General features: G+C 44.6%; 2 non-coding genes across 2 annotated transcripts; both read left to right on the top strand.

The window, feature by feature from the left end:
* The first annotated feature begins 23575 nt into the window (after positions 1–23575).
* On the top strand, positions 23576–23647 carry trnam-cau (transfer RNA methionine (anticodon CAU)). Its single transcript has one exon. It is a non-coding gene; the product is annotated as a tRNA-Met (tRNA).
* Positions 23648–25465: 1818 nt separating this feature from the next.
* On the top strand, positions 25466–25537 carry trnam-cau (transfer RNA methionine (anticodon CAU)). The gene has a single exon. It is a non-coding gene; the product is annotated as a tRNA-Met (tRNA).
* The last annotated feature ends 45781 nt before the right edge of the window (positions 25538–71318 follow it).

Raw genomic sequence — 71318 nt, 5'->3', positions numbered from 1 at the left:
GAAACAGAGAAAGAGACTGAAGAAACTATAGAGAGACAGAGAAAGAGACTGAAGAAACCAGGGAGAGTCAGTGACAGAGACTGAACAAACCAGGGAGAGACAGGGAATGAGACTGGGTAACACGAGGGAGAAACAGAGAGAGAGATTGAAGAAACCAAGAGAGACAGAGAAGGAGACTGAGTAACAAGAGGGAGAGACAGAGAAAAAGACTGAAGAAATCAAGGAGAGACAGAGAAAGAGACTAAAGAAACCAGGGAGAGACTTTCTAAATCAATGATCTACACCACAAAAAGCAAGGGACATCGCACTCTTGTTTTACACAATAACAAACACATTTACACAACAGGGAACACAATTAAACAACAGGAAACATCTTGACACAGAAAGGCACTCAGGAAACCAAGGAGAGAGAGAGAAAGAAAGAGACTGAGTAACAGGATGGAGACAGGGAAAGAGACTGAAGAAACCAGAGAGAGACAGGGAAAGAGACTGAAGAATCCAGGGGGAGACAGAGAAAGAGACTGAGTAACAAGAGGGAGAGACAGAGAAAGAGACTGAAGAAATCAAGGAGAGACAGAGAAAGAGACTAAAGAAACCAGGGAGAGACTTTCTAAATCAATGATCTACACCACAAAAAGCAAGGGACATCGTACTCTAGTTTTACACAATAAGAAACACATTTACACAACAGGGAACGCAATTAAACAACAGGAAACATCTTGACACAGAAAGGCACTCAGGAAACCAAGGAGAGAGAGAGAAAGAAAGAGACTGAGTAGCAGGAGGGAGACAGGGAAAGAGACTGAAGAAACCAGAGAGAGACAGGGAAAGAGATTGAACAAACCAGGGGGAGACAGAGAAAGAGACGGAGTAACAAGAGGGAGAGACAGAGAAAGAGACTGAAGAAATCAAGGAGAGACAGAGAAAGAGACTAAAGAAACCAGGGAGAGACTTTCTAAATCAATGATCTACACCACAAAAAGCAAGGGACCTCGTACTCTTGTTTTTAAGATTGTTCTTGAGTCAATATGTTTTTTCTTGTGTACAGATGTTCCATGTTGTGTGAAGGTGTTCCCTGTTGTGTAAATCTGTTCCCTGTTGTGTAAAGGTGTTCCGTGTTGATTAATGTGTTCCCTGCTGTGTAAAGATGTTGCCTGTTGTGTAAAGATGTTTCCTGCTGTGTCAATGTGTTCCCCGTTGTGTAAATGTGTTCCCTCTTGGTTCATGTGTTCCCCGTTGCGCAAAGATGTTCCCTGGTATGTCAAGATGTTTCCTGTTGTTTAATTGTGTTCCCTGTTGTGTAAATGTGTTTCTTATTGTTTAAAGATATTCCCTCTTGTGTAAATTTGTTCCCAGTTGAGTCAAGACGTTCCCTGTTGTGTAAAGCCGTTCCCTGTTGTGTTAATGTGTTCCCTGTTGCTCTCCGTGTCCTCCTCACTCTGTCCATTCGCGAAGGTTGAACTGTGGCCAACAGCACCACCTGCTGGTTGGGTGGGGGCGCTGCCGGAATGATTTGAATGAAAGGGCGAAAGTCGAGGCTGCTGTGTGTTTGCAGCATTTGCAGCTTGTGTTCCTGTGCGAATAAAAGTAATTGGAAAGTTGTGTTTCAGATTGATGTGCTAATTGTAAGGAAGAGGTTTTTGAAAGAAATTGTAAAGTGTGTGAAAAAGTGTAAGCAGCAGAAAATTTTTCTTGTGGTGAATTGTTGAGCTTAAAAAGAACGTTAATAGCAGAAGATGGTTTCGATCCATCGACCTCTGGGTTATGTACCGCTATTTTGTTCACCAGTTGCATATTAGTGCTGTGTGTTAGCGAGAGATATGCTCCTCCCGTGGCTGTTTTTGAAGGAAAACCATTGCACTGTAATACCTCACAGTCCCGGACAGAGCAACACACGTTTTGGAAGGCTGACCCTGGCGACACAATATGACAAGGACACTGAGCACCAGCACCAAGAAAGAGAGGGACACAGAAAGGCACTCAGGAAACCAAGGAGAGAGAGAGAAAGAAAGAGACTGAGGAACAGGAGGGAGACAGGGAAAGAGACTGAAGAAACCAGAGAGAGACAGGGAAAGAGACTGATGAAACCAGGGGGAGACAGGGAAAGAGACTGAGTAACACGAGGGAGAGGTAGAAAGAGATGGAGCAAGACGAGGGCGAGAGGGAAAGACTGAGGGAGATTCAGAGAAAGGGACTGAGTAACACGAGCGAGGAACAGAGAAAGAGACCGTAGAAACGAGAGAGAGACAGAGAAAGAGACTGATGAAACAAGGGAGAGACTGAGAAAGAGATTGAGTAAGACGAGGAAGAAACAGAGAAAGAGACTGAAGAAACCATAGAGAGACAGAGAAAGAGACTGAAGAAACCAGGGAGAGTCAGTGACAGAGACTGAACAAACCAGGGAGAGACAGGGAATGAGACTGGGTAACACGAGGGAGAAACAGAGAGAGAGATTGAAGAAACCAAGAGAGACAGAGAAGGAGACTGAGTAACAAGAGGGAGAGACAGAGAAAAAGACTGAAGAAATCAAGGAGAGACAGAGAAAGAGACTAAAGAAACCAGGGAGAGACTTTCTAAATCAATGATCTACACCACAAAAAGCAAGGGACATCGCACTCTTGTTTTACACAATAACAAACACATTTACACAACAGGGAACACAATTAAACAACAGGAAACATCTTGACACAGAAAGGCACTCAGGAAACCAAGGAGAGAGAGAGAAAGAAAGAGACTGAGTAACAGGAGGGAGACAGGGAAAGAGACTGAAGAAACCAGAGAGAGACAGGGAAAGAGACTGAAGAAACCAGGGGGAGACAGAGAAAGAGACTGAGTAACAAGAGGGAGAGACAGAGAAAGAGACTGAAGAAATCAAGGAGAGACAGAGAAAGAGACTAAATAAACCAGGGAGAGACTTTCTAAATCAATGATCTACACCACAAAAAGCAAGGGACCTCGTACTCTTGTTTTTAAGATTGTTCTTGAGTCAATATGTTTTTTCTTGTGTACAGATGTTCCATGTTGTGTGAAGGTGTTCCCTGTTGTGTAAATGTGTTCCCTGTTGTGTAAAGGTGTTCCGTGTTGATTAATGTGTTCCCTGCTGTGTAAAGATGTTGCCTGTTGTGTAAAGATGTTTCCTGCTGTGTCAATGTGTTCCCCGTTGTGTAAATGTGTTCCCTCTTGGTTCATGTGTTCCCCGTTGCGCAAAGATGTTCCCTGGTGTGTCAAGATGTTTCCTGTTGTTTAATTGTGTTCACTGTTGTGTAAATGTGTTTCTTATTGTTTAAAGATATTCCCTCTTGTGTAAATGTGTTCCCAGTTGAGTCAAGACGTTCCCTGTTGTGTAAAGCCGTTCCCTGTTGTGTTAATGTGTTCCCTGTTGCTCTCCGTGTCCTCCTCACTCTGTCCATTCGCGAAGGTTGAACTGTGGCCAACAGCACCACCTGCTGGTGGGGTGGGGGCGCTGCCGGAATGATTTGAATGAAAGGGCGAAAGTCGAGGCTGCTGTGTGTTTGCAGCATTTGCAGCTTGTGTTCCTGTGCGAATAAAAGTAATTGGAAAGTTGTGTTTCAGATTGATGTGCTAATTGTAAGGAAGAGGTTTTTGAAAGAAATTGTAAAGTGTGTGAAAAAGTGCAAGCAGCAGAAAATTTTTCTTGTGGTGAATTGTTGAGCTTAAAAAGAACGTTAATAGCAGAAGATGGTTGCGATCCATCGACCTCTGGGTTATGGACCCAGCACGCTTCCGCTGCGCCACTCTGCTGTACCGCTATTTTGTTCACCAATTGCATATTAGTGCTGTGTGTTAGCGAGAGATATGCTCCTCCCGTGGCTGTTTTTGAAGGAAAACCATTGCACTGTAATACCTCACAGTCCCGGACAGAGCAACACACGTTTTGGAAGGCTGACCCTGGCGACACAATATGACAAGGACACTGAGCACCAGCACCAAGAAAGAGAGGGACACAGAAAGTCACTCAGGAAACCAAGGAGAGAGAGAGAAAGAAACAGACTGAGGAACAGGAGGGAGACAGGGAAAGAGACTGAAGAAACCAGAGAGAGACAGGGAAAGAGACTGATGAAACCAGGGGGAGACAGGGAAAGAGACTGAGTAACACGAGGGAGAGGTAGAAAGAGATGGAGCAAGACGAGGGCGAGAGGGAAAGACTGAGGGAGATTCAGAGAAAGGGACTGAGTAACACGAGCGAGGAACAGAGAAAGAGACCGTAGAAACGAGAGAGAGACAGCGAAAGAGACTGATGAAACAAGGGAGAGATTGAGAAAGAGATTGAGTAAGACGAGGAAGAAACAGAGAAAGAGACTGAAGAAACTATAGAGAGACAGAGAAAGAGACTGAAGAAACCAGGGAGAGTCAGTGACAGAGACTGAACAAACCAGGGAGAGACAGGGAATGAGACTGGGTAACACGAGGGAGAAACAGAGAGAGAGATTGAAGAAACCAAGAGAGACAGAGAAGGAGACTGAGTAACAAGAGGGAGAGACAGAGAAAAAGACTGAAGAAATCAAGGAGAGACAGAGAAAGAGACTAAAGAAACCAGGGAGAGACTTTCTAAATCAATGATCTACACCACAAAAAGCAAGGGACATCGCACTCTTGTTTTACACAATAACAAACACATTTACACAACAGGGAACACAATTAAACAACAGGAAACATCTTGACACAGAAAGGCACTCAGGAAACCAAGGAGAGAGAGAGAAAGAAAGAGACTGAGTAACAGGATGGAGACAGGGAAAGAGACTGAAGAAACCAGAGAGAGACAGGGAAAGAGACTGAAGAATCCAGGGGGAGACAGAGAAAGAGACTGAGTAACAAGAGGGAGAGACAGAGAAAGAGACTGAAGAAATCAAGGAGAGACAGAGAAAGAGACTAAAGAAACCAGGGAGAGACTTTCTAAATCAATGATCTACACCACAAAAAGCAAGGGACATCGTACTCTAGTTTTACACAATAAGAAACACATTTACACAACAGGGAACACAATTAAACAACAGGAAACATCTTGACACAGAAAGGCACTCAGGAAACCAAGGAGAGAGAGAGAAAGAAAGAGACTGAGTAACAGGAGGGAGACAGGGAAAGAGACTGAAGAAACCAGAGAGAGACAGGGAAAGAGATTGAAGAAACCAGGGGGAGACAGAGAAAGAGACGGAGTAACAAGAGGGAGAGACAGAGAAAGAGACTGAAGAAATCAAGGAGAGACAGAGAAAGAGACTAAAGAAACCAGGGAGAGACTTTCTAAATCAATGATCTACACCACAAAAAGCAAGGGACCTCGTACTCTTGTTTTTAAGATTGTTCTTGAGTCAATATGTTTTTTCTTGTGTACAGATGTTCCATGTTGTGTGAAGGTGTTCCCTGTTGTGTAAATCTGTTCCCTGTTGTGTAAAGGTGTTCCGTGTTGATTAATGTGTTCCCTGCTGTGTAAAGATGTTGCCTGTTGTGTAAAGATGTTTCCTGCTGTGTCAATGTGTTCCCCGTTGTGTAAATGTGTTCCCTCTTGGTTCATGTGTTCCCCGTTGCGCAAAGATGTTCCCTGGTATGTCAAGATGTTTCCTGTTGTTTAATTGTGTTCCCTGTTGTGTAAATGTGTTTCTTATTGTTTAAAGATATTCCCTCTTGTGTAAATGTGTTCCCAGTTGAGTCAAGACGTTCCCTGTTGTGTAAAGCCGTTCCCTGTTGTGTTAATGTGTTCCCTGTTGCTCTCCGTGTCCTCCTCACTCTGTCCATTCGCGAAGGTTGAACTGTGGCCAACAGCACCACCTGCTGGTGGGGTGGGGGCGCTGCCGGAATGATTTGAATGAAAGGGCGAAAGTCGAGGCTGCTGTGTGTTTGCAGCATTTGCAGCTTGTGTTCCTGTGCGAATAAAAGTAATTGGAAAGTTGTGTTTCAGATTGATGTGCTAATTGTAAGGAAGAGGTTTTTGAAAGAAATTGTAAAGTGTGTGAAAAAGTGTAAGCAGCAGAAAACTTTTCTTGTGGTGAATTGTTGAGCTTAAAAAGAACGTTAATAGCAGAAGATGGTTTCGATCCATCGACCTCTGGGTTATGGGCCCAGCACGCTTCCGCTGCGCCACTCTGCTGTACCGCTATTTTGTTCACCAGTTGCATATTAGTGCTGTGTGTTAGCGAGAGATATGCTCCTCCCGTGGCTGTTTTTGAAGGAAAACCATTGCACTGTAATACCTCACAGTCCCGGACAGAGCAACACACGTTTTGGAAGGCTGACCCTGGCGACACAATATGACAAGGACACTGAGCACCAGCACCAAGAAAGAGAGGGACACAGAAAGGCACTCAGGAAACCAAGGAGAGAGAGAGAAAGAAACAAACTGAGGAACAGGAGGGAGACAGGGAAAGAGACTGAAGAAACCAGAGAGAGACAGGGAAAGAGACTGATGAAACCAGGGGGAGACAGGGAAAGAGACTGAGTAACACGAGGGAGAGGTAGAAAGAGATGGAGCAAGACGAGGGCGAGAGGGAAAGACTGAGGGAGATTCAGAGAAAGGGACTGAGTAACACGAGCGAGGAACAGAGAAAGAGACCGTAGAAACGAGAGAGAGACAGAGAAAGAGACTGATGAAACAAGGGAGAGACAGAGAAAGAGATTGAGTAAGACGAGGAAGAAACAGAGAAAGAGACTGAAGAAACTATAGAGAGACAGAGAAAGAGACTGAAGAAACCAGGGAGAGTCAGTGACAGAGACTGAACAAACCAGGGAGAGACAGGGAATGAGACTGGGTAACACGAGGGAGAAACAGAGAGAGAGATTGAAGAAACCAAGAGAGACAGAGAAGGAGACTGAGTAACAAGAGGGAGAGACAGAGAAAAAGACTGAAGAAATCAAGGAGAGACAGAGAAAGAGACTAAAGAAACCAGGGAGAGACTTTCTAAATCAATGATCTACACCACAAAAAGCAAGGGACATCGCACTCTTGTTTTACACAATAACAAACACATTTACACAACAGGGAACACAATTAAACAACAGGAAACATCTTGACACAGAAAGGCACTCAGGAAACCAAGGAGAGAGAGAGAAAGAAAGAGACTGAGTAACAGGAGGGAGACAGGGAAAGAGACTGAAGAAACCAGAGAGAGACAGGGAAAGAGACTGAAGAAACCAGGGGGAGACAGAGAAAGAGACTGAGTAACAAGAGGGAGAGACAGAGAAAGAGACTGAAGAAATCAAGGAGAGACAGAGAAAGAGACTAAAGAAACCAGGGAGAGACTTTCTAAATCAATGATCTACACCACAAAAAGCAAGGGACCTCGTACTCTTGTTTTTAAGATTGTTCTTGAGTCAATATGTTTTTTCTTGTGTACAGATGTTCCATGTTGTGTGAAGGTGTTCCCTGTTGTGTAAATGTGTTCCCTGTTGTGTAAAGGTGTTCCGTGTTGATTAATGTGTTCCCTGCTGTGTAAAGATGTTGCCTGTTGTGTAAAGATGTTTCCTGCTGTGTCAATGTGTTCCCCGTTGTGTAAATGTGTTCCCTCTTGGTTCATGTGTTCCCCGTTGCGCAAAGATGTTCCCTGGTGTGTCAAGATGTTTCCTGTTGTTTAATTGTGTTCCCTGTTGTGTAAATGTGTTTCTTATTGTTTAAAGATATTCCCTCTTGTGTAAATGTGTTCCCAGTTGAGTCAAGACGTTCCCTGTTGTGTAAAGCCGTTCCCTGTTGTGTTAATGTGTTCCCTGTTGCTCTCCGTGTCCTCCTCACTCTGTCCATTCGCGAAGGTTGAACTGTGGCCAACAGCACCACCTGCTGGTGGGGTGGGGGCGCTGCCGGAATGATTTGAATGAAAGGGCGAAAGTCGAGGCTGCTGTGTGTTTGCAGCATTTGCAGCTTGTGTTCCTGTGCGAATAAAAGTAATTGGAAAGTTGTGTTTCAGATTGATGTGCTAATTGTAAGGAAGAGGTTTTTGAAAGAAATTGTAAAGTGTGTGAAAAAGTGTAAGCAGCAGAAAATTTTTCTTGTGGTGAATTGTTGAGCTTAAAAAGAACGTTAATAGCAGAAGATGGTTTCGATCCATCGACCTCTGGGGTATGGGCCCAGAACGCTTCCGCTGCGCCACTCTGCTGTACCGCTGTTTTGTTCACCAGTTGCATATTAGTGCTGTGTGTTAGCGAGAGATATGCTCCTCCCGTGGCTGTTTTTGAAGGAAAACTATTGCACTGTAATACCTCACAGTCCCGGACAGAGCAACACACGTTTTGGAAGGCTGACCCTGGCGACACAATATGACAAGGACACTGAGCACCAGCACCAAGAAAGAGAGGGACACAGAAAGGCACTCAGGAAACCAAGGAGAGAGAGAGAAAGAAACAGACTGAGGAACAGGAGGGAGACAGGGAAAGAGACTGAAGAAACCAGAGAGAGACAGGGAAAGAGACTGATGAAACCAGGGGGTGACAGGGTAACACGAGGGAGAGGGAGAAAGAGATGGAGCAAGACGAGGGCGAGAGGGAAAGACTGAGGGAGATTCAGAGAAAGGGACTGAGTAACACGAGCGAGGAACAGAGAAAGAGACCGTAGAAACGAGAGAGAGACAGAGAAAGAGACTGATGAAACAAGGGAGAGACTGAGAAAGAGATTGAGTAAGACGAGGAAGAAACAGAGAAAGAGACTGAAGAAACCATAGAGAGACAGAGAAAGAGACTGAAGAAACCAGGGAGAGTCAGTGACAGAGACTGAACAAACCAGGGAGAGACAGGGAATGAGACTGGGTAACACGAGGGAGAAACAGAGAGAGAGATTGAAGAAACCAAGAGAGACAGAGAAGGAGACTGAGTAACAAGAGGGAGAGACAGAGAAAAAGACTGAAGAAATCAAGGAGAGACAGAGAAAGAGACTAAAGAAACCAGGGAGAGACTTTCTAAATCAATGATCTACACCACAAAAAGCAAGGGACATCGCACTCTTGTTTTACACAATAACAAACACATTTACACAACAGGGAACACAATTAAACAACAGGAAACATCTTGACACAGAAAGGCACTCAGGAAACCAAGGAGAGAGAGAGAAAGAAAGAGACTGAGTAACAGGATGGAGACAGGGAAAGTGATTTAAGAAACCAGAGAGAGACAGGGAAAGAGACTGAAGAAACCAGGGGGAGACAGAGAAAGAGACTGAGTAACAAGAGGGAGAGACAGAGAAAGAGACTGAAGAAATCAAGGAGAGACAGAGAAAGAGACTAAAGAAACCAGGGAGAGACTTTCTAAATCAATGATCTACACCACAAAAAGCAAGGGACATCGTACTCTAGTTTTACACAATAAGAAACACATTTACACAACAGGGAACACAATTAAACAACAGGAAACATCTTGACACAGAAAGGCACTCAGGAAACCAAGGAGAGAGAGAGAAAGAAAGAGACTGAGTAACAGGAGGGAGACAGGGAAAGAGACTGAAGAAACCAGAGAGAGACAGGGAAAGAGACTGAAGAAACCAGGGGGAGACAGAGAAAGAGCCTGAGTAACAAGAGGGAGAGACAGAGAAAGAGACTGAAGAAATCAAGGAGAGACAGAGAAAGAGACTAAAGAAACCAGGGAGAGACTTTCTAAATCAATGATCTACACCACAAAAAGCAAGGGACCTCGTACTCTTGTTTTTAAGATTGTTCTTGAGTCAATATGTTTTTTCTTGTGTACAGATGTTCCATGTTGTGTGAAGGTGTTCCCTGTTGTGTAAATGTGTTCCCTGTTGTGTAAAGGTGTTCCGTGTTGATTAATGTGTTCCCTGCTGTGTAAAGATGTTGCCTGTTGTGTAAAGATGTTTCCTGCTGTGTCAATGTGTTCCCCGTTGTGTAAATGTGTTCCCTCTTGGTTCATGTGTTCCCCGTTGCGCAAAGATGTTCCCTGGTGTGTCAAGATGTTTCCTGTTGTTTAATTGTGTTCCCTGTTGTGTAAATGTGTTTCTTATTGTTTAAAGATATTCCCTCTTGTGTAAATGTGTTCCCAGTTGAGTCAAGACGTTCCCTGTTGTGTAAAGCCGTTCCCTGTTGTGTTAATGTGTTCCCTGTTGCTCTCCGTGTCCTCCTCACTCTGTCCATTCGCGAAGGTTGAACTGTGGCCAACAGCACCACCTGCTGGTGGGGTGGGGGCGCTGCCGGAATGATTTGAATGAAAGGGCGAAAGTCGAGGCTGCTGTGTGTTTGCAGCATTTGCAGCTTGTGTTCCTGTGCGAATAAAAGTAATTGGAAAGTTGTGTTTCAGATTGATGTGCTAATTGTAAGGAAGAGGTTTTTGAAAGAAATTGTAAAGTGTGTGAAAAAGTGTAAGCAGCAGAAAATTTTTCTTGTGGTGAATTGTTGAGCTTAAAAAGAACGTTAATAGCAGAAGATGGTTTCGATCCATCGACCTCTGGGTTATGGGCCCAGCACGCTTCCGCTGCGCCACTCTGCTGTACCGCTATTTTGTTCACCAGTTGCATATTAGTGCTGTGTGTTAGCGAGAGATATGCTCCTCCGGTGGCTGTTTTTGAAGGAAAACCATTGCACTGAAAAACCTCACAGTCCCGGACAGAGCAACACACGTTTTGGAAGGCTGACCCTGGCGACACAATATGACAAGGACACTGAGCACCAGCACCAAGAAAGAGAGGGACACAGAAAGGCACTCAGGAAACCAAGGAGAGAGAGAGAAAGAAACAGACTGAGGAACAGGAGGGAGACAGGGAAAGAGACTGAAGAAACCAGAGAGAGACAGGGAAAGAGACTGATGAAACCAGGGGGAGGCAGGGTAACACGAGGGAGAGGTAGAAAGAGATGGAGCAAGACGAGGGCGAGAGGGAAAGACTGAGGGAGATTCAGAGAAAGGGACTGAGTAACACGAGCGAGGAACAGAGAAAGAGACCGTAGAAACGAGAGAGAGACAGAGAAAGAGACTGATGAAACAAGGGAGAGACTGAGAAAGAGATTGAGTAAGACGAGGAAGAAACAGAGAAAGAGACTGAAGAAACCATAGAGAGACAGAGAAAGAGACTGAAGAAACCAGGGAGAGTCAGTGACAGAGACTGAACAAACCAGGGAGAGACAGGGAATGAGACTGGGTAACACGAGGGAGAAACAGAGAGAGAGATTGAAGAAACCAAGAGAGACAGAGAAGGAGACTGAGTAACAAGAGGGAGAGACAGAGAAAAAGACTGAAGAAATCAAGGAGAGACAGAGAAAGAGACTAAAGAAACCAGGGAGAGACTTTCTAAATCAATGATCTACACCACAAAAAGCAAGGGACATCGCACTCTTGTTTTACACAATAACAAACACATTTACACAACAGGGAACACAATTAAACAACAGGAAACATCTTGACACAGAAAGGCACTCAGGAAACCAAGGAGAGAGAGAGAAAGAAAGAGACTGAGTAACAGGATGGAGACAGGGAAAGAGACTGAAGAAACCAGAGAGAGACAGGGAAAGAGACTGAAGAAACCAGGGGGAGACAGAGAAAGAGACTGAGTAACAAGAGGGAGAGACAGAGAAAGAGACTGAAGAAATCAAGGAGAGACAGAGAAAGAGACTAAAGAAACCAGGGAGAGACTTTCTAAATCAATGATCTACACCACAAAAAGCAAGGGACATCGTACTCTTGTTTTACACAATAAGAAACACATTTACACAACAGGGAACACAATTAAACAACAGGAAACATCTTGACACAGAAAGGCACGCAGGAAACCAAGGAGAGAGAGAGAAAGAAAGAGACTGAGTAACAGGAGGGAGACAGGGAAAGAGACTGAAGAAACCAGAGAGAGACAGGGAAAGAGACTGAAGAAACCAGGGGGAGACAGAGAAAGAGACGGAGTAACAAGAGGGAGAGACAGAGAAAGAGACTGAAGAAATCAAGGAGAGACAGAGAAAGAGACTAAAGAAACCAGGGAGAGACTTTCTAAATCAATGATCTACACCACAAAAAGCAAGGGACCTCGTACTCTTGTTTTTAAGATTGTTCTTGAGTCAATATGTTTTTTCTTGTGTACAGATGTTCCATGTTGTGTGAAGGTGTTCCCTGTTGTGTAAATGTGTTCCCTGTTGTGTAAAGGTGTTCCGTGTTGATTAATGTGTTCCCTGCTGTGTAAAGATGTTGCCTGTTGTGTAAAGATGTTTCCTGCTGTGTCAATGTGTTCCCCGTTGTGTAAATGTGTTCCCTCTTGGTTCATGTGTTCCCCGTTGCGCAAAGATGTTCCCTTGTGTGTCAAGATGTTTCCTGTTGTTTAATTGTGTTCCCTGTTGTGTAAATGTGTTTCTTATTGTTTAAAGATATTCCCTCTTGTGTAAATGTGTTCCCAGTTGAGTCAAGACGTTCCCTGTTGTGTAAAGCCGTTCCCTGTTGTGTTAATGTGTTCCCTGTTGCTCTCCGTGTCCTCCTCACTCTGTCCATTCGCGAAGGTTGAACTGTGGCCAACAGCACCACCTGCTGGTGGGGTGGGGGCGCTGCCGGAATGATTTGAATGTTTTTGAAGGAAAACCATTGCACTGTAATACCTCACAGTCCCGGACAGAGCAACACACGTTTTGGAAGGCTGACCCTGGCGACACAATATGACAAGGACACTGAGCACCAGCACCAAGAAAGAGAGGGACACAGAAAGGCACTCAGGAAACCAAGGAGAGAGAGAGAAAGAAACAGACTGAGGAACAGGAGGGAGACAGGGAAAGAGACTGAAGAAACCAGAGAGAGACAGGGAAAGAGACTGATGAAACCAGGGGGAGACAGGGTAACACGAGGGAGAGGTAGAAAGAGATGGAGCAAGACGAGGGCGAGAGGGAAAGACTGAGGGAGATTCAGAGAAAGGGACTGAGTAACACGAGCGAGGAACAGAGAAAGAGACCGTAGAAACGAGAGAGAGACAGAGAAAGAGACTGATGAAACAAGGGAGAGACTGAGAAAGAGATTGAGTAAGACGAGGAAGAAACAGAGAAAGAGACTGAAGAAACCATAGAGAGACAGAGAAAGAGACTGAAGAAACCAGGGAGAGTCAGTGACAGAGACTGAACATACCAGGGAGAGACAGGGAATGAGACTGGGTAACACGAGGGAGAAACAGAGAGAGAGATTGAAGAAACCAAGAGAGACAGAGAAGGAGACTGAGTAACAAGAGGGAGAGACAGAGAAAAAGACTGAAGAAATCAAGGAGAGACAGAGAAAGAGACTAAAGAAACCAGGGAGAGACTTTCTAAATCAATGATCTACACCACAAAAAGCAAGGGACATCGCACTCTTGTTTTACACAATAACAAACACATTTACACAACAGGGAACACAATTAAACAACAGGAAATATCTTGACACAGAAAGGCACTCAGGAAACCAAGGAGAGAGAGAGAAAGAAAGAGACTGAGTAACAGGATGGAGACAGGGAAAGAGACTGAAGAAACCAGAGAGAGACAGGGAAAGAGACTGAAGAAACCAGGGGGAGACAGAGAAAGAGACTAAAGAAACCAGGGAGAGACTTTCTAAATCAATGATCTACACCACAAAAAGCAAGGGACCTCGTACTCTTGTTTTTAAGATTGTTCTTGAGTCAATATGTTTTTTCTTGTGTACAGATGTTCCATGTTGTGTGAAGGTGTTCCCTGTTGTGTAAATGTGTTCCCTGTTGTGTAAAGGTGTTCCGTGTTGATTAATGTGTTCCCTGCTGTGTAAAGATGTTGCCTGTTGTGTAAAGATGTTTCCTGCTGTGTCAATGTGTTCCCCGTTGTGTAAATGTGTTCCCTCTTGGTTCATGTGTTCCCCGTTGCGCAAAGATGTTCCCTGGTGTGTCAAGATGTTTCCTGTTGTTTAATTGTGTTCCCTGTTGTGTAAATGTGTTTCTTATTGTTTAAAGATATTCCCTCTTGTGTAAATGTGTTCCCAGTTGAGTCAAGACGTTCCCTGTTGTGTAAAGCCGTTCCCTGTTGTGTTAATGTGTTCCCTGTTGCTCTCCGTGTCCTCCTCACTCTGTCCATTCGCGAAGGTTGAACTGTGGCCAACAGCACCACCTGCTGGTGGGGTGGGAGCGCTGCCGGAATGATTTGAATGAAAGGGCGAAAGTCGAGGCTGCTGTGTGTTTGCAGCATTTGCAGCTTGTGTTCCTGTGCGAATAAAAGTAATTGGAAAGTTGTGTTTCAGATTGATGTGCTAATTGTAAGGAAGAGGTTTTTGAAAGAAATTGTAAAGTGTGTGAAAAAGTGTAAGCAGCAGAAAATTTTTCTTGTGGTGAATTGTTGAGCTTAAAAAGAAAGTCAATAGCAGAAGATGGTTTCGATCCATCGACCTCTGGGTTATGGGCCCAGCACGCTTCCGCTGCGCCACTCTCCTGTACCGCTATTTTGTTCACCAGTTGCATATTAGTGCTGTGTGTTAGCGAGAGATATGCTCCTCCCGTGGCTGTTTTTGAAGGAAAACCATTGCACTGTAATACCTCACAGTCCCGGACAGAGCAACACACGTTTTGGAAGGCTGACCCTGGCGACACAATATGACAAGGACACTGAGCACCAGCACCAAGAAAGAGAGGGACACAGAAAGGCACTCAGGAAACCAAGGAGAGAGAGAGAAAGAAACAGACTGAGGAACAGGAGGGAGACAGGGAAAGAGACTGAAGAAACCAGAGAGAGACAGGGAAAGAGACTGATGAAACCAGGGGGAGACAGGGAAAGAGACTGAGTAACACGAGGGAGAGGTAGAAAGAGATGGAGCAAGACGAGGGCGAGAGGGAAAGACTGAGGGAGATTCAGAGAAAGGGACTGAGTAACACGAGCGAGAAACAGAGGAAGAGACCGTAGAAACGAGAGAGAGACAGAGAAAGAGACTGATGAAACAAGGGAGAGACTGAGAAAGAGATTGAGTAAGACGAGGAAGAAACAGAGAAAGAGACTGAAGAAACCATAGAGAGACAGAGAAAGAGACTGAAGAAACCAGGGAGAGTCAGTGACAGAGACTGAACAAACCAGGGAGAGACAGGGAATGAGACTGGGTAACACGAGGGAGAAACAGAGAGAGAGATTGAAGAAACCAAGAGAGACAGAGAAGGAGACTGAGTAACAAGAGGGAGAGACAGAGAAAAAGACTGAAGAAATCAAGGAGAGACAGAGAAAGAGACTAAAGAAACCAGGGAGAGACTTTCTAAATCAATGATCTACACCACAAAAAGCAAGGGACATCGCACTCTTGTTTTACACAATAACAAACACATTTACACAACAGGGAACACAATTAAACAACAGGAAACATCTTGACACAGAAAGGCACTCAGGAAACCAAGGAGAGAGAGAGAAAGAAAGAGACTGAGTAACAGGAGGGAGACAGGGAAAGAGACTGAAGAAACCAGAGAGAGACAGGGAAAGAGACTGAAGAAACCAGGGGGAGACAGAGAAAGAGACTGAGTAACAAGAGGGAGAGACAGAGAAAGAGACTGAAGAAATCAAGGAGAGACAGAGAAAGAGACTAAAGAAACCAGGGAGAGAATTTCTAAATCAATGATCTACACCACAAAAAGCAAGGGACCTCGTACTCTTGTTTTTAAGATTGTTCTTGAGTCAATATGTTTTTTCTTGTGTGCAGATGTTCCATGTTGTGTGAAGGTGTTCCCTGTTGTGTAAATGTGTTCCCTGTTGTGTAAAGGTGTTCCTTGTTGATTAATGTGTTCCCTGCTGTGTAAAGATGTTGCCTGTTGTGTAAAGATGTTTCCTGCTGTGTCAATGTGTTCCCCGTTGTGGAAATGTGTTCCCTCTTGGTTCATGTGTTCCCCGTTGCGCAAAGATGTTCCCTGGTGTGTCAAGATGTTTCCTGTTGTTTAATTGTGTTCCCTGTTGTGTAAATGTGTTTCTTATTGTTTAAAGATATTCCCTCTTGTGTAAATGTGTTCCCAGTTGAGTCAAGACGTTCCCTGTTGTGTAAAGCCGTTCCCTGTTGTGTTAATGTGTTCCCTGTTGCTCTCCGTGTCCTCCTCACCCTGTCCATTCGCGAAGGTTGAACTGTGGCCAACAGCACCACCTGCTGGTGGGGTGGGGGCGCTGCCGGAATGATTTGAATGAAAGGGCGAAAGTCGAGGCTGCTGTGTGTTTGCAGCATTTGCAGCTTGTGTTCCTGTGCGAATAAAAGTAATTGGAAAGTTGTGTTTCAGATTGATGTGCTAATTGTAAGGAAGAGGTTTTTGAAAGAAATTGTAAAGTGTGTGAAAAAGTGTAAGCAGCAGAAAATTTTTCTTGTGGTGAATTGTTGTGCTTAAAAAGAACGTTAATAGCAGAAGATGGTTTCGATCCATCGACCTCTGGGTTATGGGCCCAGCACGCTTCCGCTGCGCCACTCTGCTGTACCGCTATTTTGTTCACCAGTTGCATATTAGTGCTGTGTGTTAGCGAGAGATATGCTCCTCCCGTGGCTGTTTTTGAAGGAAAACCATTGCACTGTAATACCTCACAGAACCGGAAAGAGCAACACACGTTTTGGAAGGCTGACCCTGGCGACACAATATGACAAGGACACTGAGCACCAGCACCAAGAAAGAGAGGGACACAGAAAGGCACTCAGGAAACCAAGGAGAGAGAGAGAAAGAAACAGACTGAGGAACAGGAGGGAGACAGGGAAAGAGACTGAAGAAACCAGAGAGAGACAGGGAAAGAGACTGATGAAACCAGGGGGAGACAGGGTAACACGAGGGAGAGGTAGAAAGAGATGGAGCAAGACGAGGGCGAGAGGGAAAGACTGAGGGAGATTCAGAGAAAGGGACTGAGTAACACGAGCGAGGAACAGAGAAAGAGACCGTAGAAACGAGAGAGAGACAGAGAAAGAGACTGATGAAACAAGGGAGAGACTGAGAAAGAGATTGAGTAAGACGAGGAAGAAACAGAGAAAGAGACTGAAGAAACCATAGAGAGACAGAGAAAGAGACTGAAGAAACCAGGGAGAGTCAGTGACAGAGACTGAACATACCAGGGAGAGACAGGGAATGAGACTGGGTAACACGAGGGAGAAACAGAGAGAGAGATTGAAGAAACCAAGAGAGACAGAGAAGGAGACTGAGTAACAAGAGGGAGAGACAGAGAAAAAGACTGAAGAAATCAAGGAGAGACAGAGAAAGAGACTAAAGAAACCAGGGAGAGACTTTCTAAATCAATGATCTACACCACAAAAAGCAAGGGACATCGCACTCTTGTTTTACACAATAACAAACACATTTACACAACAGGGAACACAATTAAACAACAGGAAATATCTTGACACAGAAAGGCACTCAGGAAACCAAGGAGAGAGAGAGAAAGAAAGAGACTGAGTAACAGGATGGAGACAGGGAAAGAGACTGAAGAAACCAGAGAGAGACAGGGAAAGAGACTGAAGAAACCAGGGGGAGACAGAGAAAGAGACTAAAGAAACCAGGGAGAGACTTTCTAAATCAATGATCTACACCACAAAAAGCAAGGGACCTCGTACTCTTGTTTTTAAGATTGTTCTTGAGTCAATATGTTTTTTCTTGTGTACAGATGTTCCATGTTGTGTGAAGGTGTTCCCTGTTGTGTAAATGTGTTCCCTGTTGTGTAAAGGTGTTCCGTGTTGATTAATGTGTTCCCTGCTGTGTAAAGATGTTGCCTGTTGTGTAAAGATGTTTCCTGCTGTGTCAATGTGTTCCCCGTTGTGTAAATGTGTTCCCTCTTGGTTCATGTGTTCCCCGTTGCGCAAAGATGTTCCCTGGTGTGTCAAGATGTTTCCTGTTGTTTAATTGTGTTCCCTGTTGTGTAAATGTGTTTCTTATTGTTTAAAGATATTCCCTCTTGTGTAAATGTGTTCCCAGTTGAGTCAAGACGTTCCCTGTTGTGTAAAGCCGTTCCCTGTTGTGTTAATGTGTTCCCTGTTGCTCTCCGTGTCCTCCTCACTCTGTCCATTCGCGAAGGTTGAACTGTGGCCAACAGCACCACCTGCTGGTGGGGTGGGAGCGCTGCCGGAATGATTTGAATGAAAGGGCGAAAGTCGAGGCTGCTGTGTGTTTGCAGCATTTGCAGCTTGTGTTCCTGTGCGAATAAAAGTAATTGGAAAGTTGTGTTTCAGATTGATGTGCTAATTGTAAGGAAGAGGTTTTTGAAAGAAATTGTAAAGTGTGTGAAAAAGTGTAAGCAGCAGAAAATTTTTCTTGTGGTGAATTGTTGAGCTTAAAAAGAAAGTCAATAGCAGAAGACGGTTTCGATCCATCGACCTCTGGGTTATGGGCCCAGCACGCTTCCGCTGCGCCACTCTCCTGTACCGCTATTTTGTTCACCAGTTGCATATTAGTGCTGTGTGTTAGCGAGAGATATGCTCCTCCCGTGGCTGTTTTTGAAGGAAAACCATTGCACTGTAATACCTCACAGTCCCGGACAGAGCAACACACGTTTTGGAAGGCTGACCCTGGCGACACAATATGACAAGGACACTGAGCACCAGCACCAAGAAAGAGAGGGACACAGAAAGGCACTCAGGAAACCAAGGAGAGAGAGAGAAAGAAACAAACTGAGGAACAGGAGGGAGACAGGGAAAGAGACTGAAGAAACCAGAGAGAGACAGGGAAAGAGACTGATGAAACCAGGGGGAGACAGGGAAAGAGACTGAGTAACACGAGGGAGAGGTAGAAAGAGATGGAGCAAGACGAGGGCGAGAGGGAAAGACTGAGGGAGATTCAGAGAAAGGGACTGAGTAACACGAGCGAGAAACAGAGAAAGAGACCGTAGAAACGAGAGAGAGACAGAGAAAGAGACTGATGAAACAAGGGAGAGACTGAGAAAGAGATTGAGTAAGACGAGGAAGAAACAGAGAAAGAGACTGAAGAAACCATAGAGAGACAGAGAAAGAGACTGAAGAAACCAGGGAGAGTCAGTGACAGAGACTGAACAAACCAGGGAGAGACAGGGAATGAGACTGGGTAACACGAGGGAGAAACAGAGAGAGAGATTGAAGAAACCAAGAGAGACAGAGAAGGAGACTGAGTAACAAGAGGGAGAGACAGAGAAAAAGACTGAAGAAATCAAGGAGAGACAGAGAAAGAGACTAAAGAAACCAGGGAGAGACTTTCTAAATCAATGATCTACACCACAAAAAGCAAGGGACATCGCACTCTTGTTTTACACAATAACAAACACATTTACACAACAGGGAACACAATTAAACAACAGGAAACATCTTGACACAGAAAGGCACTCAGGAAACCAAGGAGAGAGAGAGAAAGAAAGAGACTGAGTAACAGGAGGGAGACAGGGAAAGAGACTGAAGAAACCAGAGAGAGACAGGGAAAGAGACTGAAGAAACCAGGGGGAGACAGAGAAAGAGACTGAGTAACAAGAGGGAGAGACAGAGAAAGAGACTGAAGAAATCAAGGAGAGACAGAGAAAGAGACTAAAGAAACCAGGGAGAGAATTTCTAAATCAATGATCTACACCACAAAAAGCAAGGGACCTCGTACTCTTGTTTTTAAGATTGTTCTTGAGTCAATATGTTTTTTCTTGTGTGCAGATGTTCCATGTTGTGTGAAGGTGTTCCCTGTTGTGTAAATGTGTTCCCTGTTGTGTAAAGGTGTTCCTTGTTGATTAATGTGTTCCCTGCTGTGTAAAGATGTTGCCTGTTGTGTAAAGATGTTTCCTGCTGTGTCAATGTGTTCCCCGTTGTGGAAATGTGTTCCCTCTTGGTTCATGTGTTCCCCGTTGCGCAAAGATGTTCCCTGGTGTGTCAAGATGTTTCCTGTTGTTTAATTGTGTTCCCTGTTGTGTAAATGTGTTTCTTATTGTTTAAAGATATTCCCTCTTGTGTAAATGTGTTCCCAGTTGAGTCAAGACGTTCCCTGTTGTGTAAAGCCGTTCCCTGTTGTGTTAATGTGTTCCCTGTTGCTCTCCGTGTCCTCCTCACCCTGTCCATTCGCGAAGGTTGAACTGTGGCCAACAGCACCACCTGCTGGTGGGGTGGGGGCGCTGCCGGAATGATTTGAATGAAAGGGCGAAAGTCGAGGCTGCTGTGTGTTTGCAGCATTTGCAGCTTGTGTTCCTGTGCGAATAAAAGTAATTGGAAAGTTGTGTTTCAGATTGATGTGCTAATTGTAAGGAAGAGGTTTTTGAAAGAAATTGTAAAGTGTGTGAAAAAGTGTAAGCAGCAGAAAATTTTTCTTGTGGTGAATTGTTGAGCTTAAAAAGAACGTTAATAGCAGAAGATGGTTTCGATCCATCGACCTCTGGGTTATGGGCCCAGCACGCTTCCGCTGCGCCACTCTGCTGTACCGCTATTTTGTTCACCAGTTGCATATTAGTGCTGTGTGTTAGCGAGAGATATGCTCCTCCCGTGGCTGTTTTTGAAGGAAAACCATTGCACTGTAATACCTCACAGAACCGGAAAGAGCAACACACGTTTTGGAAGGCTGACCCTGGCGACACAATATGACAAGGACACTGAGCACCAGCACCAAGAAAGAGAGGGACACAGAAAGGCACTCAGGAAACCAAGGAGAGAGAGAAAAAGAAACAGACTGAGGAACAGGAGGGAGACAGGGAAAGAGACTGAAGAAACCAGAGAGAGACAGGGAAAGAGACTGATGAAACCAGGGGGAGACAGGGAAAGAGACTGAGTAACACGAGGGAGAGGTAGAAAGAGATGGAGCAAGACGAGGGCGAGAGGGAAAGACTGAGGGAGATTCAGAGAAAGGGACTGAGTAACACGAGCGAGGAACAGAGAAAGAGACCGTAGAAACGAGAGAGAGACAGAGAAAGAGACTGATGAAACAAGGGAGAGACAGAGAAAGAGACTGAGTAAGACGAGGAAGAAACAGAGAAAGAGACTGAAGAAACCATAGAGAGACAGAGAAAGAGACTGAAGAAACCAGGGAGAGTCAGTGACAGAGACTGAACAAACCAGGGAGAGACAGGGAATGAGACTGGGTAACACGAGGGAGAAACAGAGAGAGAGATTGAAGAAACCAAGAGAGACAGAGAAGGAGACTGAGTAACAAGAGGGAGAGACAGAGAAAAAGACTGAAGAAATCAAGGAGAGACAGAGAAAGAGACTAAAGAAACCAGGGAGAGACTTTCTAAATCAATGATCTACACCACAAAAAGCAAGGGACATCGCACTCTTGTTTTACACAATAACAAACACATTTACACAACAGGGAACACAATTAAACAACAGGAAACATCTTGACACAGAAAGGCACTCAGGAAACCAAGGAGAGAGAGAGAAAGAAAGAGACTGATTAACAGGAGGGAGACAGGGAAAGAGACTGAAGAAACCAGAGAGAGACAGGGAAAGAGACTGAAGAAACCAGGGGGAGACAGAGAAAGAGACTGAGTAACAAGAGGGAGAGACAGAGAAAGAGACTGAAGAAATCAAGGAGAGACAGAGAAAGAGACTAAAGAAACCAGGGAGAGACTTTCTAAATCAATGATCTACACCACAAAAATCAAGGGACCTCGTACTCTTGTTTTTAAGATTGTTCTTGAGTCAATATGTTTTTTCTTGTGTGCAGATGTTCCATGTTGTGTGAAGGTGTTCCCTGTTGTGTAAATGTGTTCCCTGTTGTGTAAAGGTGTTCCGTGTTGATTAATGTGTTCCCTGCTGTGTAAAGATGTTGCCTGTTGTGTAAAGATGTTTCCTGCTGTGTCAATGTGTTCCCCGTTGTGTAAATGTGTTCCCTCTTGGTTCATGTGTTCCCCGTTGCGCAAAGATGTTCCCTGGTGTGTCAAGATGTTTCCTGTTGTTTAATTGTGTTCCCTGTTGTGTAAATGTGTTTCTTATTGTTTAAAGATATTCCCTCTTGTGTAAATGTGTTCCCAGTTGAGTCAAGACGTTCCCTGTTGTGTAAAGCCGTTCCCTGTTGTGTTAATGTGTTCCCTGTTGCTCTCCGTGTCCTCCTCACTCTGTCCATTCGCGAAGGTTGAACTGTGGCCAACAGCACCACCTGCTGGTGGGGTGGGGGCGCTGCCGGAATGATTTGAATGAAAGGGCGAAAGTCGAGGCTGCTGTGTGTTTGCAGCATTTGCAGCTTGTGTTCCTGTGCGAATAAAAGTAATTGGAAAGTTGTGTTTCAGATTGATGTGCTAATTGTAAGGAAGAGGTTTTTGAAAGAAATTGTAAAGTGTGTGAAAAAGTGCAAGCAGCAGAAAATTTTTCTTGTGGTGAATTGTTGAGCTTAAAAAGAACGTTAATAGCAGAAGATGGTTTCGATCCATCGACCTCTGGGTTATGGGCCCAGCACGCTTCCGCTGCGCCACTCTGCTGTACCGCTATTTTGTTCACCAGTTGCATATTAGTGCTGTGTGTTAGCGAGAGATATGCTCCTCCCGTGGCTGTTTTTGAAGGAAAACCATTGCACTGTAATACCTCACAGAACCGGAAAGAGCAACACACGTTTTGGAAGGCTGACCCTGGCGACACAATATGACAAGGACACTGAGCACCAGCACCAAGAAAGAGAGGGACACAGAAAGGCACTCAGGAAACCAAGGAGAGAGAGAGAAAGAAACAGACTCTTTCTCTGTCTCTCCTTGATTTCTTCAGTCTCTTTCTCTGTCTCCCCCTCGTTTCTTCAGTCTCTTTCCCTGTCTCTCTCTGGTTTCTTCAGTCTCTTTCCCTGTCTCCCTCCGGTTACTCAGTCTCTTTCTTTCTCTCTCTCTCCTTGGTTTCCTGAGTGCCTTTCTGTGTCAAGATGTTTCCTGTTGTTTAATTGTGTTCCCTGTTGTGTAAATGTGTTTCTTATTGTGTAAAACAAGAGTACGAGGTCCCTTGCTTTTTGTGGTGTAGATCATTGATTTAGAAAGTCTCTCCCTGGTTTCTTTAGTCTCTTTTTCTGTCTCTCCTTGATTTCTTCAGTCTCTTTCTCTGTCTCTCCCTCTTGTTACTCAGTCTCCTTCTCTGTCTCTCTTGGTTTCTTCAATCTCTCTCTCTGTTTCTCCCTCGTGTTACCCAGTCTCATTCCCTGTCTCTCCCTGGTTTGTTCAGTCTCTGTCACTGACTCTCCCTGGTTTCTTCAGTCTCTTTCTCTGTCTCTCTATGGTTTCTTCAGTCTCTTTCTCTGTTTCTTCCTCGTCTTACTCAATCTCTTTCTCAGTCTCTCCCTTGTTTCATCAGTCTCTTTCTCTGTCTCTCTCTCGTTTCTACGGTCTCTTTCTCTGTTCCTCGCTCGTGTTACTCAATCCCTTTCTCTGAATCTCCCTCAGTCTTTCCCTCTCGCCCTCGTCTTGCTCCATCTCTTTCTACCTCTCCCTCGTGTTACTCAGTCTCTTTCCCTGTCGCCCCCTGGTTTCATCAGTCTCTTTCCCTGTCTCTCTCTGGTTTCTTCAGTCTCTTTCCCTGTCTCCCTCCTGTTCCTCAGTCTGTTTCTTTCTCTCTCTCTCCTTGGTTTCCTGAGTGCCTTTCTGTGTCCCTCTCTTTCTTGGTGCTGGTGCTCAGTGTCCTTGTCATATTGTGTCGCCAGGGTCAGCCTTCCAAAATGTGTGTTGCTCTGTCCGGGACTGTGAGGGATGACAGTGCAATGGTTTTCCTTCAACAACAGACACGGGAGGAGCATATCTCTCGCTAACACACAGCACTAATATGCAACTGGTGAACAAAATAGCGGTACAGCAGAGTGGCGCAGCGGAAGCGTGCTGGGCCCATAACCCAGAGGTCGATGGATCGAAACCATCTTCTGCTATTAACGTTCTTTTTAAGCTCAACAATTCACCACAAGAAAAATTTTCTGCTGCTTACACTTTTTCACACACTTTACAATTTCTTTCAAAAACCTCTTCCTTACAATTAGCACATCAATCTGAAACACAACTTTCCAATTACTTTTATTCGCACAGGAACACAAGCTGCAAATGCTGCAAACACACAGCAGCCTCGACTTTCGCCCTTTCATTCAAATCATTCCGGCAGCGCCCCCACCCCACCAGCAGGTGGTGCTGTTGGCCACAGTTCAACCTTCGCGAATGGACAGAGTGAGGAGGACACGGAGAGCAACAGGGAACACATTAACACAACAGGGAACGGCTTTACACAACAGGGAACGTCTTGACTCAACTGGGAACACATTTACACAAGAGGGAATATCTTTAAACAATAAGAAACACATTTACACAACAGGGAACACAATTAAACAACAGGAAACATCTTGACACACCAGGGAACATCTTTGCGCAACGGGGAACACATGAACCAAGAGGGAACACATTTACACAACGGGGAACACATTGACACAGCAGGAAACATCTTTACACAACAGGCAACATCTTTACACAGCAGGGAACACATTAATCAACACGGAACACCTTTACACAACAGGGAACACATTTACACAACAGGGAACACCTTCACACAACATGGAACATCTGTACACAAGAAAAAACATATTGACTCAAGAACTATCTTAAAAACAAGAGTACGAGGTCCCTTGCTTTTTGTGGTGTAGATCATTGATTTAGAAAGTCTCTCCCTGGTTTCTTTAGTCTCTTTCTCTGTCTCCCCCTGGTTTCTTCAGTCTCTTTCCCTGTCTCTCTCTGGTTTCTTCAGTCTCTTTCACTGTCTCCATCCTGTTACTCAGTCTCTTTCTTTCTCTCTCTCTCCTTGGTTTCCTGAGTGCCTTTCTGTGTCAAGATGTTTCCTGTTGTTTAATTGTGTTCCCTGTTGTGTAAATGTGTTTGTTATTGTGTAAAACAAGAGTGCGATGTCCCTTGCTTTTTGTGGTGTAGATCATTGATTTAGAAAGTCTCTCCCTGGTTTCTTTAGTCTCTTTCTCTGTCTCTCCTTGATTTCTTCAGTCTTTTTCTCTGTCTCTCCCTCTTGTTACTCAGTCTCCTTCTCTGTCTCTCTTGGTTTCTTCAATCTCTCTCTCTGTTTCTCCCTCGTGTTACCCAGTTTCATTCCCTGTCTCTCCCTGGTTTGTTCAGTCTCTGTCACTGACTCTCCCTGGTTTCTTCAGTCTCTTTCTCTGTCTCTCTATGGTTTCTTCAGTCTCTTTCTGTTTCTTCCTCGTCTTACTCAATCTCTTTCTCAGTCTCTCCCTTGTTTCATCAGTCTCTTTCTCTGTCTCTCTCTCGTTTCTACGGTCTCTTTCTCTGTTCCTCGCTCGTGTTACTCAGTCCCTTTCTCTGAATCTCCCTCAGTCTTTCCCTCTCGCCCTCGTCTTGCTCCATCTCTTTCTACCTCTCCCTCTTGTTACTCAGTCTCTTTCCCTGTCTCCCCCTGGTTTCATCAGTCTCTTTCCCTGTCTCTCTCTGGTTTCTTCAGTCTCTTTCCCTGTCTCCCTCCTGTTACTCAGTCTGTTTCTTTCTCTCTCTCTCCTTGGTTTCCTGAGTGCCTTTCTGTGTCCCTCTCTTTCCTGGTGCTGGTGCTCAGTGTCCTTGTCATATTGTGTCGCCATGGTCAGCCTTCCAAAACGTGTGTTGCTCTGTCCGGTTCTGTGAGGTATTAGAGTGCAATGGTTTTCCTTCAAAAACTAATATGCAACTGGTGAAGAAAATAGCGGTACAGCAGAGTGGCGCAGCGGAAGCGTGCTGGGCCCATAACCCAGAGGTCGATGGATCGAAACCATCTTCTGCTATTAACGTTCTTTTTAAGCTCAACAATTCACCACAAGAAAAATTTTCTGCTGCTTACACTTTTTCACACACTTTACAATTTCTTTCAAAAACCTCTTCCTTACAATTAGCACATCAATCTGAAACACAACTTTCCAATTACTTTTATTCGCACAGGAACACAAGCTGCAAATGCTGCAAACACACAGCAGCCTCGACTTTCGCCCTTTCATTCAAATCATTCCGGCAGCGCCCCCACCCCACTGTTGTTCTTGAGTCAATATACGTTTTTTCTTGTGTACAGATGTTCCATGTTGTGTGAAGGTGTTCCCTGCTGTGTCAATGTGTTCCCCGTTGTGTAAATGTGTTCCCTCTTGGTTCATGTGTTCCCCGTTGCGCAAAGATGTTCCCTGGTGTGTCAAGATGTTTCCTGTTGTTTAATTGTGTTCCCTGTTGTGTAAATGTGTTTCTTATTGTTTAAAGATATTCCCTCTTGTGTAAATGTGTTCCCAGTTGTGTCAAGACGTTCCCTGTTGTGTAAAGCCGTTCCCTGTTGTTTGAATGTGTTCCCTGTTGCTCTCCGTGTCCTCCTCACTCTGTCCATTCGCGAAGGTTGAACTGTGGCCAACAGCACCACCTGCTGGTGGGGTGGGGGCGCTGCCGGAAAGATTTGAATGAAAGGGCGAAAGTCGAGGCTGCTGTGTGTTTGCAGCATTTGCAGCTTGTGTTCCTGTGCGAATAAAAGTAATTGGAAAGTTGTGTTTCAGATTGATGTGCTAATTGTAAGGAAGAGGTTTTTGAAAGAAATTGTAAAGTGTGTGAAAAAGTGTAAGCAGCAGAAAATTTTTCTTGTGGTGAATTGTTGAGCGTTAATAGCAGAAGATGGTTTCGATCCATCGACCTCCGGGTTATGGGCCCAGCACGCTTCCGCTGCGCCACTCTGCTGTACCGCAATTTTATTCACCAGTTGCATATTAGTGCTGTGTGTTAGCGAGAGACATGCTCTTCACGTGGCTGTTTTTGAAGGAAAACCATTGCACTGAAATACCTCACAGTCCCGGACAGAGCAACACACGTTTTGGAAGGCTGACCCTGGCGACACAATATGACAAGGACACTGAGCACCAGCACCAAGAAAGAGAGGGACACAGAAAGGCACTCAGGAAACCAAGGAGAGAGAGAGAAAGAAAGAGACTGAGTAACAGGAGGGAGACGGGGAAAGAGACTGAAGAAACCACAGAGAGACAGGGAAAGAGACTGATGAAACCATGGGGAGACAGGGAAAGAGACTGAGTAACACGAGGGAGAGGTAGAAAGAGATGGAGCAAGACGAGGGCGAGAGGGAAAGACTGAGGGAGATTCAGAGAAAGGGACTGAGTAACACCAGCGAGGAACAGAGAAAGAGACCGTAGAAACGAGAGAGAGACAGAGAAAGAGACTGATGAAACAAGGGAGAGACAGAGAAAGAGACTGAGTAAGACGAGGAAGAAACAGAGAAAGAGACAAAAGAAACCATAGAGAGACAGAGAAAGAGACTGAAGAAACCAGGGAGAGTCAGTGACAGAGACTGAACAAACCAGGGAGAGACAGGGAATGAGACTGGGTAACACGAGGGAGAAACAGAGAGAGAGATTGAAGAAACCAAGAGAGACAGAGAAGGAGACTGAGTAACAAGAGGGAGAGACAGAGAAAAAGACTGAAGAAATCAAGGAGAGACAGAGAAAGAGACTAAAGAAACCAGGGAGAGACTTTCTAAATCAATGATCTACACCACAAAAAGCAAGGGACATCGCACTCTTGTTTTACACAATAACAAACACATTTACACAACAGGGAACACAATTAAACAACAGGAAACATCTTGACACAGAAAGGCACTCAGGAAACCAAGGAGAGAGAGAGAAAGAAAGAGACTGATTAACAGGAGGGAGACAGGGAAAGAGACTGAAGAAACCAGAGAGAGACAGGGAAAGAGACTGAAGAAACCAGGGGGAGACAGAGAAAGAGACTGAGTAACAAGAGGGAGAGACAGAGAAAGAGACTGAAGAAATCAAGGAGAGACAGAGAAAGAGACTAAAGAAACCAGGGAGAGACTTTCTAAATCAATGATCTACACCACAAAAAGCAAGGGACATCGTACTCTTGTTTTACACAATAAGAAACACATTTACACAACAGGGAACACAATTAAACAACAGGAAACATCTTGACACAGAAAGGCACTCAGGAAACCAAGGAGAGAGAGAGAAAGAAAGAGACTGAGTAACAGGAGGGAGACAGGGAAAGAGACTGAAGAAACCAGGGAGAGACAGGGAAAGAGACTGAAGAAACCAGGGGGAGACAGAGAAAGAGACTAAAGAAACCAGGGAGAGACTTTCTAAATCAATGATCTACACCACAAAAAGCAAGGGACCTCGTACTCTTGTTTTTAAGATTGTTCTTGAGTCAATATGTTTTTTCTTGTGCACAGATGTTCCATGTTGTGTGAAGGTGTTCCTGTTGTGTAAATGTGTTCCCTGTTGTGTAAAGGTGTTCCGTGTTGATTAATGTGTTCCCTGCTGTGTAAAGATGTTTCCTGCTGTGTCAATGTGTTCCCCGTTGTGAAAATGTGTTCCCTCTTGGTTCATGTGTTCCACGTTGCGCAAAGATGTTCCCTGGTGTGTCAAGATGTTTCCTGTTGTTTAATTGTGTTCCCTGTTGTGTAAATGTGTTTCTTATTGTTTAAAGATATTCCCTCTTGTGTAAATGTGTTCCCAGTTGTGTCAAGACGTTCCCTGTTGTGTAAAGCCGTTCCCTGTTGTGTTAATGTGTTAATGTGTTAATGTGTCCTCCTCACTCTGTCCATTCGCGAAGGTTGAACTGTGGCCAACAGCACCACCTGCTGGTGGGGTGGGGGCGCTGCCGGAATGATTTGAATGAAAGGGCGAAAGTCGAGGCTGCTGTGTGTTTGCAGCATTTGCAGCTTGTGTTCCTGTGCAAACAAAAGTAATTGGAAAGTTGTGTTTCAGATTGATGTGCTAATTGTAAGGAAGAGGTTTTTGAAAGAAATTGTAAAGTGTGTGAAAAAGTGCAAGCAGCAGAAAATTTTTCTTGTGGTGAATTGTTGAGCTTAAAACGAACGTTAATAGCAGAAGATGGTTTCGATCCATCGACCTCTGGGTTATGGGCCCAGCACGCTTCCGCTGCGTCACTCTGCTGTACCGCTATTTTATTCACCAGTTGCATATTAGTGCTGTGTGTTAGCGAGAGACATGCTCTTCACGTGGCTGTTTTTGAAGGAAAACCATTGCACTGAAATACCTCACAGTCCCGGACAGAGCAACACACGTTTTGGAAGGCTGACCCTGGCGACACAATATGACAAGGACACTGAGCACCAGCACCAAGAAAGAGAGGGACACAGAAAGGCACTCAGGAAACCAAGGAGAGAGAGAGACAGGGAAAGAGACTGAAGAAACCAGTGGGAGACAGAGAAAGAGACTGAAGTAATCAAGGAGAGACAGAGAAAGAGACTAAAGAAACCAGGGAGAGACTTTCTAAATCAATGATCTACACCACAAAAAGCAAGGGACCTCGAACTCTTGTTTTTAAGATTGTTCTTGAGTCAATATGTTTTTTCTTGTGTACAGATGTTCCATGTTGTGTGAAGGTGTTCCTGTTGTGTAAATGTGTTCCCTGTTGTGTAAAGGTGTTCCGTGTTGATTAATGTGTTCCCTGCTGTGCAAAGATGTTGCCTGTTGTGTAAAGATGTTTCCTGCTGTGTCAATGTGTTCCCCGTTGTGTAAATGTGTTCCCTCTTGGTTCATGTGTTCCACGTTGCGCAAAGATGTTCCCTGGTGTGTCAAGATGTTTCCTGTTGTTTAATTGTGTTCCCTGTTGTGTAAATGTGTTTCTTATTGTTTAAAGATATTCCCTCTTGTGTAAATGTGTTCCCAGTTGTGTCAAGACGTTCCCTGTTGTGCAAAGCCGTTCCCTGCTGTGTTAATGTGTTCCCTGTTGCTCTCCGTGTCCTCCTCACTCTGTCCATTCGCGAAGGTTGAACTGTGGCCAACAGCACCACCTGCTGGTGGGGTGGGGGCGCTGCCGGAATGATTTGAATGAAAGGGCGAAAGTCGAGGCTGCTGTGTGTTTGCAGCATTTGCAGCTTGTGTTCCTGTGCGAACAAAAGTAATTGGAAAGTTGTGTTTCAGATTGATGTGCTAATTGTAAGGAAGAGGTTTTTGAAAGAAATTGTAAAGTGTGTGAAAAAGTGTAAGCAGCAGAAAATTTTTCTTGTGGTGAATTGTTGAGCTTAAAAAGAACGTTAATAGCAGAAGATGGTTTCGATCCATCGACCTCTGGGTTATGGGCCCAGCACGCTTCCGCTGCGCCACTCTGCTGTACCGCAATTTTATTCACCAGTTGCATATTAGTGCTGTGTGTTAGCGAGAGACATGCTCTTCACGTGGCTGTTTTTGAAGGAAAACCATTGCACTGAAATACCTCACAGTCCCGGACAGAGCAACACACGTTTTGGAAGGCTGACCCTGGCGACACAATATGACAAGGACACTGAGCACCAGCACCAAGAAAGAGAGGGACACAGAAAGGCACTCAGGAAACCAAGGAGAGAGAGAGACAGGGAAAGAGACTGATGAAACCAGGGGGAGACAGGGAAAGAGACTGAGTAACACGAGGGAGAGGTAGAAAGAGATGGAGCAAGACGAGGGCGAGAGGGAAAGACTGAGGGAGATTCAGAGAAAGGGACTGAGTAACACGAGCGAGGAACAGAGAAAGAGACCGTAGAAACGAGAGAGAGACAGAGAAAGAGACTGATGAAACAAGGGAGAGACAGAGAAAGAGACTGAGTAAGACGAGGAAGAAACAGAGAAAGAGACTAAAGAAACCAAAGAGAGACAGAGAAAGAGAGTGAAGAAACCAGGGAGAGTCAGAGAAAGAGACTAAAGAAACCAGGGAGAGACTTTCTAAATCAATGATCTGCACCACAAAAAGCAAGGGACATCGCACTCTTGTTTTACACAATAAGAAACACATTTACACAACAGGGAACACAATTAAACAACAGGAAACATCTTGACACAGAAAGGCACTCAGGAAACCAAGGAGAGAGAGAGAAAGAAAGAGACTGAGTAACAGGAGGGAGACAGGGAAAGAGACTGAAGAAACCAGAGAGAGACAGGGAAAGAGACTGAAGAAACCAGGGGGAGACAGAGAAAGAGACTGAGTAACAAGAGGGAGAGACAGAGAAAGAGACTGAAGAAATCAAGGAGAGACAGAGAAAGAGACTAAAGAAACCAGGGAGAGACTTTCTAAATCAATGATCTACACCACAAAAAGCAAGGGACATCGCACTCTTGTTTTACACAATAAGAAACACATTTACACAACAGGGAACACAATTAAACAACAGGAAACATCTTGACACAGAAAGGCACTCAGGAAACCAAGGAGAGAGAGAGAAAGAAAGAGACTGAGTAACAGGAGGGACACAGGAAAAGAGACTGAAGAAATCAGAGAGAGACAGGGAAAGAGACTGAAGAAACCAGTGGGAGACAGAGAAAGAGACTGAAGAAATCAAGGAGAGACAGAGAAAGAGACTAAAGAAACCAGGGAGAGACTTTCTAAATCAATGATCTACACCACAAAAAGCAAGGGACCTCGAACTCTTGTTTTTAAGATTGTTCTTGAGTCAATATGTTTTTTCTTGTGTACAGATGTTCCATGTTGTGTGAAGGTGTTCCTGGTGTGTAAATGTGTTCCCTGTTGTGTAAAGGTGTTCCGTGTTGATTAATGTGTTCCCTGCTGTGTAAAGATGTTTCCTGCTGTGTCAATGTGATCCCCGTTGTGGAAATGTGTTCCCTCTTGGTTCATGTGTTCCACGTTGCGCAAAGATGTTCCCTGGTGTGTCAAGATGTTTCCTGTTGTTTAATTGTGTTCCCTGTTGTGTAAATGTGTTTCTTATTGTTTAAAGATATTCCCTCTTGTGTAAATGTGTTCCCAGTTGTGTCAAGACGTTCCCTGTTGTGTAAAGCCGTTCCCTGTTGTGTTAATGTGTTCCCTGTTGCTCTCCGTGTCCTCCTCACTCTGTCCATTCGCGAAGGTTGAACTGTGGCCAACAGCACCACCTGCTGGTGGGGTGGGGGCGCTGCCGGAATGATTTGAATGAAAGGCCGAAAGTCGAGGCTGCTGTGTGTTTGCAGCATTTGCAGCTTGTGTTCCTGTGCGAACAAAAGTAATTGGAAAGTTGTGTTTCAGATTGATGTGCTAATTGTAAGGAAGAGGTTTTTGAAAGAAATTGTAAAGTGTGTGAAAAAGTGTAAGCAGCAGAAAATTTTTCTTGTGGTGAATTGTTGAGCTTAAAACGAACGTTAATAGCAGAAGATGGTTTCGATCCATCGACCTCTGGGTTATGGGCCCAGCACGCTTCCGCTGCGTCACTCTGCTGTACCGCTATTTTATTCACCAGTTGCATATTAGTGCTGTGTGTTAGCGAGAGACATGCTCTTCACGTGGCTGTTTTTGAAGGAAAACCATTGCACTGAAATACCTCACAGTCCCGGACAGAGCAACACACGTTTTGGAAGGCTGACCCTGGCGACACAATATGACAAGGACACTGAGCACCAGCACCAAGAAAGAGAGGGACACAGAAAGGCACTCAGGAAACCAAGGAGAGAGACACAGGGAAAGAGACTGAAGAAACCAGTGGGAGACAGAGAAAGAGACTGAAGAAATCAAGGAGAGACAGAGAAAGAGATTAAAGAAACCAGGGAGAGACTTTCTAAATCAATGATCTACACCACAAAAAGCAAGGGACCTCGAACTCTTGTTTTTAAGATTGTTCTTGAGTCAATATGTTTTTTCTTGTGTACAGATGTTCCATGTTGTGTGAAGGTGTTCCCTGCTGTGTCAATGTGTTCCCCGTTGTGTAAATGTGTTCCCTCTTGGTTCATGTGTTCCCCGTTGCGCAAAGATGTTCCCTGGTGTGTCAAGATGTTTCCTGTTGTTTAATTGTGTTCCCTGTTGTGTAAATGTGTTTCTTATTGTTTAAAGATATTCCCTCTTGTGTAAATGTGTTCCCAGTTGTGTCAAGACGTTCCCTGTTGTGTAAAGCCGTTCCCTGTTGTTTGAATGTGTTCCCTGTTGCTCTCCGTGTCCTCCTCACTCTGTCCATTCGCGAAGGTTGAACTGTGGCCAACAGCACCACCTGCTGGTGGGGTGGGGGCGCTGCCGGAATGATTTGAATGAAAGGGCGAAAGTCGAGGCTGCTGTGTGTTTGCAGCATTTGCAGCTTGTGTTCCTGTGCGAATAAAAGTAATTGGAAAGTTGTGTTTCAGATTGATGTGCTAATTGTAAGGAAGAGGTTTTTGAAAGAAATTGTAAAGTGTGTGAAAAAGTGTAAGCAGCAGAAAATTTTTCTTGTGGTGAATTGTTGAGCGTTAATAGCAGAAGATGGTTTCGATCCATCGACCTCTGGGTTATGGGCCCAACACGCTTCCGCTGCGCCACTCTGCTGTACCGGTATTTTATTCACCAGTTGCATATTAGTGCTGTGTGTTAGCGAGAGACATGCTCTTCACGTGGCTGTTTTTGAAGGAAAACCATTGCACTGAAATACCTCACAGTCCCGGACAGAGCAACACACGTTTTGGAAGGCTGACCCTGGCGACACAATATGACAAGGACACTGAGCACCAGCACCAAGAAAGAGAGGGACACAGAAAGGCACTCAGGAAACCAAGGAGAGAGAGAGAAAGAAAGAGACTGAGTAACAGGAGGGAGACAGGGAAAGAGACTGAAGAAACCAGAGAGAGACAGGGAAAGAGACTGATGAAACCATGGGGAGACAGGGAAAGAGACTGAGTAACACGAGGGAGAGGTAGAAAGAGATGGAGCAAGACGAGGGCGAGAGGGAAAGACTGAGGGAGATTCAGAGAAAGGGACTGAGTGACACCAGCGAGGAACAGAGAAAGAGACCGTAGAAACGAGAGAGAGACAGAGAAAGAGACTGATGAAACAAGGGAGAGACAGAGAAAGAGACTGAGTAAGACGAGGAAGAAACAGAGAAAGAGACAAAAGAAACCATAGAGAGACAGAGAAAGAGACTGAAGAAACCAGGGAGAGTCAGTGACAGAGACTGAACAAACCAGGGAGAGACAGGGAATGAGACTGGGTAACACGAGGGAGAAACAGAGAGAGAGATTGAAGAAACCAAGTGAGACAGAGAAGGAGACTGAGTAACAAGAGGGAGAGACAGAGAAAAAGACTGAAGAAATCAAGGAGAGACAGAGAAAGAGACTAAAGAAACCAGGGAGAGACTTTCTAAATCAATGATCTACACCACAAAAAGCAAGGGACATCGCACTCTTGTTTTACACAATAACAAACACATTTACACAACAGGGAACACAATTAAACAACAGGAAACATCTTGACACAGAAAGGCACTCAGGAAACCAAGGAGAGAGAGAGAAAGAAAGAGACTGAGTAACAGGAGGGAGACAGGGAAAGAGACTGAAGAAACCAGAGAGAGACAGGGAAAGAGACTGAAGAAACCAGGGGGAGACAGAGAAAGAGACTGAGTAACAAGAGGGAGAGACAGAGAAAGAGACTGAAGAAATCAAGGAGAGACAGAGAAAGAGACTAAAGAAACCAGGGAGAGACTTTCTAAATCAATGATCTACACCACAAAAAGCAAGGGACATCGCACTCTTGTTTTACACAATAAGAAACACATTTACACAACAGGGAACACAATTAAACAACAGGAAACATCTTGACACAGAAAGGCACTCAGGAAACCAAGGAGAGAGAGAGAAAGAAAGAGACTGAGTAACAGGAGGGAGACAGGGAAAGAGACTGAAGAAACCAGAGAGAGACAGGGAAAGAGACTGAAGAAACCAGGGGGAGACAGAGAAAGAGACTGAGTAACAAGAGGGAGAGACAGAGAAAGAGACTGAAGAAATCAAGGAGAGACAGAGAAAGAGACTAAAGAAACCAGGGAGAGACTTTCGAAATCAATGATCGACACCACAAAAAGCAAGGGACATCGCACTCTTGTTTTACACAATAAGAAACACATTTACACAACAGGGAACACAATTAAACAACAGGAAACATCTTGACACAGAAAGGCACTCAGGAAACCAAGGAGAGAGAGAGAAAGAAAGAGACTGAGTAACAGGAGGGACACAGGAAAAGAGACTGAAGAAATCAGAGAGAGACAGGGAAAGAGACTGAAGAAACCAGTGGGAGACAGAGAAAGAGACTAAAGAAACCAGGGAGAGACTTTCTAAATCAATGATCTACACCACAAAAAGCAAGGGACCTCGAACTCTTGTTTTTAAGATTGTTCTTGAGTCAATATGTTTTTTCTTGTGTACAGATGTTCCATGTTGTGTGAAGGTGTTCCTGTTGTGTAAATGTGTTCCCTGTTTTGTAAAGGTGTTCCGTGTTGATTAATGTGTTCCCTGCTGTGTAAAGATGTTGCCTGTTGTGTAAAGATGTTTCCTGCTGTGTCAATGTGTTCCCCGTTGTGTAAATGTGTTCCCTCTTGGTTCATGTGTTCCACGTTGCGCAAAGATGTTCCCTGGTATGTCAAGATGTTTCCTGTTGTTTAATTGTGTTCCCTGTTGTGTAAATGTGTTTCTTATTGTTTAAAGATATTCCCTCTTGTGTAAATGTGTTCCCAGTTGTGTCAAGACGTTCCCTGTTGTGTAAAGCCGTTCCCTGTTGTGTTTATGTGTTCCCTGTTGCTCTCCGTGTCCTCCTCACTCTGTCCATTCGCGAAGGTTGAACTGTGGCCAACAGCACCACCTGCTGGTGGGGTGGGGGCGCTGCCGGAATGATTTGAATGAAAGGGCGAAAGTCGAGGCTGCTGTGTGTTTGCAGCATTTGCAGCTTGTGTTCCTGTGCGAACAAAAGTAATTGGAAAGTTGTGTTTCAGATTGATGTGCTAATTGTAAGGAAGAGGTTTTTGAAAGAAATTGTAAAGTGTGTGAAAAAGTGTAAGCAGCAGAAAATTTTTCTTGTGGTGAATTGTTGAGCTTAAAACGAACGTTAATAGCAGAAGATGGTTTCGATCCATCGACCTCTGGGTTATGGGCCCAGCACGCTTCCGCTGCGCGACTCTGCTGTACCGCTATTTTATTCACCAGTTGCATATTAGTGCTGTGTGTTAGCGAGAGACATGCTCTTCACGTGGCTGTTTTTGAAGGAAAACCATTGCACTGAAATACCTCACAGTCCCGGACAGAGCAACACACGTTTTGGAAGGCTGACCCTGGCGACACAATATGACAAGGACACTGAGCACCAGCACCAAGAAAGAGAGGGACACAGAAAGGCACTCAGGAAACCAAGGAGAGAGAGAGACAGGGAAAGAGACTGAAGAAACCAGTGGGAGACAGAGAAAGAGACTGAGTAACAAGAGGGAGAGACAGAGAAAGAGACTGAAGAAATCAAGGAGAGACAGAGAAAGACACTAAAGAAACCAGGGAGAGACTTTCTAAATCAATGATCTACACCACAAAAAGCAAGGGACATCGCACTCTTGTTTTACACAATAAGAAACACATTTACACAACAGGGAACACAATTAAACAACAGGAAACATCTTGACACAGAAAGGCACTCAGGAAACCAAGGAGAGAGAGAGAAAGAAAGAGACTGAGTAACAGGAGGGACACAGGAAAAGAGACTGAAGAAATCAGAGAGAGACAGGGAAAGAGACTGAAGAAACCAGTGGGAGACAGAGAAAGAGACTGAAGAAATCAAGGAGAGACAGAGAAAGAGACTAAAGAAACCAGGGAGAGACTTTCTAAATCAATGATCTACACCACAAAAAGCAAGGGACCTCGAACTCTTGTTTTTAAGATTGTTCTTGAGTCAATATGTTTTTTCTTGTGTACAGATGTTCCATGTTGTGTGAAGGTGTTCCTGTTGTGTAAATGTGTTCCCTGTTGTGTAAAGGTGTTCCGTGTTGATTAATGTGTTCCCTGCTGTGTAAAGATGTTTCCTGCTGTGTCAATGTGATCCCCGTTGTGGAAATGTGTTCCCTCTTGGTTCATGTGTTCCACGTTGCGCAAAGATGTTCCCTGGTGTGTCAAGATGTTTCCTGTTGTTTAATTGTGTTCCCTGTTGTGTAAATGTGTTTCTTATTGTTTAAAGATATTCCCTCTTGTGTAAATGTGTTCCCAGTTGTGTCAAGACGTTCCCTGTTGTGTAAAGCCGTTCCCTGCTGTGTTAATGTGTTCCCTGTTGCTCTCCGTGTCCTCCTCACTCTGTCCATTCGCGAAGGTTGACCTGTGGCCAACAGCACCACCTGCTGGTGGGGTGGGGGCGCTGCCGGAATGATTTGAATGAAAGGGCGAAAGTCGAGGCTGCTGTGTGTTTGCAGCATTTGCAGCTTGTGTTCCTGTGCGAACAAAAGTAATTGGAAAGTTGTGTTTCAGATTGATGTGCTAATTGTAAGGAAGAGGTTTTTGAAAGAAATTGTAAAGTGTGTGAAAAAGTGTAAGCAGCAGAAAATTTTTCTTGTGGTGAATTGTTGAGCTTAAAACGAACGTTAATAGCATAAGATGGTTTCGATCCATCGACCTCTGGGTTATGGGCCCAGCACGCTTCCGCTGCGCCACTCTGCTGTACCGCTATTTTATTCACCAGTTGCATATTAGTGCTGTGTGTTAGCGAGAGACATGTTGTTCACGTGGCTGTTTTTGAAGGAAAGCCATTGCACTGAAATACCTCACAGTCCCAGACAGAGCAACACACGTTTTGGAAGGCTGACCCTGGCGACACAATATGACAAGGACACTGAGCACCAGCACCAAGAAAGAGAGGGACACAGAAAGGCACTCAGGAAACCAAGGAGAGAGAGAGACAGGGAAAGAGACTGATGAAACCAGGGGGAGACAGGGAAAGAGACTGAGTAACACGAGGGAGAGGTAGAAAGAGATGGAGCAAGACGAGGGCGAGAGGGAAAGACTGAGGGAGATTCAGAGAAAGGGACTGAGTAACACGAGCGAGGAACAGAGAAAGAGACCGTAGAAACGAGAGAGAGACAGAGAAAGAGACTGATGAAACAAGGGAGAGACAGAGAAAGAGACTGAGTAAGACGAGGAAGAAACAGAGAAAGAGACTAAAGAAACCATAGAGAGACAGAGAAAGAGACTGAAGAAACCAGGGAGAGTCAGTGACAGAGACTGAACAAACCAGGGAGAGACAGGGAATGAGACTGGGTAACACGAGGGAGAAACAGAGAGAGAGATTGAAGAAACCAAGAGAGACAGAGAAGGAGACTGAGTAACAAGAGGGAGAGACAGAGAAAAAGACTGAAGAAATCAAGGAGAGACAGAGAAAGAGACTAAAGAAACCAGGGAGAGACTTTCTAAATCAATGATCTACACCACAAAAAGCAAGGGACATCGCACTCTTGTTTTACACAATAACAAACACATTTACACAACAGGGAACACAATTAAACAACAGGAAACATCTTGACACAGAAAGGCACTCAGGAAACCAAGGAGAGAGAGAGAAAGAAAGAGACTGAGTAACAGGAGGGAGACAGGGAAAGAGACTGAAGAAATCAGAGAGAGAGAGGGAAAGAGACTGAAGAAACCAGTGGGAGACAGAGAAAGAGACTGAAGAAATCAAGGAGAGACAGAGAAAGAGACTAAAGAAACCAGGGAGAGACTTTCTAAATCAATGATCTACACCACAAAAAGCAAGGGACCTCGTACTCTTGTTTTTAAGATTGTTCTTGAGTCAATATGTTTTTTCTTGTGTACAGATGTTCCATGTTGTGTGAAGGTGTTCCCTGTTGTGTAAATGTGTTCCCTGTTGTGTAAAGGTGTTCCGTGTTGATTAATGTGTTCCCTGATGTGTAAAGATGTTGCCTGTTGTGTAAAGATGTTTCCTGCTGTGTCAATGTGTTCCCCGTTGTGTAAATGTGCTCCCTCTTGGTTCATGTGTTCCCCGTTGTGCAAAGATGTTCCCTGGTGTGTCAAGATGTTTCCTGTTGTTTAATTGTGTTCCCTGTTGTGTAAATGTGTTTCTTATTGTTTAGAGATATCCCCTCTTGTGTAAATGTGTTCCCAGTTTTGTCAAGACGTTCCCTGTTGTGTCAAGCCTTTCCCTGTTGTGTGAATGTGTTCCCTGTTGCTCTCCGTGTCCTCCTCACTCTGTCCATTCGCGAAGGTTGAACTGTGGCCAACAGCACCACCTGCTGGTGGGTGGGGGCGCTGCCGGAATGATTTGAATGAAAGGGCGAAAGTCGAGGCTGCTGTGTGTTTGCAGCATTTGCAGCTTGTGTTTCTGTGCGAATAAAAAAAATTGGAAAGTTGTGTTTCAGATTGGTGTGCTAATTGTAAGGAAGAGGTTTTTGAAAGAAATTGTAAAGTGTGTGAAAAAGTGTGAGCAGCAGAAAATGTTTCTTGTGGTGAATTGTTCAGCTTAAAAAGAACGTTAATAGCAGAAGATGGTTTCGATCCATCGACCTCTGGGTTATGGGCCCAGCACGCTTCCGCTGCGCCACTCTGCTGTACCGCAGTTTTGTTCACCAGTTGCATATTAGTGCTGTGTGTTAGCGAGAGACATGTTGTTCACGTGGCTGTTTTTGAAGGAAAGCCATTGCACTGAAATACCTCACAGTCCCAGACAGAGCAACACACGTTTTGGAAGGCTGACCCTGGCGACACAATATGACGAGGGCACTGAGCACCAGCACCAAGAAAGAGAGGGACACAGAAAGGCACTCAGGAAACCAAGGAGAGAGAGAGAAAGAAAGAGACTGAGTAACAGGAGGGAGACAGGGAAAGAGACTGAAGAAACCAGAGAGAGACAGGGAAAGAGACTGATGAAACCAGGGGGAGACAGGGAAAGAGACTGAGTAACACGAGGGAGAGGTAGAAAGAGATGGAGCAAGACGAGGGCGAGAGGGAAAGACTGAGGGAGATTCAGAGAAAGGGACTGAGTAACACGAGCGAGGAACAGAGAAAGAGACCGCAGAAACGAGAGAGAGACAGAGAAAGAGACTGATGAAACAAGGGAGAGACAGAGAAAGAGACTGAGTAAGACGAGGAAGAAACAGAGAAAGAGACTGAAAAAACCATAGAAAACAAGAGAAAGAGACTGAAGAAACCAGGGAGAGTCAGTGACAGAGACTGAACAAACCAGGGAGAGACAGGGAATGAGACTGGGTAACACGAGGGAGAAACAGAGAGAGAGATTGAAGAAACCAAGAGAGACAGAGAAAGAGACTGAGTAACAAGAGGGAGAGACAGAGAAAAAGACTGAAGAAATCAAGGAGAGACAGAGAAAGAGACTAAAGAAACCAGGGAGAGACTTTCTAAATCAATGATCTACACCACAAAAAGCAAGGGACATCGCACTCTTGTTTTACACAATAAGAAACACATTTACACAACAGGGAACACAATTAAACAACAGGAAACATCTTGACACAGAAAGGCACTCAGGAAACCAAGGAGACAGAGAGAAAGAAAGAGACTGAGTAACAGGAGGGAGACAGGGAAAGAGACTGAAGAAACCAGAGAGAGACAGGGAAAGAGACTGAAGAAACCAGGGGGAGACAGAGAAAGAGACTGAATAACAAGAGGGAGAGACAGAGAAAGAGACTGAAGAAATCAAGGAGAGACAGAGAAAGAGACTAAAGAAACCAGGGAGAGACTTTCTAAATCAATGATCTGCACCACAAAAACAAGGGACCTCGTACTCTTTTTTTTAAGATTGTTCTTGAGTCAATATGTTTTCTCTTGTGGACAGATGTTCCATGTTGTGTGAAGGTGTTCCCTGTTGTGTAAATGTGTTCCCTGTTGTGTAAAGTTGTTCCCTGGTGTGTAAAGATGTTTCCTGTTGTTTAATTGTGTTCCCTGTTGTGTAAATGTGTTTCTTATTGTTTAAAGATATTCCCACTTGTGTAAATGTGTTCCCAGTTGTGTCAAGACGTTCCCTGTTGTGTAAAGCCGTTCCCTGTTGTGTGAATGTGTTCCCTGTTGCTCTCCGTGTCCTCCTCACTCTGTCCATGAGCGAAGGTTGAACTGTGGCCAACAGCACCACCTGCTGGTGGGGTGGGGGCGCTGCCGGAATGATTTGAATGAACGGGCGAAAGCCGAGGCTGCTGTGTGTTTGCAGCATTTGCAGCTTGAATTCCTGTGCGAATTAAAGTAATTGGAAAGTTGTGTTTCAGATTGATGTGCTAATTGTAAGGAAGAGGTTTTTGAAAGAAATTGTAAAGTGTGTGAAAAAGTGTGAGCAGCAGAAAATGTTTCTTGTGGTGAATTGTTGAGCTTAAAAAGAACGTTAATAGCAGAAGATGGTTTCGATCCATCGACCTCTGGGTTATGGGCCCAGCACGCTTCCGCTGCGCCACTCTGCTGCACCGCTGTTTTGTTCACCAGTTGCATATTAGTGCTGTGTGTTAGCGAGAGACATGCTCTTCACGTGCCTGTTTTTGAAGGAAAACCATTGCACTGAAATGCCTCACAGTCCCGGACAGAGCAACACACGTTTTGGAAGGCTGACCCTGGCGACACAATATGACAAGGACACTGAGCACCAGCACCAAGAAAGAGAGGGACACAGAAAGGCACTCAGGAAACCAAGGAGAGAGAGAGAAAGAAAGAGACTGAGTCACAGGATGGAGACAGGGAAAGAGACTGAAGAAACCAGAGAGAGACAGGGAAAGAGACTGATGAAACCAGGGGGAGACAGGGAAAGAGACTGAGTAACACGAGGGAGAGGTAGAAAGAGATGGAGCAAGACGAGGGCGAGAGGGAAAGACTGAGGGAGATTCAGAGAAAGGGACTGAGTAACACGAGCGAGGAACAGAGAAAGAGACCGTAGAAACGAGAGAGAGACAGAGAAAGAGACTGATGAAACAAAGGAGAGACAGAGAAAGAGACTGAGTAAGACGAGGAAGAAACAGAGAAAGAGACTGAAAAAACCATAGAAAACAAGAGAAAGAGACTGAAGAAACCAGGGAGAGTCAGTGACAGAGACTGAACAAACCAGGGAGAGAAAGGGAATGAGACTGGGTAACACGAGGGAGAAACAGAGAGAGAGATTGAAGAAACCAAGAGAGACAGAGAAAGAGACTGAGTAACAAGAGGGAGAGACAGAGAAAAAGACTGAAGAAATCAAGGAGAGACAGAGAAAGAGACTAAAGAAACCAGGGAGAGACTTTCGAAATCAATGATCTACACCACAAAAAGCAAGGGACATCGCACTCTTGTTTTACACAATAAGAAACACATTTACACAACAGGGAACACAATTAAACAACAGGAAACATCTTGACACAGAAAGGCACTCAGGAAACCAAGGAGACAGAGAGAAAGAAAGAGACTGAGTAACAGGAGGGAGACAGGGAAAGAGACTGAAGAAACCAGAGAGAGACAGGGAAAGAGACTGAAGAAACCAGGGGGAGACAGAGAAAGAGACTGAATAACAAGAGGGAGAGACAGAGAAAGAGACTGAAGAAATCAAGGAGAGACAGAGAAAGAGACTAAAGAAACCAGGGAGAGACTTTCTAAATCAATGATCTGCACCACAAAAACAAGGGACCTCGTACTCTTTTTTTTAAGATTGTTCTTGAGTCAATATGTTTTCTCTTGTGGACAGATGTTCCATGTTTTGTGAAGGTGTTCCCTGTTGTGTAAATGTGTTCCCTGTTGTGTAAAGGTGTTCCCTGGTGTGTAAAGATGTTTCCTGTTGTTTAATTGTGTTCCCTGTTGTGTAAATGTGTTTCTTATTGTTTAAAGATATTCCCTCTTGTGTAAATGTGTTCCCAGTTGTGTCAAGACGTTCCCTGTTGTGTAAAGCCGTTCCCTGTTGTGTGAATGTGTTCCCTGTTGCTCTCCGTGTCCTCCTCACTCTGTCCATGAGCGAAGGTTGAACTGTGGCCAACAGCACCACCTGCTGGTGGGGTGGGGGCGCTGCCGGAATGATTTGAATGAACGGGCGAAAGCCGAGGCTGCTGTGTGTTTGCAGCATTTGCAGCTTGAATTCCTGTGCGAATTAAAGTAATTGGAAAGTTGTGTTTCAGATTGATGTGCTAATTGTAAGGAAGAGGTTTTTGAAAGAAATTGTAAAGTGTGTGAAAAAGTGTGAGCAGCAGAAAATGTTTCTTGTGGTGAATTGTTGAGCTTAAAAAGAACGTTAATAGCAGAAGATGGTTTCGATCCATCGACCTCTGGGTTATGGGCCCAGCACGCTTCCGCTGCGCCACTCTACTGCACCGCAATTTTGTTCACCAGTTGCATATTAGTGCTGTGTGTTAGCGAGAGATATGCTCTTCACGTGGCTGTTTTTGAAGGAAAACCATTACACTGAAATGCCTCACAGTCCCGGACAGAGCAACACACGTTTTGGAAGGCTGACCCTGGCGACACAATATGACAAGGACACTGAGCACCAGCACCAAGAAAGAGAGGGACACAGAAAGGCACTCAGGAAACCAAAGAGAGAGAGAGAAAGAAAGAGACTGTGTAACAGGAGGGAGACAGGGAAAGAGACTGAAGAAATCAAGGAGAGACAGAGAAAGAGACTAAAGAAACCAGGGAGAGACTTTCTAAATCAATGATCTACACCACAAAAAGCAAGGGACCTCGTACTCTTGTTTTTAAGATTGTTCTTGAGTCAATATGTTTTCTCTTGTGTACAGATGTTCCATGTTGTGTGAAGGTGTTCCCTGTTGTGTAAATGTGTTCCCTGTTGTGTAAAGGTGTTCCGTGTTGATTAATGTGTTCCCTGCTGTGTAAAGATGTTGCCTGTTGTGTAAAGATGTTTCCTGCTGTGTCAATGTGTTCCCCGTTGTGTAAATGTGTTCCCTCTTGGTTAATGTGTTCGCTGTTGTGTCAAGATATTAACCGGTGTGTAAAGATGTTTCCGTTGTGTTAATGTTCCCTGTTGTGCAAAGATGTTCCCTGGTGTGTAAAGATGTTTCCTGTTGTTTAATTGTGTCACAGGAGGGAGACAGGGAAAGAGACTGAAGAAACCAAGGAGAGAGAGAGAAACAAAGAGACTGAGTAACAGGAGGGAGACAGGGAAAGAGACTGAAGAAACCAGGGGGAGACAGAGAAAGAGACTGAATAACAAGAGGGAGAGACAGAGAAAGAGACTGAAGAAATCAAGGAGAGACAGAGAAAGAGACTAAATAAACCAGGGAGAGACTTTCTAAATCAATGATCTACACCACAAAAAGCAAGGGACCTCGTACTCTTGTTTTTAAGATTGTTCTTGAGTCAATATGTTTTCTCTTGTCTACAGATGTTCCATGTTGTGTGAAGGTGTTCCCTGTTGTGTAAATGTGTTCCCTGTTGTGTAAAGGTGTTCCGTGTTGATTAATGTGTTCCCTGCTGTGTAAAGATGTTGCCTGTTGTGTAAAGATGTTTCCTGCTGTGTCAATGTCTTCCCCCTTGTGTAAATGTGTTCCCTCTTGGTTCATGTGTTCCCCGTTGTGCAAAGATGTTCCCTGGTGTGTCAAGATGTTTCCTGTTGTTTAATTGTGTTCCCTGTTGTGTAAATGTGTTTCTTATTGTTTAAAGATATTCCCTCTTGTGTAAATGTGTTCCCAGTTGTGTCAAGACGTTCCCTGTTGTGTAAAGCTGTTCCCTGTTGTGTGAATGTGTTCCCTGTTGCTCTCCGTGTCCTCCTCACTCTGTCCATTCGCGAAGGTTGAACTGTGGCCAACAGCACCACCTGCTGGTGGGGTGGGGGCGCTGCCGGAATGATTTGAATGAAAGGGCGAAAGCCGAGGCTGCTGTGTGTTTGCAGCATTTGCAGCTTGTGTTCCTGTGCGAATAAAAGTAATTGGAAAGTTGTGTTTCAGATTGATGTGCTAATTGTAAGGAAGAGGTTTTTGAAAGAAATTGTAAAGTGTGTGAAAAAGTGCAAGCAGCAGAAAATTTTTCTTGTGGTGAATTGTTGAGCTTAAAAAGAACGTTAATAGCAGAAGATGGTTTCGATCCATCGACCTCTGGGTTATGGGCCCAGCACGCTTCCGCTGCGCCACTCTGCTGTACCGCTATTTTGTTCACCAGTTGCATATTAGTGCTGTGTGTTAGCGAGAGACATGTTGTTCACGTGGCTGTTTTTGAAGGAAAACCATTGCACTGAAATACCTCACAGTCCCAGACAGAGCAACACACGTTTTGGAAGGCTGACCCTGGCGACACAATATGACGAGGACACTGAGCACCAGCACCAAGAAAGAGAGGGACACAGAAAGGCACTCAGGAAACCAAGGAGAGAGAGAGAAAGAAAGAGACTGAGTAACAGGAGGGAGACAGGGAAAGAGACTGAAGAAACCAGAGAGAGACAGGGAAAGAGACTGATGAAACCAGGGGGAGACAGGGAAAGAGACTGAGTAACACGAGGGAGAGGTAGAAAGAGATGGAGCAAGACGAGGGCGAGAGGGAAAGACTGAGGGAGATTCAGAGAAAGGGACTGAGTAACACGAGCGAGGAACAGAGAAAGAGACCGTAGAAACGTGAGAGAGACAGAGAAAGAGACTGATGAAACAAGGGAGAGACAGAGAAAGAGACTGAGTAAGACGAGGAAGAAACAGAGAAAGAGACTGAAGAAACCATAGAGAGACAGACAAAGAGACTGAAGAAACCAGGGAGAGTCAGTGACAGAGACTGAACAAACCAGGGAGAGACAGGGAATGAGACTGGGTAACACGAGGGAGAAACAGAGAGAGAGATTGAAGAAACCAAGAGAGACAGAGAAGGAGACTGAGTAACAAGAGGGAGAGACAGAGAAAGAGACTGAAGAAATCAAGGAGAGACAGAGAAAGAGACTAAAGAAACCAGGGAGAGACTTTCTAAATCAATGATCTACACCACAAAAAGCAAGGGACCTCGTACTCTTGTTTTTAAGATTGTTCTTGAGTCAATATGTTTTTTCTTGTGTACAGATGTTCCATGTTGTGTGAAGGTGTTCCCTGTTGTGTAAATGTGTTCCCTGTTGTGTAAAGGTGTTCCGTGTTGATTAATGTGTTCCCTGCTGTGTAAAGATGTTGCCTGTTGTGTAAAGATGTTTCCTGCTGTGTCAATGTGTTCCCCGTTGTGGAAATGTGTTCCCTCTTGGTTCATGTGTTCCCCGTTGTGCAAAGATGTTCCCTGGTGTGTCAAGATGTTTCCTGTTGTTTAATTGTGTTCCCTGTTGTGTAAATGTGTTTCTTATTGTTTAAAGATATTCCCTCTTGTGTAAATGTGTTCCCAGTTGTGTCAAGACGTTCCCTGTTGTGTAAAGCCGTTCCCTGTTGTGTGAATGTGTTCGCTGTTGCTCTCCGTGTCCTCCTCACTCTCTCCATTCGCGAAGGTTGAACTGTGGCCAACAGCAGCACCTGCTGGTGGGATGGGGGCGCTGCCGGAATGATTTGAATTGAAAGGGCGAAAGTCGAGGCTGCCGTGTGTTTGCAGCATTTGCAGCTTGTGTTCCTGTGCGAATAAAAGTAATTGGAAAGTTGTGTTTCAGATTGATGTGCTAATTGTAAGGAAGAGGTTTTTGAAAGAAATTGTAAAGTGTGTGAAAAAGTGTAAGCAGCAGAAAACTTTTCTTGTGGTGAATTGTTGAGCTTAAAAAGAACGTTAATAGCAGAAGATGGTTTCGATCCATCGACCTCTGGGTTATGGGCTCAGCACGCTTCCGCTGCGGCACTCTGCTGTACTACTATTTTGTTCACCAGTTGCATATTAGTGCTGTGTGTTAGCGAGAGACATGCTCTTCACGTGGCTGTTTTTGAAGGAAAACCATTGCACTGAAAAACCTCACAGTCCCGGACAGAGCAACACACGTTTTGGAAGGCTGACCCTGGCGACACAATATGACAAGGACACTGAGCACCAGCACCAAGAAAGAGAGGGACACAGAAAGGCACTCAGGAAACCAAGGAGAGAGAGAGAAAGAAACAGACTGAGTAACAGGAGGGAGACAGGGAAAGAGACTGAAGAAACCAGAGAGAGACAGGGAAAGAGACTGATGAAACCAGGGGGAGACAGGGAAAGAGACTGAGTAACACGAGGGAGAGGTAGAAAGAGATGGAGCAAGACGAGGGCGAGAGGGAAAGACTGAGGGAGATTCAGAGAAAGGGACTGAGTAACACGAGCGAGGAACAGAGAAAGAGACCGTAGAAACGAGAGAGAGACAGCGAAAGAGACTGATGAAACAAGGAGAGACAGAGAAAGAGACTGAGTAAGACGAGGAAGAAACAGAGAAAGAGACTGAAGAAACCATAGAGAGACAGAGAAAGAGACTGAAGAAACCAGGGAGAGTCAGTGACAGAGACTGAACAAACCAGGGAGAGACAGGGAATGAGACTGGGTAACACGAGGGAGAAACAGAGAGAGAGATTGAAGAAACCAAAAGAGACGGAGAAAGAGACTGAGTAACAAGAGGGAGAGACAGAGAAAGAGACTGAAGAAATCAAGGAGAGACAGAGAAAGAGACTAAAGAAACCAGGGAGAGACTTTCTAAATCAATGATCTACACCACAAAAAGCAAGGGACATCGTACTCTTGTTTTACACAATAAGAAACACATTTACACAACAGGGAACACAATTAAACAACAGGAAACATCTTGACACAGAAAGGCACTCAGGAAACCAAGGAGAGAGAGAGAAAGAAAGAGACTGAGTAACAGGAGGGAGACAGGGAAAGAGACTGAAGAAACCAGAGAGAGACAGGGAAAGAGACTGAAGAAACCAGGGGGAGACAGAGAAAGAGACTGAGTAACAAGAGGGAGAGACAGAGAAAGAGACTGAAGAAATCAAGGAGAGACAGAGAAAGAGACTAAAGAAACCAGGGAGAGACTTTCTAAATCAATGATCTACACCACAAAAAGCAAGGGACCTCGTACTCTTGTTTTTAAGATTGTTCTTGAGTCAATATGTTTTTTCTTGTGTGCAGATGTTCCATGTTGTGTGAACGTGTTCCCTGTTGTGTAAATGTGTTCCCTGTTGCGTAAAGGTGTTCCGTGTTGATTAATGTGTTGCCTGTTGTGTAAAGATGTTTCCTGCTGTGTCAATGTGTTCCCCGTTGTGTAAATGTGTTCCCTCTTGGTTCATGTGTTCCCCGTTGTGCAAAGATGTTCCCTGGTGTGTCAAGATGTTTCCTGTTGTTTAATTGTGTTCCCTGTTGTGTAAATGTGTTTCTTATTGTTTAAAGATATTCCCTCTTGTGTAAATGTGTTCCCAGTTGAGTCAAGACGTTCCCTGTTGTGTAAAGCCGTTCCCTGTTGTGTTAATGTGTTCCCTGTTGCTCTCCGTGTCCTCCTCACTCTGTCCATTCGCGAAGGTTGAACTGTGGCCAACAGCACCACCTGCTGGTGGGGTGGGGGCGCTGCCGGAATGATTTGAATGAAAGGGCGAAAGTCGAGGCTGCTGTGTGTTTGCAGCATTTGCAGCTTGTGTTCCTGTGCGAATAAAAGTAATTGGAAAGTTGTGTTTCAGATTGATGTGCTAATTGTAAGGAAGAGGTTTTAGAAAGAAATTGTAAAGTGTGTGAAAAAGTGTAAGCAGCAGAAAAATTTTCTTGTGGTGAATTGTTGAGCTTAAAAAGAACGTTAATAGCAGAAGATGATTTCGATCCATCGACCTCTGGGTTATGGACCCAGCACGCTTCCGCTGCGCCACTCTGCTGTACCGCTATTTTGTTCACCAGTTGCATATTAGTGCTGTGTGTTAGCGAGAGATATGCTCCTCCCGTGGCTGTTTTTGAAGGAAAACAATTGCACTGTAATACCTCACAGTCCCGGACAGAGCAACACACGTTTTGGAAGGCTGACCCTGGCGACACAATATGACAAGGACACTGAGCACCAGCAACAAGAAAGAGAGGGACACAGAAAGGCACTCAGGAAACCAAGGAGAGAGAGAGAAAGAAACAGACTGAGGAACAGGAGGGAGACAGGGAAAGAGACTGAAGAAACCAGAGAGAGACAGGGAAAGAGACCGATGAAACCAGGGGGAGACAGGGAAAGAGACTGAGTAACACGAGGGAGAGGTAGAAAGAGATGGAGCAAGACGAGGGCGAGAGGGAAAGACTGAGGGAGATTCAGAGAAAGGGATTGAGTAACACGAGCGAGGAACAGAGAAAGAGACCGTAGAAACGAGAGAGAGACAGAGAAAGAGACTGATGAAACAAGGGAGAGACAGAGAAAGAGATTGAGTAAGACGAGGAAGAAACAGAGAAAGAGACTGAAGAAACAATAGAGAGACAGAGAAAGAGACTGAAGAAACCAGGGAGAGTCAGTGACAGAGACTGAACAAACCAGGGAGAGACAGGGAATGAGACTGGGTAACACGAGGGAGAAACAGAGAGAGAGATTGAAGAAACCAAGAGAGACAGAGAAGGAGACTGAGTAACAAGAGGGAGAGACAGAGAAAAAGACTGAAGAAATCAAGGAGAGACAGAGAAAGAGACTAAAGAAACCAGGGAGAGACATTCTAAATCAATGATCTACACCACAAAAAGCAAGGGACATCGCACTCTTGTTTTACACAATAACAAACACATTTACACAACAGGGAACACAATTAAACAACAGGAAACATCTTGACACAGAAAGGCACTCAGGAAACCAAGGAGAGAGAGAGAAAGAAAGAGACTGAGTAACAGGATGGAGACAGGGAAAGAGACTGAAGAAACCAGAGAGAGACAGGGAAAGAGACTGAAGAAACCAGGGGGAGACAGAGAAAGAGACTGAAGAAATCAAGGAGAGACAGAGAAAGAGACTAAAGAAACCAGGGAGAGACTTTCTAAATCAATGATCTACACCACAAAAAGCAAGGGACCTCGTACTCTTGTTTTTAAGATTGTTCTTGAGTCAATATGTTTTTTCTTTTGTACAGATGTTCCATGTTGTGTGAAGGTGTTCCCTGTTGTGTAAATGTGTTCCCTGTTGTGTAAAGGTGTTCCGTGTTGATTAATGTATTCCCTGCTGTGTAAAGATGTTGCCTGTTGTGTAAAGATGTTTCCTGCTGTGTCAATGTGTTCCCCGTTGTGTAAATGTGTTCCCTCTTGGTTCATGTGTTCCCCGTTGCGCAAAGATGTTCCCTGGTGTGTCAAGATGTTTCCTGTTGTTTAATTGTGTTCCCTGTTGTGTAAATGTGTTTCTTATTGTTTAAAGATATTCCCTCTTGTGTAAATTTGTTCCCAGTTGAGTCAAGACGTTCCCTGTTGTGTAAAGCCGTTCCCTGTTGTGTTAATGTGTTCCCTGTTGCTCTCCGTGTCCTCCTCACTCTGTCCATTCGCGAAGGTTGAACTGTGGCCAACAGCACCACCTGCTGGTTGGGTGGGGGCGCTGCCGGAATGATTTGAATGAAAGGGCGAAAGTCGAGGCTGCTGTGTGTTTGCAGCATTTGCAGCTTGTGTTCCTGTGCGAATAAAAGTAATTGGAAAGTTGTGTTTCAGATTGATGTGCTAATTGTAAGGAAGAGGTTTTTGAAAGAAATTGTAAAGTGTGTGAAAAAGTGTAAGCAGCAGAAAATTTTTCTTGTGGTGAATTGTTGAGCTTAAAAAGAACGTTAATAGCAGAAGATGGTTTCGATCCATCGACCTCTGGGTTATGTACCGCTATTTTGTTCACCAGTTGCATATTAGTGCTGTGTGTTAGCGAGAGATATGCTCCTCCCGTGGCTGTTTTTGAAGGAAAACCATTGCACTGTAATACCTCACAGTCCCGGACAGAGCAACACACGTTTTGGAAGGCTGACCCTGGCGACACAATATGACAAGGACACTGAGCACCAGCACCAAGAAAGAGAGGGACACAGAAAGGCACTCAGGAAACCAAGGAGAGAGAGAGAAAGAAAGAGACTGAGGAACAGGAGGGAGACAGGGAAAGAGACTGAAGAAACCAGAGAGAGACAGGGAAAGAGACTGATGAAACCAGGGGGAGACAGGGAAAGAGACTGAGTAACACGAGGGAGAGGTAGAAAGAGATGGAGCAAGACGAGGGCGAGAGGGAAAGACTGAGGGAGATTCAGAGAAAGGGACTGAGTAACACGAGCGAGGAACAGAGAAAGAGACCGTAGAAACGAGAGAGAGACAGAGAAAGAGACTGATGAAACAAGGGAGAGACTGAGAAAGAGATTGAGTAAGACGAGGAAGAAACAGAGAAAGAGACTGAAGAAACCATAGAGAGACAGAGAAAGAGACTGAAGAAACCAGGGAGAGTCAGTGACAGAGACTGAACAAACCAGGGAGAGACAGGGAATGAGACTGGGTAACACGAGGGAGAAACAGAGAGAGAGATTGAAGAAACCAAGAGAGACAGAGAAGGAGACTGAGTAACAAGAGGGAGAGACAGAGAAAAAGACTGAAGAAATCAAGGAGAGACAGAGAAAGAGACTAAAGAAACCAGGGAGAGACTTTCTAAATCAATGATCTACACCACAAAAAGCAAGGGACATCGCACTCTTGTTTTACACAATAACAAACACATTTACACAACAGGGAACACAATTAAACAACAGGAAACATCTTGACACAGAAAGGCACTCAGGAAACCAAGGAGAGAGAGAGAAAGAAAGAGACTGAGTAACAGGAGGGAGACAGGGAAAGAGACTGAAGAAACCAGAGAGAGACAGGGAAAGAGACTGAAGAAACCAGGGGGAGACAGAGAAAGAGACTGAGTAACAAGAGGGAGAGACAGAGAAAGAGACTGAAGAAATCAAGGAGAGACAGAGAAAGAGACTAAATAAACCAGGGAGAGACTTTCTAAATCAATGATCTACACCACAAAAAGCAAGGGACCTCGTACTCTTGTTTTTAAGATTGTTCTTGAGTCAATATGTTTTTTCTTGTGTACAGATGTTCCATGTTGTGTGAAGGTGTTCCCTGTTGTGTAAATGTGTTCCCTGTTGTGTAAAGGTGTTCCGTGTTGATTAATGTGTTCCCTGCTGTGTAAAGATGTTGCCTGTTGTGTAAAGATGTTTCCTGCTGTGTCAATGTGTTCCCCGTTGTGTAAATGTGTTCTCTCTTGGTTCATGTGTTCCCCGTTGCGCAAAGATGTTCCCTGGTGTGTCAAGATGTTTCCTGTTGTTTAATTGTGTTCACTGTTGTGTAAATGTGTTTCTTATTGTTTAAAGATATTCCCTCTTGTGTAAATGTGTTCCCAGTTGAGTCAAGACGTTCCCTGTTGTGTAAAGCCGTTCCCTGTTGTGTTAATGTGTTCCCTGTTGCTCTCCGTGTCCTCCTCACTCTGTCCATTCGCGAAGGTTGAACTGTGGCCAACAGCACCACCTGCTGGTGGGGTGGGGGCGCTGCCGGAATGATTTGAATGAAAGGGCGAAAGTCGAGGCTGCTGTGTGTTTGCAGCATTTGCAGCTTGTGTTCCTGTGCGAATAAAAGTAATTGGAAAGTTGTGTTTCAGATTGATGTGCTAATTGTAAGGAAGAGGTTTTTGAAAGAAATTGTAAAGTGTGTGAAAAAGTGTAAGCAGCAGAAAATTTTTCTTGTGGTGAATTGTTGAGCTTAAAAAGAACGTTAATAGCAGAAGATGGTTGCGATCCATCGACCTCTGGGTTATGGGCCCAGCACGCTTCCGCTGCGCCACTCTGCTGTACCGCTATTTTGTTCACCAATTGCATATTAGTGCTGTGTGTTAGCGAGAGATATGCTCCTCCCGTGGCTGTTTTTGAAGGAAAACCATTGCACTGTAATACCTCACAGTCCCGGACAGAGCAACACACGTTTTGGAAGGCTGACCCTGGCGACACAATATGACAAGGACACTGAGCACCAGCACCAAGAAAGAGAGGGACACAGAAAGTCACTCAGGAAACCAAGGAGAGAGAGAGAAAGAAACAGACTGAGGAACAGGAGGGAGACAGGGAAAGAGACTGAAGAAACCAGAGAGAGACAGGGAAAGAGACTGATGAAACCAGGGGGAGACAGGGAAAGAGACTGAGTAACACGAGGGAGAGGTAGAAAGAGATGGAGCAAGACGAGGGCGAGAGGGAAAGACTGAGGGAGATTCAGAGAAAGGGACTGAGTAACACGAGCGAGGAACAGAGAAAGAGACCGTAGAAACGAGAGAGAGACAGCGAAAGAGACTGATGAAACAAGGGAGAGATTGAGAAAGAGATTGAGTAAGACGAGGAAGAAACAGAGAAAGAGACTGAAGAAACTATAGAGAGACAGAGAAAGAGACTGAAGAAACCAGGGAGAGTCAGTGACAGAGACTGAACAAACCAGGGAGAGACAGGGAATGAGACTGGGTAACACGAGGGAGAAACAGAGAGAGAGATTGAAGAAACCAAGAGAGACAGAGAAGGAGACTGAGTAACAAGAGGGAGAGACAGAGAAAAAGACTGAAGAAATCAAGGAGAGACAGAGAAAGAGACTAAAGAAACCAGGGAGAGACTTTCTAAATCAATGATCTACACCACAAAAAGCAAGGGACATCGCACTCTTGTTTTACACAATAACAAACACATTTACACAACAGGGAACACAATTAAACAACAGGAAACATCTTGACACAGAAAGGCACTCAGGAAACCAAGGAGAGAGAGAGAAAGAAAGAGACTGAGTAACAGGATGGAGACAGGGAAAGAGACTGAAGAAACCAGAGAGAGACAGGGAAAGAGACTGAAGAATCCAGGGGGAGACAGAGAAAGAGACTGAGTAACAAGAGGGAGAGACAGAGAAAGAGACTGAAGAAATCAAGGAGAGACAGAGAAAGAGACTAAAGAAACCAGGGAGAGACTTTCTAAATCAATGATCTACACCACAAAAAGCAAGGGACATCGTACTCTAGTTTTACACAATAAGAAACACATTTACACAACAGGGAACACAATTAAACAACAGGAAACATCTTGACACAGAAAGGCACTCAGGAAACCAAGGAGAGAGAGAGAAAGAAAGAGACTGAGTAACAGGAGGGAGACAGGGAAAGAGACTGAAGAAACCAGAGAGAGACAGGGAAAGAGATTGAAGAAACCAGGGGGAGACAGAGAAAGAGACGGAGTAACAAGAGGGAGAGACAGAGAAAGAGACTGAAGAAATCAAGGAGAGACAGAGAAAGAGACTAAAGAAACCAGGGAGAGACTTTCTAAATCAATGATCTACACCACAAAAAGCAAGGGACCTCGTACTCTTGTTTTTAAGATTGTTCTTGAGTCAATATGTTTTTTCTTGTGTACAGATGTTCCATGTTGTGTGAAGGTGTTCCCTGTTGTGTAAATCTGTTCCCTGTTGTGTAAAGGTGTTCCGTGTTGATTAATGTGTTCCCTGCTGTGTAAAGATGTTGCCTGTTGTGTAAAGATGTTTCCTGCTGTGTCAATGTGTTCCCCGTTGTGTAAATGTGTTCCCTCTTGGTTCATGTGTTCCCCGTTGCGCAAAGATGTTCCCTGGTATGTCAAGATGTTTCCTGTTGTTTAATTGTGTTCCCTGTTGTGTAAATGTGTTTCTTATTGTTTAAAGATATTCCCTCTTGTGTAAATTTGTTCCCAGTTGAGTCAAGACGTTCCCTGTTGTGTAAAGCCGTTCCCTGTTGTGTTAATGTGTTCCCTGTTGCTCTCCGTGTCCTCCTCACTCTGTCCATTCGCGAAGGTTGAACTGTGGCCAACAGCACCACCTGCTGGTTGGGTGGGGGCGCTGCCGGAATGATTTGAATGAAAGGGCGAAAGTCGAGGCTGCTGTGTGTTTGCAGCATTTGCAGCTTGTGTTCCTGTGCGAATAAAAGTAATTGGAAAGTTGTGTTTCAGATTGATGTGCTAATTGTAAGGAAGAGGTTTTTGAAAGAAATTGTAAAGTGTGTGAAAAAGTGTAAGCAGCAGAAAATTTTTCTTGTGGTGAATTGTTGAGCTTAAAAAGAACGTTAATAGCAGAAGATGGTTTCGATCCATCGACCTCTGGGTTATGTACCGCTATTTTGTTCACCAGTTGCATATTAGTGCTGTGTGTTAGCGAGAGATATGCTCCTCCCGTGGCTGTTTTTGAAGGAAAACCATTGCACTGTAATACCTCACAGTCCCGGACAGAGCAACACACGTTTTGGAAGGCTGACCCTGGCGACACAATATGACAAGGACACTGAGCACCAGCACCAAGAAAGAGAGGGACACAGAAAGGCACTCAGGAAACCAAGGAGAGAGAGAGAAAGAAAGAGACTGAGGAACAGGAGGGAGACAGGGAAAGAGACTGAAGAAACCAGAGAGAGACAGGGAAAGAGACTGATGAAACCAGGGGGAGACAGGGAAAGAGACTGAGTAACACGAGGGAGAGGTAGAAAGAGATGGAGCAAGACGAGGGCGAGAGGGAAAGACTGAGGGAGATTCAGAGAAAGGGACTGAGTAACACGAGCGAGGAACAGAGAAAGAGACCGTAGAAACGAGAGAGAGACAGAGAAAGAGACTGATGAAACAAGGGAGAGACTGAGAAAGAGATTGAGTAAGACGAGGAAGAAACAGAGAAAGAGACTGAAGAAACCAAAGAGAGACAGAGAAAGAGACTGAAGAAACCAGGGAGAGTCAGTGACAGAGACTGAACAAACCAGGGAGAGACAGGGAATGAGACTGGGTAACACGAGGGAGAAACAGAGAGAGAGATTGAAGAAACCAAGAGAGACAGAGAAGGAGACTGAGTAACAAGAGGGAGAGACAGAGAAAAAGACTGAAGAAATCAAGGAGAGACAGAGAAAGAGACTAAAGAAACCAGGGAGAGACTTTCTAAATCAATGATCTACACCACAAAAAGCAAGGGACATCGCACTCTTGTTTTACACAATAACAAACACATTTACACAACAGGGAACACAATTAAACAACAGGAAACATCTTGACACAGAAAGGCACTCAGGAAACCAAGGAGAGAGAGAGAAAGAAAGAGACTGAGTAACAGGAGGGAGACAGGGAAAGAGACTGAAGAAACCAGAGAGAGACAGGGAAAGAGACTGAAGAAACCAGGGGGAGACAGAGAAAGAGACTGAGTAACAAGAGGGAGAGACAGAGAAAGAGACTGAAGAAATCAAGGAGAGACAGAGAAAGAGACTAAATAAACCAGGGAGAGACTTTCTAAATCAATGATCTACACCACAAAAAGCAAGGGACCTCGTACTCTTGTTTTTAAGATTGTTCTTGAGTCAATATGTTTTTTCTTGTGTACAGATGTTCCATGTTGTGTGAAGGTGTTCCCTGTTGTGTAAATGTGTTCCCTGTTGTGTAAAGGTGTTCCGTGTTGATTAATGTGTTCCCTGCTGTGTAAAGATGTTGCCTGTTGTGTAAAGATGTTTCCTGCTGTGTCAATGTGTTCCCCGTTGTGTAAATGTGTTCCCTCTTGGTTCATGTGTTCCCCGTTGCGCAAAGATGTTCCCTGGTGTGTCAAGATGTTTCCTGTTGTTTAATTGTGTTCACTGTTGTGTAAATGTGTTTCTTATTGTTTAAAGATATTCCCTCTTGTGTAAATGTGTTCCCAGTTGAGTCAAGACGAACCCTGTTGTGTAAAGCCGTTCCCTGTTGTGTTAATGTGTTCCCTGTTGCTCTCCGTGTCCTCCTCACTCTGTCCATTCGCGAAGGTTGAACTGTGGCCAACAGCACCACCTGCTGGTGGGGTGGGGGCGCTGCCGGAATGATTTGAATGAAAGGGCGAAAGTCGAGGCTGCTGTGTGTTTGCAGCATTTGCAGCTTGTGTTCCTGTGCGAATAAAAGTAATTGGAAAGTTGTGTTTCAGATTGATGTGCTAATTGTAAGGAAGAGGTTTTTGAAAGAAATTGTAAAGTGTGTGAAAAAGTGTAAGCAGCAGAAAATTTTTGTTCACCAGTTGCATATTAGTGCTGTGTGTTAGCGAGAGATATGCTCCTCCCGTGGCTGTTTTTGAAGGAAAACCATTGCACTGTAATACCTCACAGTCCCGGACAGAGCAACACACGTTTTGGAAGGCTGACCCTGGCGACACAATATGACAAGGACACTGAGCACCAGCACCAAGAAAGAGAGGGACACAGAAAGGCACTCAGGAAACCAAGGAGAGAGAGAGAAAGAAAGAGACTGAGGAACAGGAGGGAGACAGGGAAAGAGACTGAAGAAACCAGAGAGAGACAGGGAAAGAGACTGATGAAACCAGGGGGAGACAGGGAAAGAGACTGAGTAACACGAGGGAGAGGTAGAAAGAGATGGAGCAAGACGAGGGCGAGAGGGAAAGACTGAGGGAGATTCAGAGAAAGGGACTGAGTAACACGAGCGAGGAACAGAGAAAGAGACCGTAGAAACGAGAGAGAGACAGAGAAAGAGACTGATGAAACAAGGGAGAGACTGAGAAAGAGATTGAGTAAGACGAGGAAGAAACAGAGAAAGAGACTGAAGAAACCATAGAGAGACAGAGAAAGAGACTGAAGAAACCAGGGAGAGTCAGTGACAGAGACTGAACAAACCAGGGAGAGACAGGGAATGAGACTGGGTAACACGAGGGAGAAACAGAGAGAGAGATTGAAGAAACCAAGAGAGACAGAGAAGGAGACTGAGTAACAAGAGGGAGAGACAGAGAAAAAGACTGAAGAAATCAAGGAGAGACAGAGAAAGAGACTAAAGAAACCAGGGAGAGACTTTCTAAATCAATGATCTACACCACAAAAAGCAAGGGACATCGCACTCTTGTTTTACACAATAACAAACACATTTACACAACAGGGAACACAATTAAACAACAGGAAACATCTTGACACAGAAAGGCACTCAGGAAACCAAGGAGAGAGAGAGAAAGAAAGAGACTGAGTAACAGGAGGGAGACAGGGAAAGAGACTGAAGAAACCAGAGAGAGACAGGGAAAGAGACTGAAGAAACCAGGGGGAGACAGAGAAAGAGACTGAGTAACAAGAGGGAGAGACAGAGAAAGAGACTGAAGAAATCAAGGAGAGACAGAGAAAGAGACTAAATAAACCAGGGAGAGACTTTCTAAATCAATGATCTACACCACAAAAAGCAAGGGACCTCGTACTCTTGTTTTTAAGATTGTTCTTGAGTCAATATGTTTTTTCTTGTGTACAGATGTTCCATGTTGTGTGAAGGTGTTCCCAGTTGTGTAAATGTGTTCCCTGTTGTGTAAAGGTGTTCCGTGTTGATTAATGTGTTCCCTGCTGTGTAAAGATGTTGCCTGTTGTGTAAAGATGTTTCCTGCTGTGTCAATGTGTTCCCCGTTGTGTAAATGTGTTCCCTCTTGGTTCATGTGTTCCCCGTTGCGCAAAGATGTTCCCTGGTGTGTCAAGATGTTTCCTGTTGTTTAATTGTGTTCCCTGTTGTGTAAATGTGTTTCTTATTGTTTAAAGATATTCCCTCTTGTGTAAATGTGTTCCCAGTTGAGTCAAGACGTTCCCTGTTGTGTAAAGCCGTTCCCTGTTGTGTTAATGTGTTCCCTGTTGCTCTCCGTGTCCTCCTCACTCTGTCCATTCGCGAAGGTTGAACTGTGGCCAACAGCACCACCTGCTGGTGGGGTGGGGGCGCTGCCGGAATGATTTGAATGAAAGGGCGAAAGTCGAGGCTGCTGTGTGTTTGCAGCATTTGCAGCTTGTGTTCCTGTGCGAATAAAAGTAATTGGAAAGTTGTGTTTCAGATTGATGTGCTAATTGTAAGGAAGAGGTTTTTGAAAGAAATTGTAAAGTGTGTGAAAAAGTGTAAGCAGCAGAAAATTTTTCTTGTGGTGAATTGTTGAGCTTAAAAAGAACGTTAATAGCAGAAGATGGTTGCGATCCATCGACCTCTGGGTTATGGGCCCAGCACGCTTCCGCTGCGCCACTCTGCTGTACCGCTATTTTGTTCACCAATTGCATATTAGTGCTGTGTGTTAGCGAGAGATATGCTCCTCCCGTGGCTGTTTTTGAAGGAAAACCATTGCACTGTAATACCTCACAGTCCCGGACAGAGCAACACACGTTTTGGAAGGCTGACCCTGGCGACACAATATGGCAAGGACACTGAGCACCAGCACCAAGAAAGAGAGGGACACAGAAAGTCACTCAGGAAACCAAGGAGAGAGAGAGAAAGAAACAGACTGAGGAACAGGAGGGAGACAGGGAAAGAGACTGAAGAAACCAGAGAGAGACAGGGAAAGAGACTGATGAAACCAGGGGGAGACAGGGAAAGAGACTGAGTAACACGAGGGAGAGGTAGAAAGAGATGGAGCAAGACGAGGGCGAGAGGGAAAGACTGAGGGAGATTCAGAGAAAGGGACTGAGTAACACGAGCGAGGAACAGAGAAAGAGACCGTAGAAACGAGAGAGAGACAGCGAAAGAGACTGATGAAACAAGGGAGAGATTGAGAAAGAGATTGAGTAAGACGAGGAAGAAACAGAGAAAGAGACTGAAGAAACTATAGAGAGACAGAGAAAGAGACTGAAGAAACCAGGGAGAGTCAGTGACAGAGACTGAACAAACCAGGGAGAGACAGGGAATGAGACTGGGTAACACGAGGGAGAAACAGAGAGAGAGATTGAAGAAACCAAGAGAGACAGAGAAGGAGACTGAGTAACAAGAGGGAGAGACAGAGAAAAAGACTGAAGAAATCAAGGAGAGACAGAGAAAGAGACTAAAGAAACCAGGGAGAGACTTTCTAAATCAATGATCTACACCACAAAAAGCAAGGGACATCGCACTCTTGTTTTACACAATAACAAACACATTTACACAACAGGGAACACAATTAAACAACAGGAAACATCTTGACACAGAAAGGCACTCAGGAAACCAAGGAGAGAGAGAGAAAGAAAGAGACTGAGTAACAGGAGGGAGACAGGGAAAGAGACTGAAGAAACCAGAGAGAGACAGGGAAAGAGATTGAAGAAACCAGGGGGAGACAGAGAAAGAGACGGAGTAACAAGAGGGAGAGACAGAGAAAGAGACTGAAGAAATCAAGGAGAGACAGAGAAAGAGACTAAAGAAACCAGGGAGAGACTTTCTAAATCAATGATCTACACCACAAAAAGCAAGGGACCTCGTACTCTTGTTTTTAAGATTGTTCTTGAGTCAATATGTTTTTTCTTGTGTACAGATGTTCCATGTTGTGTGAAGGTGTTCCCTGTTGTGTAAATCTGTTCCCTGTTGTGTAAAGGTGTTCCGTGTTGATTAATGTGTTCCCTGCTGTGTAAAGATGTTGCCTGTTGTGTAAAGATGTTTCCTGCTGTGTCAATGTGTTCCCCGTTGTGTAAAGGTGTTCCCTCTTGGTTCATGTGTTCCCCGTTGCGCAAAGATGTTCCCTGGTATGTCAAGATGTTTCCTGTTGTTTAATTGTGTTCCCTGTTGTGTAAATGTGTTTCTTATTGTTTAAAGATATTCCCTCTTGTGTAAATTTGTTCCCAGTTGAGTCAAGACGTTCCCTGTTGTGTAAAGCCGTTCCCTGTTGTGTTAATGTGTTCCCTGTTGCTCTCCGTGTCCTCCTCACTCTGTCCATTCGCGAAGGTTGAACTGTGGCCAACAGCACCACCTGCTGGTTGGGTGGGGGCGCTGCCGGAATGATTTGAATGAAAGGGCGAAAGTCGAGGCTGCTGTGTGTTTGCAGCATTTGCAGCTTGTGTTCCTGTGCGAATAAAAGTAATTGGAAAGTTGTGTTTCAGATTGATGTGCTAATTGTAAGGAAGAGGTTTTTGAAAGAAATTGTAAAGTGTGTGAAAAAGTGTAAGCAGCAGAAAATTTTTCTTGTGGTGAATTGTTGAGCTTAAAAAGAACGTTAATAGCAGAAGATGGTTTCGATCCATCGACCTCTGGGTTATGTACCGCTATTTTGTTCACCAGTTGCATATTAGTGCTGTGTGTTAGCGAGAGATATGCTCCTCCCGTGGCTGTTTTTGAAGGAAAACCATTGCACTGTAATACCTCACAGTCCCGGACAGAGCAACACACGTTTTGGAAGGCTGACCCTGGCGACACAATATGACAAGGACACTGAGCACCAGCACCAAGAAAGAGAGGGACACAGAAAGGCACTCAGGAAACCAAGGAGAGAGAGAGAAAGAAAGAGACTGAGGAACAGGAGGGAGACAGGGAAAGAGACTGAAGAAACCAGAGAGAGACAGGGAAAGAGACTGATGAAACCAGGGGGAGACAGGGAAAGAGACTGAGTAACACGAGGGAGAGGTAGAAAGAGATGGAGCAAGACGAGGGCGAGAGGGAAAGACTGAGGGAGATTCAGAGAAAGGGACTGAGTAACACGAGCGAGGAACAGAGAAAGAGACCGTAGAAACGAGAGAGAGACAGAGAAAGAGACTGATGAAACAAGGGAGAGACTGAGAAAGAGATTGAGTAAGACGAGGAAGAAACAGAGAAAGAGACTGAAGAAACCATAGAGAGACAGAGAAAGAGACTGAAGAAACCAGGGAGAGTCAGTGACAGAGACTGAACAAACCAGGGAGAGACAGGGAATGAGACTGGGTAACACGAGGGAGAAACAGAGAGAGAGATTGAAGAAACCAAGAGAGACAGAGAAGGAGACTGAGTAACAAGAGGGAGAGACAGAGAAAAAGACTGAAGAAATCAAGGAGAGACAGAGAAAGAGACTAAAGAAACCAGGGAGAGACTTTCTAAATCAATGATCTACACCACAAAAAGCAAGGGACATCGCACTCTTGTTTTACACAATAACAAACACATTTACACAACAGGGAACACAATTAAACAACAGGAAACATCTTGACACAGAAAGGCACTCAGGAAACCAAGGAGAGAGAGAGAAAGAAAGAGACTGAGTAACAGGAGGGAGACAGGGAAAGAGACTGAAGAAACCAGAGAGAGACAGGGAAAGAGACTGAAGAAACCAGGGGGAGACAGAGAAAGAGACTGAGTAACAAGAGGGAGAGACAGAGAAAGAGACTGAAGAAATCAAGGAGAGACAGAGAAAGAGACTAAATAAACCAGGGAGAGACTTTCTAAATCAATGATCTACACCACAAAAAGCAAGGGACCTCGTACTCTTGTTTTTAAGATTGTTCTTGAGTCAATATGTTTTTTCTTGTGTACAGATGTTCCATGTTGTGTGAAGGTGTTCCCTGTTGTGTAAATGTGTTCCCTGTTGTGTAAAGGTGTTCCGTGTTGATTAATGTGTTCCCTGCTGTGTAAAGATGTTGCCTGTTGTGTAAAGATGTTTCCTGCTGTGTCAATGTGTTCCCCGTTGTGTAAATGTGTTCCCTCTTGGTTCATGTGTTCCCCGTTGCGCAAAGATGTTCCCTGGTGTGTCAAGATGTTTCCTGTTGTTTAATTGTGTTCCCTGTTGTGTAAATGTGTTTCTTATTGTTTAAAGATATTCCCTCTTGTGTAAATGTGTTCCCAGTTGAGTCAAGACGTTCCCTGTTGTGTAAAGCCGTTCCCTGTTGTGTTAATGTGTTCCCTGTTGCTCTCCGTGTCCTCCTCACTCTGTCCATTCGCGAAGGTTGAACTGTGGCCAACAGCACCACCTGCTGGTGGGGTGGGGGCGCTGCCGGAATGATTTGAATGAAAGGGCGAAAGTCGAGGCTGCTGTGTGTTTGCAGCATTTGCAGCTTGTGTTCCTGTGCGAATAAAAGTAATTGGAAAGTTGTGTTTCAGATTGATGTGCTAATTGTAAGGAAGAGGTTTTTGAAAGAAATTGTAAAGTGTGTGAAAAAGTGTAAGCAGCAGAAAATTTTTCTTGTGGTGAATTGTTGAGCTTAAAAAGAACGTTAATAGCAGAAGATGGTTGCGATCCATCGACCTCTGGGTTATGGGCCCAGCACGCTTCCGCTGCGCCACTCTGCTGTACCGCTATTTTGTTCACCAATTGCATATTAGTGCTGTGTGTTAGCGAGAGATATGCTCCTCCCGTGGCTGTTTTTGAAGGAAAACCATTGCACTGTAATACCTCACAGTCCCGGACAGAGCAACACACGTTTTGGAAGGCTGACCCTGGCGACACAATATGACAAGGACACTGAGCACCAGCACCAAGAAAGAGAGGGACACAGAAAGTCACTCAGGAAACCAAGGAGAGAGAGAGAAAGAAACAGACTGAGGAACAGGAGGGAGACAGGGAAAGAGACTGAAGAAACCAGAGAGAGACAGGGAAAGAGACTGATGAAACCAGGGGGAGACAGGGAAAGAGACTGAGTAACACGAGGGAGAGGTAGAAAGAGATGGAGCAAGACGAGGGCGAGAGGGAAAGACTGAGGGAGATTCAGAGAAAGGGACTGAGTAACACGAGCGAGGAACAGAGAAAGAGACCGTAGAAACGAGAGAGAGACAGCGAAAGAGACTGATGAAACAAGGGAGAGATTGAGAAAGAGATTGAGTAAGACGAGGAAGAAACAGAGAAAGAGACTGAAGAAACTATAGAGAGACAGAGAAAGAGACTGAAGAAACCAGGGAGAGTCAGTGACAGAGACTGAACAAACCAGGGAGAGACAGGGAATGAGACTGGGTAACACGAGGGAGAAACAGAGAGAGAGATTGAAGAAACCAAGAGAGACAGAGAAGGAGACTGAGTAACAAGAGGGAGAGACAGAGAAAAAGACTGAAGAAATCAAGGAGAGACAGAGAAAGAGACTAAAGAAACCAGGGAGAGACTTTCTAAATCAATGATCTACACCACAAAAAGCAAGGGACATCGCACTCTTGTTTTACACAATAACAAACACATTTACACAACAGGGAACACAATTAAACAACAGGAAACATCTTGACACAGAAAGGCACTCAGGAAACCAAGGAGAGAGAGAGAAAGAAAGAGACTGAGTAACAGGATGGAGACAGGGAAAGAGACTGAAGAAACCAGAGAGAGACAGGGAAAGAGACTGAAGAATCCAGGGGGAGACAGAGAAAGAGACTGAGTAACAAGAGGGAGAGACAGAGAAAGAGACTGAAGAAATCAAGGAGAGACAGAGAAAGAGACTAAAGAAACCAGGGAGAGACTTTCTAAATCAATGATCTACACCACAAAAAGCAAGGGACATCGTACTCTAGTTTTACACAATAAGAAACACATTTACACAACAGGGAACACAATTAAACAACAGGAAACATCTTGACACAGAAAGGCACTCAGGAAACCAAGGAGAGAGAGAGAAAGAAAGAGACTGAGTAACAGGAGGGAGACAGGGAAAGAGACTGAAGAAACCAGAGAGAGACAGGGAAAGAGATTGAAGAAACCAGGGGGAGACAGAGAAAGAGACGGAGTAACAAGAGGGAGAGACAGAGAAAGAGACTGAAGAAATCAAGGAGAGACAGAGAAAGAGACTAAAGAAACCAGGGAGAGACTTTCTAAATCAATGATCTACACCACAAAAAGCAAGGGACCTCGTACTCTTGTTTTTAAGATTGTTCTTGAGTCAATATGTTTTTTCTTGTGTACAGATGTTCCATGTTGTGTGAAGGTGTTCCCTGTTGTGTAAATCTGTTCCCTGTTGTGTAAAGGTGTTCCGTGTTGATTAATGTGTTCCCTGCTGTGTAAAGATGTTGCCTGTTGTGTAAAGATGTTTCCTGCTGTGTCAATGTGTTCCCCGTTGTGTAAATGTGTTCCCTCTTGGTTCATGTGTTCCCCGTTGCGCAAAGATGTTCCCTGGTATGTCAAGATGTTTCCTGTTGTTTAATTGTGTTCCCTGTTGTGTAAATGTGTTTCTTATTGTTTAAAGATATTCCCTCTTGTGTAAATTTGTTCCCAGTTGAGTCAAGACGTTCCCTGTTGTGTAAAGCCGTTCCCTGTTGTGTTAATGTGTTCCCTGTTGCTCTCCGTGTCCTCCTCACTCTGTCCATTCGCGAAGGTTGAACTGTGGCCAACAGCACCACCTGCTGGTTGGGTGGGGGCGCTGCCGGAATGATTTGAATGAAAGGGCGAAAGTCGAGGCTGCTGTGTGTTTGCAGCATTTGCAGCTTGTGTTCCTGTGCGAATAAAAGTAATTGGAAAGTTGTGTTTCAGATTGATGTGCTAATTGTAAGGAAGAGGTTTTTGAAAGAAATTGTAAAGTGTGTGAAAAAGTGTAAGCAGCAGAAAATTTTTCTTGTGGTGAATTGTTGAGCTTAAAAAGAACGTTAATAGCAGAAGATGGTTTCGATCCATCGACCTCTGGGTTATGTACCGCTATTTTGTTCACCAGTTGCATATTAGTGCTGTGTGTTAGCGAGAGATATGCTCCTCCCGTGGCTGTTTTTGAAGGAAAACCATTGCACTGTAATACCTCACAGTCCCGGACAGAGCAACACACGTTTTGGAAGGCTGACCCTGGCGACACAATATGACAAGGACACTGAGCACCAGCACCAAGAAAGAGAGGGACACAGAAAGGCACTCAGGAAACCAAGGAGAGAGAGAGAAAGAAAGAGACTGAGGAACAGGAGGGAGACAGGGAAAGAGACTGAAGAAACCAGAGAGAGACAGGGAAAGAGACTGATGAAACCAGGGGGAGACAGGGAAAGAGACTGAGTAACACGAGGGAGAGGTAGAAAGAGATGGAGCAAGACGAGGGCGAGAGGGAAAGACTGAGGGAGATTCAGAGAAAGGGACTGAGTAACACGAGCGAGGAACAGAGAAAGAGACCGTAGAAACGAGAGAGAGACAGAGAAAGAGACTGATGAAACAAGGGAGAGACTGAGAAAGAGATTGAGTAAGACGAGGAAGAAACAGAGAAAGAGACTGAAGAAACCATAGAGAGACAGAGAAAGAGACTGAAGAAAACAGGGAGAGTCAGTGACAGAGACTGAACAAACCAGGGAGAGACAGGGAATGAGACTGGGTAACACGAGGGAGAAACAGAGAGAGAGATTGAAGAAACCAAGAGAGACAGAGAAGGAGACTGAGTAACAAGAGGGAGAGACAGAGAAAAAGACTGAAGAAATCAAGGAGAGACAGAGAAAGAGACTAAAGAAACCAGGGAGAGACTTTCTAAATCAATGATCTACACCACAAAAAGCAAGGGACATCGCACTCTTGTTTTACACAATAACAAACACATTTACACAACAGGGAACACAATTAAACAACAGGAAACATCTTGACACAGAAAGGCACTCAGGAAACCAAGGAGAGAGAGAGAAAGAAAGAGACTGAGTAACAGGAGGGAGACAGGGAAAGAGACTGAAGAAACCAGAGAGAGACAGGGAAAGAGACTGAAGAAACCAGGGGGAGACAGAGAAAGAGACTGAGTAACAAGAGGGAGAGACAGAGAAAGAGACTGAAGAAATCAAGGAGAGACAGAGAAAGAGACTAAATAAACCAGGGAGAGACTTTCTAAATCAATGATCTACACCACAAAAAGCAAGGGACCTCGTACTCTTGTTTTTAAGATTGTTCTTGAGTCAATATGTTTTTTCTTGTGTACAGATGTTCCATGTTGTGTGAAGGTGTTCCCTGTTGTGTAAATGTGTTCCCTGTTGTGTAAAGGTGTTCCGTGTTGATTAATGTGTTCCCTGCTGTGTAAAGATGTTGCCTGTTGTGTAAAGATGTTTCCTGTTGTGTCAATGTGTTCCCCGTTGTGTAAATGTGTTCCCTCTTGGTTCATGTGTTCCCCGTTGCGCAAAGATGTTCCCTGGTGTGTCAAGATGTTTCCTGTTGTTTAATTGTGTTCACTGTTGTGTAAATGTGTTTCTTATTGTTTAAAGATATTCCCTCTTGTGTAAATGTGTTCCCAGTTGAGTCAAGACGTTCCCTGTTGTGTAAAGCCGTTCCCTGTTGTGTTAATGTGTTCCCTGTTGCTCTCCGTGTCCTCCTCACTCTGTCCATTCGCGAAGGTTGAACTGTGGCCAACAGCACCACCTGCTGGTGGGGTGGGGGCGCTGCCGGAATGATTTGAATGAAAGGGCGAAAGTCGAGGCTGCTGTGTGTTTGCAGCATTTGCAGCTTGTGTTCCTGTGCGAATAAAAGTAATTGGAAAGTTGTGTTTCAGATTGATGTGCTAATTGTAAGGAAGAGGTTTTTGAAAGAAATTGTAAAGTGTGTGAAAAAGTGTAAGCAGCAGAAAATTTTTCTTGTGGTGAATTGTTGAGCTTAAAAAGAACGTTAATAGCAGAAGATGGTTTCGATCCATCGACCTCTGGGTTATGGGCCCAGCACGCTTCCGCTGCGCCACTCTGCTGTACCGCTATTTTGTTCACCAATTGCATATTAGTGCTGTGTGTTAGCGAGAGATATGCTCCTCCCGTGGCTGTTTTTGAAGGAAAACCATTGCACTGTCATACCTCACAGTCCCGGACAGAGCAACACACGTTTTGGAAGGCTGACCCTGGCGACACAATATGACAAGGACACTGAGCACCAGCACCAAGAAAGAGAGGGACACAGAAAGTCACTCAGGAAACCAAGGAGAGAGAGAGAAAGAAACAGACTGAGGAACAGGAGGGAGACAGGGAAAGAGACTGAAGAAACCAGAGAGAGACAGGGAAAGAGACTGATGAAACCAGGGGGAGACAGGGAAAGAGACTGAGTAACACGAGGGAGAGGTAGAAAGAGATGGAGCAAGACGAGGGCGAGAGGGAAAGACTGAGGGAGATTCAGAGAAAGGGACTGAGTAACACGAGCGAGGAACAGAGAAAGAGACCGTAGAAACGAGAGAGAGACAGAGAAAGAGACTGATGAAACAAGGGAGAGATTGAGAAAGAGATTGAGTAAGACGAGGAAGAAACAGAGAAAGAGACTGAAGAAACTATAGAGAGACAGAGAAAGAGACTGAAGAAACCAGGGAGAGTCAGTGACAGAGACTGAACAAACCAGGGAGAGACAGGGAATGAGACTGGGTAACACGAGGGAGAAACAGAGAGAGAGATTGAAGAAACCAAGAGAGACAGAGAAGGAGACTGAGTAACAAGAGGGAGAGACAGAGAAAAAGACTGAAGAAATCAAGGAGAGACAGAGAAAGAGACTAAAGAAACCAGGGAGAGACTTTCTAAATCAATGATCTACACCACAAAAAGCAAGGGACATCGCACTCTTGTTTTACACAATAACAAACACATTTACACAACAGGGAACACAATTAAAGAACAGGAAACATCTTGACACAGAAAGGCACTCAGGAAACCAAGGAGAGAGAGAGAAAGAAAGAGACTGAGTAACAGGATGGAGACAGGGAAAGAGACTGAAGAAACCAGAGAGAGACAGGGAAAGAGACTGAAGAAACCAGGGGGAGACAGAGAAAGAGACTGAGTAACAAGAGGGAGAGACAGAGAAAGAGACTGAAGAAATCAAGGAGAGACAGAGAAAGAGACTAAAGAAACCAGGGAGAGACTTTCTAAATCAATGATCTACACCACAAAAAGCAAGGGACATCGTACTCTAGTTTTACACAATAAGAAACACATTTACACAACAGGGAACACAATTAAACAACAGGAAACATCTTGACACAGAAAGGCACTCAGGAAACCAAGGAGAGAGAGAGAAAGAAAGAGACTGAGTAACAGGAGGGAGACAGGGAAAGAGACTGAAGAAACCAGAGAGAGACAGGGAAAGAGATTGAAGAAACCAGGGGGAGACAGAGAAAGAGACGGAGTAACAAGAGGGAGAGACAGAGAAAGAGACTGAAGAAATCAAGGAGAGACAGAGAAAGAGACTAAAGAAACCAGGGAGAGACTTTCTAAATCAATGATCTACACCACAAAAAGCAAGGGACCTCGTACTCTTGTTTTTAAGATTGTTCTTGAGTCAATATGTTTTTTCTTGTGTACAGATGTTCCATGTTGTGTGAAGGTGTTCCCTGTTGTGTAAATCTGTTCCCTGTTGTGTAAAGGTGTTCCGTGTTGATTAATGTGTTCCCTGCTGTGTAAAGATGTTGCCTGTTGTGTAAAGATGTTTCCTGCTGTGTCAATGTGTTCCCCGTTGTGTAAATGTGTTCCCTGTTGCTCTCCGTGTCCTCCTCACTCTGTCCATTCGCGAAGGTTGAACTGTGGCCAACAGCACCACCTGCTGGTGGGGTGGGGGCGCTGCCGGAATGATTTGAATGAAAGGGCGAAAGTCGAGGCTGCTGTGTGTTTGCAGCATTTGCAGCTTGTGTTCCTGTGCGAATAAAAGTAATTGGAAAGTTGTGTTTCAGATTGATGTGCTAATTGTAAGGAAGAGGTTTTTGAAAGAAATTGTAAAGTGTGTGAAAAAGTGTAAGCAGCAGAAAACTTTTCTTGTGGTGAATTGTTGAGCTTAAAAAGAACGTTAATAGCAGAAGATGGTTTCGATCCATCGACCTCTGGGTTATGGGCCCAGCACGCTTCCGCTGCGCCACTCTGCTGTACCGCTATTTTGTTCACCAGTTGCATATTAGTGCTGTGTGTTAGCGAGAGATATGCTCCTCCCGTGGCTGTTTTTGAAGGAAAACCATTGCACTGTAATACCTCACAGTCCCGGACAGAGCAACACACGTTTTGGAAGGCTGACCCTGGCGACACAATATGACAAGGACACTGAGCACCAGCACCAAGAAAGAGAGGGACACAGAAAGGCACTCAGGAAACCAAGGAGAGAGAGAGAAAGAAACAAACTGAGGAACAGGAGGGAGACAGGGAAAGAGACTGAAGAAACCAGAGAGAGACAGGGAAAGAGACTGATGAAACCAGGGGGAGACAGGGAAAGAGACTGAGTAACACGAGGGAGAGGTAGAAAGAGATGGAGCAAGACGAGGGCGAGAGGGAAAGACTGAGGGAGATTCAGAGAAAGGGACTGAGTAACACGAGCGAGGAACAGAGAAAGAGACCGTAGAAACGAGAGAGAGACAGAGAAAGAGACTGATGAAACAAGGGAGAGACAGAGAAAGAGATTGAGTAAGACGAGGAAGAAACAGAGAAAGAGACTGAAGAAACTATAGAGAGACAGAGAAAGAGACTGAAGAAACCAGGGAGAGTCAGTGACAGAGACTGAACAAACCAGGGAGAGACAGGGAATGAGACTGGGTAACACGAGGGAGAAACAGAGAGAGAGATTGAAGAAACCAAGAGAGACAGAGAAGGAGACTGAGTAACAAGAGGGAGAGACAGAGAAAAAGACTGAAGAAATCAAGGAGAGACAGAGAAAGAGACTAAAGAAACCAGGGAGAGACTTTCTAAATCAATGATCTACACCACAAAAAGCAAGGGACATCGCACTCTTGTTTTACACAATAACAAACACATTTACACAACAGGGAACACAATTAAACAACAGGAAACATCTTGACACAGAAAGGCACTCAGGAAACCAAGGAGAGAGAGAGAAAGAAAGAGACTGAGTAACAGGAGGGAGACAGGGAAAGAGACTGAAGAAACCAGAGAGAGACAGGGAAAGAGACTGAAGAAACCAGGGGGAGACAGAGAAAGAGACTGAGTAACAAGAGGGAGAGACAGAGAAAGAGACTGAAGAAATCAAGGAGAGACAGAGAAAGAGACTAAAGAAACCAGGGAGAGACTTTCTAAATCAATGATCTACACCACAAAAAGCAAGGGACCTCGTACTCTTGTTTTTAAGATTGTTCTTGAGTCAATATGTTTTTTCTTGTGTACAGATGTTCCATGTTGTGTGAAGGTGTTCCCTGTTGTGTAAATGTGTTCCCTGTTGTGTAAAGGTGTTCCGTGTTGATTAATGTGTTCCCTGCTGTGTAAAGATGTTGCCTGTTGTGTAAAGATGTTTCCTGCTGTGTCAATGTGTTCCCCGTTGTGTAAATGTGTTCCCTCTTGGTTCATGTGTTCCCCGTTGCGCAAAGATGTTCCCTGGTGTGTCAAGATGTTTCCTGTTGTTTAATTGTGTTCCCTGTTGTGTAAATGTGTTTCTTATTGTTTAAAGATATTCCCTCTTGTGTAAATGTGTTCCCAGTTGAGTCAAGACGTTCCCTGTTGTGTAAAGCCGTTCCCTGTTGTGTTAATGTGTTCCCTGTTGCTCTCCGTGTCCTCCTCACTCTGTCCATTCGCGAAGGTTGAACTGTGGCCAACAGCACCACCTGCTGGTGGGGTGGGGGCGCTGCCGGAATGATTTGAATGAAAGGGCGAAAGTCGAGGCTGCTGTGTGTTTGCAGCATTTGCAGCTTGTGTTCCTGTGCGAATAAAAGTAATTGGAAAGTTGTGTTTCAGATTGATGTGCTAATTGTAAGGAAGAGGTTTTTGAAAGAAATTGTAAAGTGTGTGAAAAAGTGTAAGCAGCAGAAAATTTTTCTTGTGGTGAATTGTTGAGCTTAAAAAGAACGTTAATAGCAGAAGATGGTTTCGATCCATCGACCTCTGGGTTATGGGCCCAGAACGCTTCCGCTGCGCCACTCTGCTGTACCGCTGTTTTGTTCACCAGTTGCATATTAGTGCTGTGTGTTAGCGAGAGATATGCTCCTCCCGTGGCTGTTTTTGAAGGAAAACTATTGCACTGTAATACCTCACAGTCCCGGACAGAGCAACACACGTTTTGGAAGGCTGACCCTGGCGACACAATATGACAAGGACACTGAGCACCAGCACCAAGAAAGAGAGGGACACAGAAAGGCACTCAGGAAACCAAGGAGAGAGAGAGAAAGAAACAGACTGAGGAACAGGAGGGAGACAGGGAAAGAGACTGAAGAAACCAGAGAGAGACAGGGAAAGAGACTGATGAAACCAGGGGGTGACAGGGTAACACGAGGGAGAGGGAGAAAGAGATGGAGCAAGACGAGGGCGAGAGGGAAAGACTGAGGGAGATTCAGAGAAAGGGACTGAGTAACACGAGCGAGGAACAGAGAAAGAGACCGTAGAAACGAGAGAGAGACAGAGAAAGAGACTGATGAAACAAGGGAGAGACTGAGAAAGAGATTGAGTAAGACGAGGAAGAAACAGAGAAAGAGACTGAAGAAACCATAGAGAGACAGAGAAAGAGACTGAAGAAACCAGGGAGAGTCAGTGACAGAGACTGAACAAACCAGGGAGAG

Source organism: Heptranchias perlo, unplaced genomic scaffold (assembly GCF_035084215.1).
Source record: "Heptranchias perlo isolate sHepPer1 unplaced genomic scaffold, sHepPer1.hap1 HAP1_SCAFFOLD_242, whole genome shotgun sequence".
NCBI classification, from domain to species: domain Eukaryota; kingdom Metazoa; phylum Chordata; class Chondrichthyes; order Hexanchiformes; family Hexanchidae; genus Heptranchias; species Heptranchias perlo.
This window is presented reverse-complemented; position numbering and strand designations above follow the sequence as displayed.